Below are 72,089 nucleotides of genomic sequence, written 5' to 3'. Positions count from 1 at the left end.
GATTGCTTGAATCCACAGAGCATGTGTGTTTGGGGGTAGGGGCTTTGTCCCAAACTGAGAGGTGAGGGAAGCCACTAGGTGCACCTGCACTAGAGGTGGAGAGAGCTGTGGCCCCAGAGGGCTTGGGGGTGGTCACAGCTGATTTCTGTCTCAGCTCTGCAACTTACTGGCTGTTTGGACTTGGGCAAGTCCCTTGTACCCCATAAGTAGCAGTTTCTATCTCGGTCAAGCAAGTAAACTGAAGCTCCCTCTTCAGATATAGGAGGAGGTAACACAAGGAAAACACCAGAGAAGTTCCCCACAGAGGCAGTGACCAACAGAGGTGGACAGCGCGCACGCACACGCGCGCGCACACACACACACACACACACACACACACACACAAACACACCCCTCCCAAAACCTGCTTAACTAGTCCATCACGGCAAAACGAAAACATTTTGAGAGGGATAAATGCCTGGGGGCCGGCAGCATTTCTCAGGAAGTGTAGCTGGTGCCCTGCCTCCTACATGGTGTGTTGGGCCCTCCTAGGAGCGGGGGTGGCTCGTTCTTGGAGAGGAAGGACATGGAGCCCTATGGGCCACACCCCTGCTTCCCTCACCTTCCCAGGCTTCTGATCTGGCACGTATCAGGACACTGGTGTTCTGGGGATGTCCCTTCCTCTTTCCCTGCCCCTTCCCACTCCTTTCTCCACTAGAAAACAGACAGCCACACACGCAGGGGTTGTGTTCTGCTAGTTGAGGGAGAGAGAGTTAAGTACTCTTGTCTTTCTGAAAGTTGATTTCTTGTCAAACTCCAACTTCTGCCCCTCCTCACAGATTAAATGACTCATTTCTCATTTGGATAAAAAGCTCTAATGTAGATAAAAAGCTCCTACGTGGGTGCTCCTGTGAACAATATTTGTCTTTAATCTAAACAGATTATAACCAGTTAGAAAATTTTCTCCATCCTTCTAATTTACCTACTTTTACATGTCAGCTTCAAAGAAGCAGACAATGGGCTCTGTGTTGGGAGGCCCATACGCTAAGGAAGAGAAGCAGCGAGGGGGGTGCGTGAAAGAGGAAACAGAGGGTTTTCAAAGGGCCAGGGCTGGATTGTGTTCCTGCAGCCCCAAAGCACAGAGCCATGTCCAGCACATGGCAGGCTGAATGAATGAATGATTGAATGAATGAATGGAGAAAACAGGTGCAGAAGTGGGAAATGCAGGGAAGAACTCGTGTCTGCTTAGCTGGGTAAGATGGCTACTCAGGTCCCACAGTGCTCGCATCCCACAGGGAAAACAGGCAGCCGTCTTATAGAGGAGGAGACTGAGCTGAGGAGCTGGGGGACTTGCTCCAAACCAATGGCAGGGATTGGGCAGAGCCCAGACCCCCCAGCAACAGGCCGACCCCCACCCATCATGCAGCCGCTTACCTGGGCTTGAGCTGTTCATAGGCGGACCCCCAGCCATTCTTCCTGGTTGGACCAGCGGGGCCTCCTCTGGTGACCCCAGGACTGGAACCACAGCTGTCCCTGTAGGAGGTGGCCCACAAACCCCTGCCCAGCAGATGAGGGGTGAGAGATGAGGTGTTCTGGGAGGTGCCATGGGCCTCATCCCAGAGCAGCAGTGTCTGTGCTCCATGAATTCACTGCAGTGGGTCCCTGGTCCTGATTTTCATACACCATGACCAGCCCTCCTCAGTCAGGGCAGTGGGGCAGCTTCAGCCTTGCTTCCTGTGCTCAGGGGCTGTTGTGACTGGCATTGAATTGACAGCCCCTGCTCTGCCTGCAGCACAGCTGATGGCTGGTAAAAACAAGACAAAACACAGAAAACCAAAATTGAGGCAGAGAGAACAGAAAGGGAGACACACACATGGAGGACATGTGGTTAAGTGGTTAAGACTCCGTGCTTCCATTGCGGGGGGCACAGGTTCAATCCCTGGTTGTGGAACTAAGATCCGGCAAGCCTCACAGCTTGGCCAAAAAAAAAAAAAAAAGAGATAAACAGAGATAAATATGAGGAAAGAAAGAATAAAACTGACCTCTGAAGAGGACAGCATGTGCCTGTGTGTGGGCGTGTGAATGTGTGTGGGGTATGTGTGTGTGTGTCTGCCAGTGCACACATGAGCCAGGTGTAGGGGGCATGTGAGTGAATAGTGGACACAGACGCAGCCCTGAGCCCTGCCAAGCTGCTGGTGAGCATCAGTCACGTGGCCACCATGATGGACTTGAGCATCTGTCACGTGGGCACTTCCAGCAAGGCAGCGAAGCCTGTTCAAATCTCTAGAAATTTCGAGGGGTTAGAGCCAGAGTGGGAAGGTGCTTACCCCCTCCTGCTCCCATGAGTATCCACAGACTCTGGCCACCCACGGTCGGAGTCTGGGGGCTACAGACAAGCCAGTGTGGTGCAGGCAATTTTCAAACTTGCTTGTAGTGAGGCGATGGGTACAGTCTTGGACATCTGAATCCATCTTAACGCACAGGTGCTGTCTGAAATTTGCCCTGTGTACATTTCCATGTTGACATTTTGAGGAAGGAATAGTATACCCATTTTACAGAAGAGTAGATGAAACCTATGAGGTCAGTCTTTTAGTCCCTTGTGGCCACAAATTTATGGAATAAAAATTATCTTTGTTAAAAAACCACATCAGTGGATGGACCTAGAGATTGTCATACTGAGTGAAGTAAGTCAGACAGAAAAAGACAAATATAATAAGATATAGCTTATATGTGGGATCTAAGCAAAGGTTACAGGGAGGAAGGGAGAAAAAAAAAGGTTACAAATGAACTTATCTACAAAACAGAAATAAAGTCACAGATGTAGAAAATAAACTTATGGTTACTGAGGGGTAATGGCCGGGAAGGATAAAATGGTAGATTGGGATTGACACATACACACTACTATATATAAAATAGATAACTAATAAGGGCCCATTGTATAACACGGGGAACTCTACTCAATACTGTAATGACCTACATGGGAAAAGAAGAAAAAAAAAGAGTGGATATTTGTATATGCATAACAGATTCACTTTGTTGTACACCTGAAACTAACACAACACTGTGAATCAGCTATACTCCAATAAAAAAAAATTTAAAAAAAAAACACATCAGGAAAGGACCACTGTGAAAGGTGGGTTGTGTTGGAGGCTCTGAAAGGAAAGAGACACAGATCAGAGGGGCCCTGAGCTCCTGAGGGGTGAAGATTTGGAACATGGGGGACAGTAAGTGGGGCCTGAGGTGCTCTGCCCTCCTTCACTTGCTCCAGGACAGGGACAGTAGGTGTGGGTACTTGGACTCCAGAGGACACATAGAACCTGGGGCAACTCCCAGGAGGCCAAATAGCCCCAATCTAGAAACCTCCATCACCGGGGCTCATGACAGACCACAAGGCTCGCCCCTACCCCTCCTGTTCCTTGGGCAGGAGACTGTAGGAAGAACTAGAACATTCATACAGGGGTAAACAGGAATGGCACAGGCAAGGATGCGCACACAGTTCCTGTGATGTAACATGCAACAAAGGAAAACAAACACCACAAAAGAGGAAACCAACGCATCCAGTGGAAATCGTCATTCAAGGACCTAGAGTTAATTGAGCAAACAGAAAAGCCTTTAAAATAAGTATAATTAATATCCAGAGAGATGTGACTGAATAGGAAGCCAGAAAAATATTCCATTACAAATCTGAAGGCATCCAGATTGGAAAGGAAGAAGTAAAACTATCTCTATTTGCAGATAACACACTCCAGTATGTAGAAAATTTTAAGGAATACACATACACAAACATATACACACAATTATTAGAGCTAATAAATGAGTTCAGCAAGGTTGCAGGGTATACAAGATCAGTATACAATCGGCTGTATTTTTATACATCAGCAATGAACAATCTAAAAATAAAATTAAGAAAACAATTCTGTGTTAGTTTGCTAGAGCTGCCATAACAACATGCCACAAAATACGTGGCTTAACTGGGAACTTTTTGTTTCACAGTTCTGCAGGCTAGAAGCCTAAGATCAAGGTGTGGGCAGGTTTGGTTACTTCTGAGGCCTGTGAGGGAAGGATCTCTTCCAGTCTCTCTCCTAAGCTTCTGGTAGTTCCTGGCTTGTTCAGCACAGCTCCAGTCTTCACATGGCATCTTCTCTGTGTGCATGTCTATGTCCAAATTTCCCTTTCTTATAAGGACACATCCATACTGGATTAGGGGCCCACCCTAAAGACCTCAGTTTAACTGGATTACCTCTGTAAATACCCTATCTCCAAATAAGGTCACACATTCTGAGCTACTGGGGGGTTAGGACTTCAACATATGGATTTGAGGGAGATATAATTCAACCCAAAACAAATTCCATTTTCAACTGCATCAAAAATAATTAAAAAATGAATAAATTGAACACACACTGAAAATTATCAACATAATTGGAAGAAATTAAAGAAGACTTAAATAGGGACTTCCCTGGTGGTCCAGCGGATAAGACTCCACACTCCCAAAGCAGGGGACCCAGGTTTGATCCCTGGTCGGGGAACTAGATCCCACATGCATGCTGCAACTAAGAAGCCCACATGCTGCAACTAAGACCCGGCACAGCCAAAAATAAATAAACAAATAAATATTTTTTAAAAGAATGCAGCTCTCCAAATCACAGCCCTCTTTAAAAATAAATAAATAAATAAATAAATAAATAAATAAGTAAATAAGTAAATAAGACAAATAAATAGAAAGATATCCCATTTTCATAATGGGAAGAAAATATTGTTAAAATGGCAATACTCCCCAAATTAATCTATAGATTCAAAGCAATCTTTATCAAAATCCTAAGTGTATTCTTTGAATTGACAAGCTAATCCAAAAAGTCACATGCAAATTCAAGGAAACCATAATGGCTAAAACAACCTTAAAAAAGAACAAAGTTGGAGGACTTATACTTTCTGGTTTCAAAACTTACCACCAAGCTACAATAAACAAGACTATGTTACTAGCATAAGGATATATGCAGAGAGATCAATGAAATAGAATTGAGAGTCCAAAAATAAACCCCCAAGTTTATAAGCAATTGATTTTGAAAAGATTGCCAAAACAATTCAATGGAGGAAAGGATCATCTTTTCAACAAATGGTATAGGGACAACTGAACATTTACATGCAAGAGAATGGAGTTAGACCCTACCTCACACCATACATCAAAATTAACTGAAAATAGATTTAAAACTTCAATGTAGAGCTAAATTTATATAGGTCTTAGAAGCAAACAGGTATAAATCATCATGACTTTGGATTAAGTAATGGTTTCTTAGACAACACCAAAAGCACAAGCAACCAAAGATAAATAGATAAATTAGACTTTGTCAATATTAAAAACTTTTATATTTCAAAAGACATCAGCAGAAACTGGCACAACAGTGTAAAGCAATTATACTCCAATAAAGAGCTTAAAACAACAACAACAACAAAAAGACATAATTAAGAAAATTAAGAGTCAAGCCAGAAACTGTGAAAAAATATTTGTAAATTATATATCTGCTAAAATATCTTACAAATTGGCAAAAAAAAATTTTTAAACCTAATTTTTAAATAGGAAAAGGATTTGAAGAGATACTTTACCAAAGAATATGTAGAAATCGTTAATAAGTGAATGAAAAGATGTTCAACATCATTAGTCATTTAGGGATATGAAAATCAAAACCACAATGAGATGTCATTTGCCAACCACTCGTGTAGCTATAATAAAAAAGACCATCCATACCAGCTTTTGGTGAGAATGCAGGGAAAATGGAACACTCATACATAGCTGGTGAAACATAAATGATGCAACTACTTTGGAAAAACACTTTGGTACTTTCTTTAAAAGGCAAACATAAATTTTCCATGTGATCTAGGCAATTCCGCTCCTAGGTATTTACCCAAGATAAGTAAAAATCTATCTCTACCCAAAGATGTGTATGCAAATGTTTATGGCAGCATTATTCATAATAGCCAAAAAGTCCATCAGCTGGTGAATTGGTAAACAAATTTAGTGTATCCATACAAAGGAATATTATTTGGCAATAAAAAGTAGTGAAGTACAGATACAAGCTACAACAAAGATGAACCTTGAAAACATTATGCTAAGTTAAAGAAACCAGAAGCAAAAGACCACATATTCTATGACTCAGTTTGTATTAAATGCCCAGAAAAGACAAATCTATAGACAGAAAGTAGATTAGTGATTGTCTAGAGCTGGGAGTAGAAACAGGGACTAACAGCAGATGGACATAAAGGATCTTTAGGGGGTGATGGAAATATTTGGAACTGGATTGTGGTAATGGCTATACAACTGTGTAAATTTACTAAAAAATCATTGAATTGTACACAAAAATGAGTGAATTTTATGGTACATAAATTACAACTCAAGAAAGCTCTTAACCACACACACACACACACACATTCTTAGAGCAAATAAATGATTCAGCAAAGTTATAGGATACAAAATAAGTAAACAAAAATTAGTTGTATTTCTATATGTTCACAATAAATACAAAAGATAAAATTTGATTTGTGATAGCATCAAAAAGAGAAATTATTAGGAATAATTTTTATTTATATTTTATTTCATTGAAGTGCAGTTGATTTACAATGTCATGTTAGTTTCAGGTGTACAGCAGTGATTCAACTATATATTTTTTTCAGATTCTTTTCCCATATACATTTTTAAAAAATACTGAGTATAGTTCCCTGTACTCTACAGTAGGTCCTTGTTGGAATAATTTTAACCAAGGAGCTTAAAGATTTATACACTGAAAACTGTAAAATGTTGTTGGAATAAATTAAAGAAGACAAATAAATGAAAAGATAACCCATGTTCATTGACTGGAAGACAATATTGTTAAGATGACAATAATATCCAAAACAATCTACAGAATGAGTGCAATCTCTAAAAAATTCTCAATGGTATTTTTCACAGAAACAAAAAAAATCCTAAAATTTATATGGAATATCAAAGGACCCCAAATAGCCAAAACAATCTTGAAAAAAAAAAGAACAAAGCTGGTGGTCTCACAGTTTTTTATTTCAAGCTATATTACAAAGCTACAGTGATCAAAACAGTACAGTATTGGCCTAACAACAGACATTTAGACCAATGGAATAGAATAGAGACCCCAGAAATAAACCCTCACACATATGATCAAATGATTTTTGACAAGGGTGCCAAGATCATTCGATGGGGAGAGGATAATCTTTTCAACAAAATGTGCTGGAAAAACTGGATATTCACATGTTAATGAATAAAGTTGGACCTTACCTAAGCCGTATTAAAAAAAAATTAACTCAAAATGGATCAAAGGCCCAAAAATAAGAGCTGAAACTATAAAACTCTTAGAAGAAAACATAAGTGAAATCTTGATTGCATAGGATTTGGCAATTGTTTCTTGGATTAGACACCAAAAGCAAAGATATTGGAACTCTCACAGTTTGCTGGTAGGAATGTTAAAATGGTGCAGCTGCTGTGGACAACAGTTTCGCAGTTCCTCAAAAAGCTAAACATGGAATTACTGTGACTCAACACTTCTACTCCTGTTATACACCCCAATGGAATTGAAAAGTAAGGACTGGAACAGATATTTGTATCCCAGTGTTCACGGCATTATTCACAATAGCCAAAAGGTGAAAACAACCCAAGTGTCCATTAACAAATGAATGGATAAACAAAGTGTATTATATACATACATGAAATATTCACACAAAGAAATAAAGTTATGATACATAGTGCAATGTGGATGAACCTTGAAAATAAGGTGAAAAAAACAGACAGAAAAGTGCAAATACTGCATGAGTCCCCCATATGAGGTGTCCAGAATAAGTAAATTCATAGAGAGTGAAAGTAGATTAAAGATTACCAGGGGCTGGGGAGAAGATAGAGAGTTTTTGTTTGTTTGTTTTTTAATATTTATGTATTTATTTGGCCACACTGGGTCTTAGTTGCGGCATGTGGGATCTTTAGCTGCAGCACGTGGGATCTTTAGTTGTAGCATGCGGGCTCTTACTTGTGGCATGTGGGATCTAGTTCTCCAACCAGGGATCAAACCCGGGCCCCCTGCATTGGGAGTGTGGAGTCATACACTGGACCACCAGGGTAGTCCCCTAGGGAATTTTTGTTTAATGGATACAGAGTTTCCGTTTGGGGTGATAAAAAAATCTTGGGAATAGATAGTGGTGAAGGTTGTACAGCGTTATGAATGCCATTAATGACACTGAATTGTATACTTTAAAATGGTAAAATGGCAAATTTTATGTTATATATATTTTTACCACAGTTTTTGAAAATTAATAACGTTAATATATCAAAAACCATTGAATTGTACACTTTAAATGTGTGAACTCTATGGTGTGTGAATTATGTCAAAATAAAGCTATTTTTAAAAACTGATGGGACTCCCTAGGTGGCGCAGTGGGTAAGAATCTGCCTGCCAATGCAAGGGACATGGGTTCAATCCCTGCTCCAGGAAGATCCCACATGCCGCGGAGCAACTAAGTCCGTGCGCCACAATTACTGAGCCTGCGCTCTAGAGCCCATGAGCCACTATTGAGCCCATGTGCCGCAACTAGTGAAGCCCACGTGCCCAGAGCCCATGCTCCACAACAAGAGAAGCCACCACAATGAGAAGCCCATGCACAGCAACAAAGAGTAGCCCTAACTCGCACCAAGTAGAGAAAGCTTGTGAACAGCAACAAAGACCCAATGCAGCCAATAAATAAAAATAAATTTAAAATTAATAAATTTAAAAAAAAACTGATGGAAAGGGACTTCCCTGGCAGTCCAGTGGTTAGGACTTTGCCTTCCAGTGTAGGGGGTGAGGGTTTGATCCCTGGTGGGGGAATGAAGATCCTACATGCCTCGCAGTCAGAAAACCAAAATATAAAACAGAAGTAATATTGAACAAATTCAATTAAGACTTTAAAAATGGTACACATCAAAAAAAAGTCTTTAAAAATAAATATAAATAAATAAATAGGGACTTGCCTGGTGGTCCAGTGGGTAAGACTTCACGCTCCCAATGCAGAGGGCTCAGATTCAATCCCTGGTGGGAGAATTAGATCCTGCATGCATGCCGCAGCTATGAGCCCGCATGCCACAACTAAAAGATTCCCTCATGCTGCAACTAAAGATTCTGCATGCCACAATGAAGATCCTGCATGCTACAACTAAGACCTGGGGCAGCTAAAATAAATAAATTAAATAAATAAATATTTTTTAAAAAGAAAAGGTCACATTTCTTTTTAAAAATTAATGAATTAAACTGATGGAAAATCAGAAGATACTAAAATAGCTCCCTTATAGTAGGTTTTATATATATAAATATATATTCCTTATAAATTTATATATATTTATATATCTCACTAAGAAACCACCAAATAAAATGGAAAGTGATAGATTTGAAAAATTCTATTAAAATCTATCAACAATAGAATTAATCTTTAAAAAGACACAAAAATTTCCTGAGCCACAAACTCTGAAGTACTTCTAGATTAAGTCTAAAATAGTATAATTCAATAGCCATATTCACTGACTTCAAAGTAATTAAGTTAGAAATTAGTGATCCCCAAATCACATAACACTTAAAAAATAACTCTTGTATTTAAAAGAATACCATGACAGAAATTACCAACATTACAACAGAAATTGATGACAACTGAGAAATGGATGACAGAGTACTCCACTTTCTAAGCTTGTGAAAAGTTTTCAAAGCAGTGTCCTGCGAAAATTTTGAACCTTAAATGCATTAATTAGAGAAAAAAGACTAGAAATAAATGAACTACTATCTTAGTTCAAAAGCAGGAATGCCAACATTAAAATAAACCCAAGAACGCTGAATAGTGATTGATAAAGATGATAAAGGTGGGACTTCCCTGGCGGTCCAGTGGTTAAGACTCTGGCACTCCCAACACAGGGGGCATGGGTTCCATCCCTGGTTGGGGAACTAAGATCCCACATGCCACACAGTGTGGCCAAAAAATGAAATTGAAATGAAATGAAATGAAATGAAATGAAATGAAATGAAATGAAATAGATGAAGGTAATAAAATAGAAATCAAACATACAATATGAAAAAACTCACACTGTTAATCTGTAAAACCCAAAGTGGGCTCTCGGAATTAGCAACGCTGAGCTTGCACAAATGCTGGGTGGCTGAGTGCTGTCACATGCATGTTTACAACACAGGTACTGCAACCTGATCAAACCGTCATGGAGAAAACACAGACAAGATCAGGAAAGAAGAAGGAAGATCAAGGAAATTAAATAAATCATTGTAGGCCAATACATACAATAAGTTGTTTGAAACCAGAGACATCATGGAGAACTTTACAGGAAAATAGGAATTATCAAAATGGGTAAGAAATCTCTAATAAACTAATAACTGCAAGGGAGAAAATGGACAAAAAAGTACTAAAATGCAGTGTCATTTTTTTCAGACAGTGTGATTTTCTACCTAGAAAACTGAACTAACAAACTGTATGAATAATTAGGACAAATTCCATTAGGTAAAGAGAACTGCCCATCTATACCAAGCCCTCCTATCTACCAGCAATGAGTTATAACATATAAAAGAATGTCATTCATAATAGCAATGCTGTTACAGCACAGCTAGGGGTAAACCAAAAGAAACCGTGCAGGACCTATATGAGAAAATGATAAAGCATCATGTCTATAATTTTTTAATTAAAATTTGCATGAATAAAGAGATACACTATGTTCCTTGATGGAAATATTAAATATGGTACAAATGTCCATTTTCCCCAAAATTAGTATAGAATTTAAATTCAACATTAATTACAATCTCACAGGCTTTTCTCCCTATGAAACTGACAAAAAGATTCTTATATTCAAAGGAGAAAATGTGTAAGTGTAGTCAATCAAGACTGCTTTGAAAAAGGAAAGCAATGAAATAGGAATTCTCTGTGATATATAAAAATATATAATAAACCATTATAATTGAAGCAATATGTAAGAATAAACATGGAATATCAAATATTCACTTCGAAAGAAGACAGTTTCCTGAAACTGGCCTACGCGTTTAGGAATTTACTATATAAACTAAAAGAATGTAAAATATATAGAGTATTCAAAAAATCGTGCTGAATTGACTAACTATACATTTGTAATATAATGAAGGTACACAGCTACCTCACAATACTGAAACAAATACAGATGACTTATCCCAACAAAATTATAAAGATCATTTGATAAAAATATTTTAAAATATATTTATAAGTGAAGAAAATATGAAAATATATATTGAGTTAGGAAAGTCATTCTTAACACACATCAAAAAATCTATAAAATAAATTTACATTAATAATATTATATTGTGCAACCTCAGGATATGAGGTACATTTGTCACTCATCAGTCTGGAAAAACGGATACTATTTAGAACTGATGGGAGTGTAAATAGGTACAGCATTTTTCAGGACAATTTGACCATATCTACTAAAATTAAAGTGTGCAATCACTTAGACCAAAACAATTTCACTTCCTACACATATGCATAAGCTGGCTAAACAAGGATTTTTATTTAGTCTTGTTTATAGTAGCAACACAAATATATAAAATAAAATAAACAACAAAATGTCTATCAACATGGAAAGGGGTAAATAAATTATCACTATTCAGCAGTTTTTAAATGAGGTCATCCTATATGCATTTAATATGGGAAGTTCTCCCAAGATTTCTTGTCAAGGAGACAGCATATTGCAAAAGCATGAATACATGGAATATGGTTTATGTTTACTATTTGTGTTAACTTGCTGATGAAATCCAAATTATGCAAAAGCGAATTAAGCAAATTAAAATTATTATTATTATTATTTGGCTGAGCCGTGCAGCATGCAGGATCCTAGTTCCCCGACCAGGGATCTAAGCCATACCCTCTGCAGTGGAAGCCCAGAGTCTTAACCACTGGACCGCCAGGGAAGTCCCTAGTTATGATGTCATCTTTGGGGAGGGCCTTGGGCATGGTGGCAGGGAGCAGGTGGCCATGTGGGAGGATTTCTGATGCATCTATAAGTTTCATTTTTCTAAATAACAGAACAAGTACATGTATAATTTGTGTAATTGGAATATAATTAAATGTAAATATAAAAGATCTGCTTTGGTTGAAGGCAAAGAACAGGCATACATGTGAAAGCACCTGCTAGGTCCTGGTGAGGCTTAACATGGCTTCTTGCACTGCTTTCCCAGTCACAAAGGCTCCCGGGGCAGAAAGAAGAGAAAAGAACTCTGCCCAGTTATGGGAGACACCTTGTCCCCAAGGTAGAGGATGAGTGTGTGTGTGTGTGTGAGAGAGACAGAGAGAGGTGTTGATGGTCACTTTCTGACTCTGTGACACCAATGTCTAGGTTTTTCCACACGATGCTGTCCTCTGTGCTAGCAGGAGCCTGGATGACGTTGCATTTCTGAACACAACCCTCTGCTAGCTTTTTCTAGATATGCCACAATCTCCATTCTACAAGGTTTGGTGCTGGCACTTTGTTCATCTTACCTGAAGGCGTCAGCAGAATGTTTCAGATACCATCCAGGGCTCTGGTTCCTTCCACCCAAGGGTCCTTCAATGGTTTGTTGACAGCAACATTGAAGGGGTGAGGTCATCCAGTCAAGCCACCAGGAGTGACATGCGTAGGAAGCGATGCTAACCTCAGGGCTGCCACCTAGCTGACAGAAAGTTAAAACTCTTAATGGAGAGATATGACCTGATTTCTGAAATGTTGCAGTGTACAGTGTACATTTCAGAACTGATTAAATGCCCTATTTCTCTCCCATCAACCGCATACATCTAGTGAAGTCATTAGTCTGTAGGAAATCCAGGAGGGCAGTGCAGTCTTCTCATCCGACACTATCAAATAAGGTCGATGCAGCTCCAGTCCAACTTCACAGATGCTCAGAGAGGTTAAGTCATTTCAGCGGGGTCACAAAGTCAATAAATAGCAGTCAGGGCTTGAACTCATGGCCTGTGTCTCTGAATTCACTGCTTACTCTGCTACACGTCCAAGGGAGCCTTCTGCAGGAGGGGGCCTAGGCCTTCTCCTTGACTATGCGGCATGTTCCGGCGCCTATGAACACCTGAGGGAACCCAGCATGGCTCTCGCTGTTCACAGGGCCAGACACTGTTGGGGCCAGAAGGGGGTTGGCCGTGATGTGCTTGGTTTCTGTTTCAGCCTTGAATAGCTGGTGACCTTGCTCTTGACCTTCTTCTCCTTGGGAGAGAGTTCTGGAGAGAGCATGTTGGACTCTAGGGTCTCTGAAAGCCCTCCTAGCTCTGGAGCTCTACGACTGAGTGATCTCCAGAAAGAAAACTGTGTGAGGCTGTGAAGTTTCTTTTCTTTGCAGATGGGCTCAAGGAGCCTAGTGGTAGTGTCTGGACGAAGGACTCTGGGCCTCGTCCTGCCCGAGGACTTGGACTTGGTGGGCAGTGAAAGATTGTGTTGCCCAAGCTGAATGAACTGGACTTCACCTATCAGGGAAAGTGGCTCCACAGTCCTCTGAGTCCAGGGAATACCTGTGAGCAAAAGCCTCTGGCCATGGATTTCTAAGCCCAACTTCTGAGAGCCCAGGATCACGCAGGAAGAAACTCAGATTGGGAAAGCAGGGTCCTGGTCAACCAGGACCGGCAAGTCCTCCCTTGATTCTGGAGAAAGCCTCAGAGGGGATATTTGGATGGGATTCTGTAGAGCAGAGGCGCCGCTTCCAGTGGGTAAGGCTGATCTACCTGTGAATCACCTCAGTCCCCCATCTGCCATTCCATTCCCACCTGTAGGCTGTCCTGCCCACCTCCTAAGGGCAGCCCTGCCCCCTCCCGACAGTCTGACTGGACTCTAGGAGAATTCCACCTGCCTCTGTGTGTCTCCCTAAATATTGCAGGTCCCTCTGCCCACCTGGGTTAGAGCTGGGATTCCCTATGGAATTCCCCAGGTCACTCTGGCTCCAAACCAGTGCCGGATGCAGCACCCCAGGGCTCACCACAGAGAATTCCATTCCTCCCCTGGGCCCCACAGCCTCCGTTTACATCTGTAAAATGAGTCACTTCTACCTTCTTCACAGGGTTCCATGGAGGGAACTACAGCTGTTACCATCAGAGACGCACCAGCCCAGTGAGTGGCTCCGTTGTGTTTGGCGTGATTTGTTCTAAATGTCTGATGTCCCTCCTACAGCCCCTCCCTGTTAGGATCGTGCTTCCCACCCACTGACAGCAGGCTTGGCAACTGTCTTGTTTTGGCCAAAGAAATCTGATGGAAGTACCATGTGCCTTTTGCAAGTGGAACATAAGGAGCCATCGTGTTGTTCTCCCATTGCTCTTTTCTCTCGTCTGGGAGACTGGTAGGTCCCACATACCGACTGCTTCTGAATCTGAGGCCCTAACTGAGCAGATCCGAGGCCAGCTTGCAATGGACTTTAGAAGTGGGTAAGAAATAACCCTTTGCTGTCACACAGCACTGAGATTTGGGATCATTTGTTTCGGCAACACCTCTCAGCCCACGCCGACTGATACAAGCACAGAGGACCAGTGGTATCTGTTGGTTCCTTACCATCTCCCCTAAGGGTGAGGCATCCATCATGCTTAGTGTAATGAATTAGGAAGAACAATGCTCCAAGTTTCAGAGGCATAGCAGGCGGCCAAGGACAGTGGCTGGGAGTGATGGAGTAGGGGAAGCGGGAGGGCAGTGGAGGCTCTTGGATGTAATGGGTTAAAGACCTAGAGGGACCAGGTGATGCTGCATCCTTAGCTGTGTTTCAATGTAAAAATAGTATCATTACTTACCTTCCAAGCCTTTCAGTAAAAAACAAATTGTGTGAGTGCCTTATTTGGGATGGGGTGTCACATATCCCATTTTAGTTGTTCGGATAGAAGCCAAGCCAGGTATCCCAGGGTGTTAGCACTGGCTGAGGCTTAAGGCAGGTCCCCAGGCCAGGTAGTGTAGGTGGGATGGCACAGATCCAGGAGATCACAGGCTGGAAGCAGAGCACAGTTGCACTGGTTGGGGTGCGTGGGGTGAGCTGGACATAAGGCAGAGCCATATGTAGACGACCCCAGTCCTTGTCCCCAGCCCAGGGTTCTCCACAGGAGGAGACTGTCACATGGTCAGAGGTTGTCAGGGCTGGGACTTCTGCCAAAGCCTGCCTTCTGTTTGTCTAGCATTAATGAGAATATTATCTCCAAGAAGGGACGCTCTCCTTGGAGGCACGGGATGATAGTGGAAGACGTTTATCTCGCTAAACGTGAAACCCAGCCACAAAGATCTGAGTGGAAGGAGCGCAGATTTCTGCTCCTTGTTAATTTCATGGTTGACTTAACTGTTCTTAAGTGATTATAGCGCTGGTGATGATGTGCTTGAAATGCTTTTACTTTTTTCCCCAGGCAGTTCTTCTCTTTCTTTGTCCCAAAAGATTCTGACTCTCAATTTGAAGCTCAAGTTCATTGTCTTGTTTCCTGGGCATCATCGTTTGTGGGAACATATTTATTTTGCCTGTCGTAGGAGGAAGAGCATTGAGAAAGGAGGAGGAGGGGGAGGAGGAGGGGGAGGAGGGGGAGGAGGAGGATGGTGATGAAGATGATGATGAACTGCATGCTCAAGCAGTCCCCTGTCTCCCATGCATTGTTTCTTTGAATTTTCTCAACAGCTCATGAGGCAGCACCACCACTGGAGTATGAGCTCCATGAGGCTTATTTTACCACTGCATCCAGTCATTTAAAGCAGGTGTGGCACATAGTAGGAGTTCAACAAATATTTTTTAAAGGGATATCATTATCATGCACATTTTAAAAATAACGAAATGGAGGCTGGGGTGATTAACAGAATTGCCCACAGCCACATGGCTCATGGGTGACAGAACAAGAACTCAGATCTCTGGGACCCAAAAGGTTGCACTCTGTCTTCAGTGGGTGTGGACCATTAGCCTCTTCTCAATGATCAAGACAGACATGGGAGTGGTATTAGAGAAAGAGGCATTTTAGAAAGATGCAGGAGGAACGTATCCCCAGGCTGGGCTACATGTTTTTTTAATGGGTTGTGATTTAGGTTACCATTAATGTAGGAACTCTTGCAGCAGTATTTTCCAAAGGTGGCCCCACATGCTCTTTTTACAGTGTAACATGAACTTGCCTCCATCAAGAGGTGGGGCTCGAGTCCCCTCCCCTTGAACCTGGGCAGACCTCAGTAACTGCCTCAACCAAAAGCATGTGACTTCCAAGATCAGCCATACACATCAACACAGCCTTGTCCTGGACCTCTCTTGGGACATGAGCCTTGGATATTTGAGCTGGCAGGTGAGAAGTCTGGCCCCCCATGTTGGGGAGGCCACATGGAGAGGCCATCATGAGATAGAGATGCCCAAGGATGCCCAGGGTCCCACCCTCCTGCTGTTTGCATCTCCCCACCATCCATCAACTGCCAGACATAGACGTGCGGATGGACGGAATCAGCAGGTGAGTCCAGCCTTGGCCTTCCAGCTACCCCAGCTGATGCAGAGTGGCGAGAGATGAGAAGTCACCACCAAACCTGCCCAAATTGCAGCTTTGTGAGCCATAAACATTGTTGTGGGTTCTCACGCTCTCAGTGGAAGTGGTGGCCTGGGAGGCAGGTAAAGGGGGTGTGGAAATTGCAGCTGTTCACATCCTGCTATGCTCTGCCCACTAGTGCTACTGCCTGAGAAGTCCCAGCTGGATTTAGCACTGCATTCCCCCCACCTGTCTGCGGTGATGCTATGCTACTCTGCCCCATGGACACAGTGGGTAAGCCCACTGCCTTGGGGCCAGTGCTTCAGCAAGGAAGCCTCTCACCCCTACAGCATCACTTTCCTCTCAATTGTATCATTAATGTCAATCTCAAACACCTTTTTATTAATCCTACCCTTAAAAAAATACTCTCGGAGGAGAAAAAGATGGCGGCGAAGTAGAGAGACGTGGAGTGCATCCCTCTCCACAGATGCATTGGGAATGCACGGAAGGAGGCAGTCATTCCCACAGAGAACCAGCTGAACACCAGCAGACTGCCTCGGACACCGGAAAGGGCTGCGGAGAACCTGACATAGCCGGTAGGGAGGCATCTACGAGGGCTCAAAGAGGGTGAAGCGGCGGAGCTGTGGCAGACGGGAGGGAGTGAGAAACATACGGAGGGTCCGCAGCGCAGCTCAGCGTTCCCGGACCGAGACATCGATCCGCGGCTGAACGGAGGGTCCAGGAGCGGGAGCGTGGGAACCGGAGAGCTGGTTCAGGGGGAGAAACATTGTTGCCGGTAGGGTGACGGACCGAGAGGACAGGAGGGAGGAGGTCCGCGGAGAGGAGTGCCGATCCCTGAGAGCTGCCCGGCCATGATGGCGGCTGGAGGCTGCAGGCTCCCGGGCGGCGGGGAGGAGCCGCGCGCATAGCCTCTCCCTCTCTTTCTGCGCCTCTGCAACAGGCAGCGGAGAGACGCCCTGCGGGGCCACATAAGGCGCTCAGGGATAACAAGTACCCTCAGGCGCTCGGGCGGGGCTAGATTAAAACTCCTTGCAACGCCAGCAGCAGGGAGGCTGCCGAGAGAAAAAAAAAAAAAAAAACCAGCATCAAAAAGAAAAAACCCCGAGAGAGGCCCAACTCTAAGACTTTCTGTGTACGCCTGAGCCACCAGCGCTCTATGCAACAGGCACCTCCAAGCCTGACTGAAGCAACAGTGCGCCACTGCTCACTCCCTCCCAGGAGAAGGAGCCACTATTGCACCCTCTCCCTCCCCACACACCGAGGCTTACAGACGAACAATAAAGGAACCTCTGCTGGTCACAGAATAACGCAAAAAAAAAAAAAACCCAAGGCAAGGAAAAGGACACTTACAGCTGAGACGCTAAGGAAACAGAAATAGTAGTATCGATACCTATTGAACTGGTCCATTCGGGGATCAGTTCTGGATTTTTTTTTTTTTTTTTTTTTTTTTTTGATTTATTAAATACGATCTTAGCCCTAAGGGATCTACAAGTTTTACAACATAATTTTATAAGGATATTTTTCACTCATTTTTTTTTTTTTTTTTTTGATTTATTAAATACGATCTTAGCCCTAAGGGATCTACAAGTTTTACAACATAATTTTATAAGGATATTTTTCACTCATTTTTTTTTTTTTTTTTTTTTTTTTTTTTTTTGCCTTTTAAAATACTTCTATATCTAGCTAAGTTTTTGGTAGTACGGACAAAATATCTTTCATACTTTCCTTTCATCCCTTTCTTTTATACACTTCTATTCCTTTCTTTTTCTTTGCATATTTCCAACCACATTACGCTCTTCTGTTCCCCTTTCTTCCAGCCATTTTAAGTGTATTTTATCTTAACATACTTATAAGCAACACTATCGGTCTGCTCAGACTCCTTGCTCTATTCTCCAGATGATGCACTGCCTTGGTATTAATATTAGGCTTTTGTCTTTATCTTAGTTCTTAGTACAGTTGTCTAATTACATTCTGAGAATCTCCATTCTCTCTGGTGGTACTCCAGCTCTTTTCTATATTTGATCCTAGCTTACAAAATCTCCCTGAATTGATGTTTGTATGTGTAGGGTGTTATTTGTTGTTTGTTTGCTTTTGCTTTTGTCTCTGATTCGTTCTGTTTCAGTTGTCAATTTCTGCTGGGTTTCTCTCTGAATATCTGATAGCACACTGGGGTTCTGTCAGGTCTTTCTAGAGCCTTATGTCCTAACGGATTCAATAATTGTGTGTCTTATATATGTATGTGTTTCCTAGACTGAATATTCGTCTAATCCAATACTTGGACATTAGTCTGAGGCTTGGACAGTCTTCTATAAACACCTCTATCACCAGGACAAGCAACCCCAAAAGCTTGGACAACCATGAGGAAACAAAGAAACACCATGCAGGCAAAGGAGCAGGAAAAAAACCCACAAGACCAAATAAATGAGGAGGAAATAGGAAAAATGCCTGAAAAAGAATTTAGAGTAATGATAGTAAAAATGATACAAAATCTCGATAACAAATTAGAGAAAGTACAAGAAACAGTTCATAAGAACTCAGAAAAACAAACAGCAATGGATAACAAAATAACTGAAATTAAAAATACTCTAGATGCTCTAACCAGCAGAATGACTGAGGCAGAAGAACGAATAAGTGAGTTGGAAGATAGAATGGAAGAAATAAACGCCACAGAGCAGGAAAAAGATAAAAAAATAAAAAGACTAGAAGACAGCCTCAGAGACCTCAGTGATAACCTTAAACGTACCAACATTCGAATTATAGGCATCCCAGAAGAAGAAGAAAACAAGAAAGGGTCTGTGAAAATATTTGAAGAGGTTCTAGTGGAAAACTTCCCCAACATGGGAAAGGAAATAATTCACCAAGTCCAAGAAGCACAGAGAGTCCCATACAGAATAAACCCAAGGAGAAATACACCAAGACACATATTAATCAAACTAACGACAATTCAACACAAAGAAAAAATATTAAAAGCAGCAAGAGAAAAGCAACAAACAACATATAAGGGAAAACCCATCAGGATAACAGCTGACCTTTCTACAGAAACTCTGCAGGCCAGAAGGGAATGGCAGGATATACTGAAAGTCCTGAAAGAGAGAAACCTACAGCCAAGAATACTTTACCCAGCAAGAATCTCATTCAGATTTGAGGGAGAAATCAAAAGCTTTCCAGACAAGCAAAAGTTAAGAGAATTCAGCACCACCAAACCAGCCTTACAACAAGTGCTAAAGGAACTTCTCTAAGTAGGAAACACAAGAAAAGGAAAACACCTACAAATACAAACCCAAAACAATTAAGAAAATGGTAATTGGAACACACATGTCAATAATCACTTTAAATGTAAATGGATTAAATGCTCCAACCAAAAGACACAGACTGGCTGAATGGATACAAAAACAAGACCCTTCTATATGCTGCCTACAAGAAACCCACTTCAGACCAAGGGATACATATAGACTGAAAGTGAAGGGATGGAAAAAGATATTCCATGCAAATGGAAGTCAAAAGAAAGCTGGAGTAGCAATACTCATATCAGACAAATTAGACTTGAAAGTAAAGACTATTAAAAGAGACAAGGAAGGGCACTACATAATGATCAAGGGATCCATCCAAGAAGAACATATCACAATGGTAAATATCTATGCCCCCAATATAGGAGCACCTCAATACATAAGGCAAATGCTAACAGCTATAAAAGGGGACATCGACAGTAACACAATTATAGTGGGAGACTTGAACACCCCACTTACATCAATGGACAGATCATCCAAACAGAAAATAAATAAAGACACACAAGCTTTAAATGACACATTAGACCATCTCGACTTAATTGATATTTATAGGACATTCCATCCAAAAACGACAGACTACACTTTCTTCTCAAGTGCACACGGAACATTTTCCAGGATAGATCACATCCTGGGTCACAAATCAAACCTCAGCAAATTCAAGAAAATTGAAATCATATCAAGCATCTTCTCAGACCACAATGCCATGAGACTAGATATCAATTACAGGAAAAAAACTGCAAAAAATACAAACACATGGAGGCTAAACAATTCACTCTTAAACAACCAAGGAATCACTACAGAAATCAAAGAGGAAATCAAAAAGTATCTAGAAACAAATGACAACGAAAACACAACAACCCAAAACCTATGGGATGCAGCAAAAGCAGTTCTAAGAGGGAAGTTTATAGCAATACAGTCCTACCTTAAGAAACAAGAAAATGATCGAATAAACAACCTAACCTTACACCTCAAACAACTAGAGAAAGAAGAACAAAGAAACCCCAAAATGAGCAGAAGGAAAGAAATCATAAAGATCAGAGCAGAAATAAATGAAAAAGAAAGGAAAGAAACCATAAGAAAAATCAATAAAACTAAAAGCTGGTTCTTTGAGAAGATTAACAAAATTGATAAACCATTAGCCAGACTCATCAAGAAAAAAAGGGAGAAGATGCAAATCAACAGAATTAGAAATGAAAAAGGAGAAGTCACAACGGACACCTCAGAAATACAAAACATCATGAGAGACTACTACAAGCAACTATATGCCAATCAATTGGATAACCTGGAAGAAATGGATACATTCTTAGAAAAATACAATCTTCCAAGACTGAACCAGGAAGAAATAGAAACCATGAACAGACCAATCACAAGTACAGAAATTGAGGCAGTGATTAAAAATCTCCCAACACACAAAAGCCCAGGACCAGATGGATTCACAGGCGAATTCTATCAAACATTTCGAGAAGAGTTAACACCTATCCTTCTCAAACTCTTCCAAAATATTGCAGAAGGCGGAGCACTCCCAAACTCATTCTATGAGGCTACCATCACCCTGATACCAAAACCAGGCAAAGATGTCACAAAAAAAGAAAACTACAGACCAATATCACTGATGAATATAGATGCAAAAATCCTCAACAAAATACTAGCTAACAGACTGCAACAGCACATTAAAAAAATCATACACCACGATCAAGTGGGGTTTATCCCTGGGATGCAAGGATTCTTCAATATACGCAAATCAATCAACGTGATACATCATATCAACAAATTGAAGGATAAAAACCATATGATCATTTCAATAGATGCAGAAAAAGCTTTTGACAAAGTTCAACATCCATTTATGATAAAAGCTCTCCAGAAAATGGGCATAGAAGGAAATTACCTCAACATCATAAAAGCCATATATGACAAACCAAAAGCCAACATTGTTCTCAATGGAGAAAAACTGGAAGAATTCCCTCTAAGAACAGGAACAAGACAAGGGTGTCCACTCTCACCACTGTTATTCAACATAGTTTTGGAAGTGTTAGCCACAGCAATCAGAGAAGAAAAAGAAATTAAAGGAATCCAAATTGGAAAAGAAGAAGTAAAATTATCACTCTTTGCAGATGACATGATACTATATATAGAAAACCCTAAAGACTCTACCAGAAAACTGCTAGCACTCATTGATGAGTTTAGTAAAGTAGCAGGATACAAAATTAATGCACAGAAATCTCTTGCATTCCTATACACGAACAACGGAAGAGCAGAAAGAGAAATTAAGGAAACTCTCCCATTCACCATTGCAACCAAAAGAATAAAATACCTAGGAATAAACCTGCCTAAGGAGGCAAAAGATTTGTATGCAGAAAACTTTAAGACATTGATGAAAGAAATCAAAGATGACATAAACAGATGGAGGGATATACCATGTTCCTGGATTGGAAGAATCAACATCGTGAAAATGACTGTACTACCCAAAGCAATTTACAGATTTAATGCAATCCCGATCAGATTACCAATGGCATTTTTCACAGAACTAGAGCAAGAAATCTTACGATTTGTATGGAAACGCAAAAGACCCCGAATAGCCAAAGCAATCTTGAGAAGGAAAAATGGAGTTGGTGGAATCAGGCTTCCTGACTTCAAACTATACTACAAGGCCATAGTGATCAAGACAGTATGGTACTGGCACAAAAATAGAAAGGAAGATCAATGGAACAGAATAGAGAACTCAGAAGTAAGCCCAAACACATATGGGCACCTTATCTTTGACAAAGGAGGCACGAGTATACAATGGAAAAAAGACAGCCTCTTCAATAAGTGGTGCTGGGAAAATTGGACAGCAACATGTAAAAGAATGAAATTAGAACACTTCCTAACACCATACACAAAAATAAACTCCAAATGGATTAAAGACCTACATGTAAGGCCAGACACTATCAAACTCCTAGAGGAAAACATAGGCAGAACACTCTTTGACATACATCAAAGCAACATCCTTTTTGACCCACCTCCTAGAATCATGGAAATAAAATCAAGAATAAACGAATGGGACCTCATGAAACTTAAAAGCTTTTGCACAGCAAAAGAAACCATAAACAAGACTAAAAGGCAATCCTCAGAATGGGAAAAAATAATTGCCTATGAAACAACGGACAAAGGATTAACCTCCAAAATATACAAGCAGCTCATGCAGCTTCATACCAAAAAAGCAAATAACCCAATCCACAAATGGGCAGAAGACCTAAATAGACATTTCTCCAAAGAAGACATACAGATGGCCAACAAACACATGAAAAGATGCTCAACATCACTCATCATCAGAGAAATGCAAGTCAAAGCCACAATGAGGTATCACCTCACACCAATCAGAATGGCCATCATCACAAAGTCTGGAAACAACAAATGTTGGAGAGGGTGTGGAGAAAAGGGAACTCTCCTGCACTGTTGGTGGGACTGTAAGTTGGTACAGCCACTATGGAAAACAATTTGGAGGTTCCTTAAAAAACTACAAATAGAACTACCATATGATCCAGTCATCCCACTCCTGGGCATATACCCAAAGAAAACCATAATCCCAAAAGAAACTTGTACCATCATGTTTATTGCAGCACTCTTTACAATAGCCAGGACATGGAAGCAACCTAAATGCCCATCAACAAATGAATGGATACAGAAGATGTGGCATATATATACAATGGAATATTACTCAGCTATAAAAAGGGATGAGATGGAGCTATATGTAATGAGGTGGATAGAACTACAATCTGTCATACAGAGTGAAGTAAGTCAGAAAGAGAAAGACAAATATTGTATGCTAACTCACATATACGGAATATAAAAATGGTACTGATGAACTCAGTGACAAGAACAGGGAAGCAGATACAGAGAATGGACTGGAGAACTCGAGGTATGGGAGGGGGCGGGGGGTGAAGGGGAAACTGAGAAGAAGCGGGAGAGTAGTACAGACATATATATACTACCACCTGTAAAATAGTCAGTGGGAAGTTGTTGTATAACAAAGGGAGTCCAACTCGAGGATGGAAGATGCCTTAGAGGACTGGGGCAGGGAGGGTGGGGGGGAATCGAGGGGGGGGCGTCAAGGAAGGGAGGGAATATGGGGATATGTGTAAAAAAAACAATTGATTGAACCTGGTGTACCCCCAAAAAAAATAAAATAAAATAATAAAAAAAAAAAAAAATACTCTCGACTCTGTTATTTCTCTTGTGCCTCCTTTTTGTCCCCAATTTTAGCAAAACACTCTCAAAAGTACGTCTATATTCACAAACTATACTCACTCCCATCCTATCACTCTTGAACCCATTCCAATTAATTTCATCCAGAAAAACTGGTCTTGTAAGGTCTCAGTGACTGCCCCAATGGCCAGATCCAAGGACTAACTCTTGGTTCCCAGATGACTTAAACTGTCAAAGCATTTGCAGGGGCTCTTGCCCTCCTTCTTGACCCACCTGCTTCATCTGTCCCAGGACATCCCCCCTGGTTTCCGCTTCTCCTCAGCCTCCTTTTCTGGTCCCCTATAATCCCTCCAACCTCTGTGGTTCAGTGCCTGGGCTCCATGTCTCATCTCCCTCCTGGCATTACAAACACCACGTGGGTGTTGACAGGTCTTGAGCCCACCTGTCCAGCCTGGGCATTGCTATCTGGAATCAGAATCCCAGCCTCTTATGGCTGACGGCCTGCTTGATCACTTTACTTGAAGTCTAAGGGACATCTCAAACTTCACATTCTTGCATCCAAATTTCTGATCTTCTCCCCCAAAACTGCTCCTCCTCAGTTGCTCAATTCAAGGCTACTCTATCCTTCTGGTTCCTCTGGCCAAAAATTATGGCATTAAACTGCACTGTTCTATTTTTCTCAAACCCAACTCTCAATGCATCAGCAAATCCTTTTGGCTTGACTGTGCAAATATACTTTGCATCCCCTCCATGGCCACCACCCTGGGCCAAGCCCCCAGCATCTCTCAAAGGATTATTAGAGCAACTTCCTACAGGGTGTCCCTGCTCTGCTTTCGGTAGTTCTACCATCTATGCTTCAAAAAGCACTAGAGGGAGCCCTACCCACCATCAGTCCCTCCCATCAGGAAGCACACAGGAGGCTCCTAGATAGCTTCCTCCACAAGAGGGCAGACAGCAGAATCAAGCAGGATCAGCAGTATTTTGTCCTGCGGAACTGAAAACCACAGCCACAGAAAGATAGAGAAAATAAAAAAGCAGAGGACTTTGTACCAGATGAAGGGACAGGATAAAAACCCAGAAAAACAACTAAATGAAGAGGAGATAGGCACCCTTCCAGAAAAAGAATTCAGAATAATGATAGTGAAGATGATCCAGGACTCTGAAAAAAGACTGGATGCAAAGATCAAAAAGTTTACCAAAGACCTAGAAGAATTAAAGAGCAACCAAACAGAGATATGCAACACAATAACTGAAATGAAAAATACACTAGAAGGAACCAATAGCAGATTAATTGAGGCAGAAGGGTGAATAAGTGAGCTGCAAGACAGAATGGTGACAATCACGGAGGCAGAAAAGAATAAAGAAAAAAGAATGAAAAGAACTGAAGACAGCCTAAGAGACCTCGGGAACAATGTTAAATGCACCAACATTCACATTATAGGGGTCCCAGAAGGAGAAGAGAGAGAGAAAGGACCTGAGAAAATATTGGAAGAAATTATAGTTGAAAACTTCCCTAACATGGGAAAGGAAATAGCTACCCAAGTCCAGGAAGCACAGAGAGTCCCAGGCAGGATAAATCCAAGGAGAAACACGCCAAGACATTTAGTAGTCAAGCTGACAAAAATTAAAGACAGAGAAATGTTATTAAAAGCAACAAGGGAAAAACAATAAATAACATACAAGGGAACTCCCATAAGGTTAACAGCTGATTTCTCAGTAGAAACTCTGCAAGCCAGAAGGGAGTGGCATGATATATTTCAAGTGATGACCGGGAAGAACCTACAACCAAGAATACTCTACCCAGCAAGGATCTCATTTAGATTCGATGAAGAAATCAAAAGCTTTACAGACAAGCAACAGCTAAGAGAATTCAGCAACACCAAACCAGCCTTACAACAAATGCTAAAGGAACTTCTCTAAGCGGGAAACATAAGAGAAGAAGAGGACTTACAAAAACAACAAAACAAGTAAGAAAATGGTAATAGGAACATGCATATCGATAATTACCTTGAATGTAAATGGACTAAATGCACCAACCAAAAGACACAGACTGGCTGAATGGATACAAAAACAAGACCCATACATATGCTGTCTCCAAGAGACCCACTTCAGAGCTAGGGACGCATACAGACTGAAAGTGAGGGGATGGAAAAAGATATTCCATGCAAATGGAAATCAAAAGAAAGCTGGAGTAGCAATACTCATATCAGATAAAATAGACTTTAAAATAAAAACTGTTACAAGAGACAAGAAAGGACATTACATAAAGATCAAGGGATCCATCCAAGAAGAGGAGATAACAATTATAAATATCTATGCAGCCAATATAGGAGCACCTCAATACATAAGGCAAATGCTAACAACTATGAAAGCGGAAATGCAAGGCAGAAATAGAGACACAGGTGTAGAGAACAAACACATGGACACCAAGTGGGGAAAGCAGGGAGGGTTGGGGGGGAATGAACTGGGAGATTGGGACACCAAATTGTACACCCTAAATATATGCTGTTTATTGTCTGTTAACTGTATCTCAATAAAAGTTCTTTTAAAAAAAAGCACTAGAGGGACTTCCCTGGTGGTCCAGTGGTTAAGACTCCACGCTCTCAATGCCGGGGGCCAGGGTTCAATCCCTGGTGACAAAACTAGATCCCACACATCGCAAATAAGAGCTCACATGCCACAATTAAACATCCTGCATGCTGCAACTAAGACCTGGCACAGGCAAATTAAAAAATAAATAATTTTCAAAAAATAAAAGGTCAACTGGGCACTGCCTCACTAGGAGTGCTGGCCAAACCAATGTGATGGCCCTCTGACCCCAGCCCTCTCCTATTTCACCTCCCTCTGCCCTGCCTATAGCTCACTCTGCACCATCCACATGGCCTCCCAGCTGCTCCTCAAACACTGCAGCTGTGATCCCACCTTGAGAAGCACGTGTCCTGTCACCATGGCTGCCCCCACACTTGCTTTAAGACCTTGCTCAGGTGTCATCTCTTAGTGAGCCCTTTTTGGACCACCCTCTTGACATTGACCCAGCACCCCCTCTCCCACATCTCCATTTATTTTTTTATAACCTCTTTTTAAATGTATGTCTACATTTACCATTTTATTTTATTTATTGCTTTCACACACACACCCCAGAATATAGGTGCCACCAAGGCAGGGATTTCTTTGTTTTGTTCACTGCTGTCTTCCAAGCACCTAGAATATAGTGCCTGGATAAAGGAAGTGTTCAATAAGCATTGCTGAAAGAATTTGCTCTGGTCCTCTAGTGTGGTACTCTTCTCTGAACAACTACATCATTATTATTTTTGCATGTCATTGTAAGTGATATCTATATTTGCTCAGTATTGGGATTTAAGTATCCTGATGTGAAACTCATTTAGCCCTACACATGACAGTTTTTGTTTTCCTACAAACTGGAACCTCCTTCTTAATTGCAAGAGAATAACTCCTACAACTCAACAAAAAAAGACAAACAACCCAATTAAAACTGGGCAAAGAATTTGAAAATACATTTTTCTCTCTTTTTTTTTTTGGAACTTTCATTGAGATACAGTTAACATACAATAAACTGCATATATTTAGAACGTACAATTTGGTATCCCAATCTCCCAATTCATTCCCCTCCAAGCCTCCCCGCTTTGCCCACTTGGCGTCCATATGTTTGTTCTCTACATCTGTGTCTCTATTTCTGCCTTGCAAACCGGTTGGTTTGTAACATTTTTCTATATTCCACATATATATGTTAATATATGGTATTTGTTTTTCTCTTTCTGACTCACTTCACTCTGTATTCCAGTCTCTAGGTCCATCCATGTCTCTACAAATGTCCCAGTTTCATTGCTTTTTACAGCGGAGTAATATTCCATTGTATATATGTACCACATCTTCTTTATTCATTCATCTGTCGATGGACATTTAGGTTGCTTCCATGTCCTGGCTATTGTAAATAGTGCTGCAATGAACATTGGAGTGCATGTGGCTTTTTGAATGATGGTATGCTCTGGGTATATGCCCAGCAGTGGGATTGCTGGGCCATATGGTAGTTCTATTTTTAGTTTTGCAAGGAACCTCCATACTGTTCTCCATAGTGGCTGTATCAATTTACATTCCCACCAGCAGCGCAAGAGCGTTCCCTTTTCTCCACATCCTCTCCAGCATTTACTGCTTGCAGACTTTCTGATGATTCCCATTCTAACTGGTGTGAGGGGATACCTCATTGTAGTTTTGATTTGCATTTCTCTAATAATTAGTGATGTTGAGCAGCTTTTCACATGCCTCTTGGCCATCCGTATGTCTTCTTTGGAGAAATGCCTATTTAGGTCTTCTGCCCATTGTTTGATTGGGTTGTTTGTTTTTTTGATATTGAGCTGGATGAACTGTTTATATATTTTGGAGATTAGTCCTTTGTCTGTTGATTCATTTGCAAATGTTTTCTCCCATTCTAAGGGTGGTCTTTTCATCTTGCTTACAGTTTCCTTTGCTGTGCAGAAGCAGTGAAGTTTTATTAGGTCCCACTTATTTATTTTTGTTTTTATTTCCATTACTGTAGGGGGTGGATCAAAAAAGATCTTGCTGTGATGAAAGGGAAGAACCTACAACCAAGAATACTCTACCCAGCAAGGATCTCATTCAGATTTGACAGAGAAATCAAAACCTTTACAGACAAGCAACAGCTAAGAGAATTCAGCACCACCAAACCAGCTCTACAGCAAATGCTAAAAGAATTTCTCTAAGTGGGAAACATAAGAGAAGAAGAGGACTTACAAAAACATAAACAAAATAATTAAGAAAATGGTAATAGGAACATACATATTGATAATTACCTTGAATGTAAATGGACTAAATGCACCAACCAGAAGACACAGATTGGCTGAATGGATACAAAAACAAGACCCATATATATGCTGTCTACAAGAGACTCACTTCAGACCTAAGGACACATACAGAATGAAAGTGAGGGGATGGAAAAAGATATTCCATGCAAATGGAAATCAAAAGAAAGCTGGAGTAGCAATACTCATATCAGATAAAATAGACTTTAAAATAAAAACTGTTACAAGAGACAAGAAAGGACATTACATAAAGATCGAAGGATCAATCCAAGAAGAAGAAATAATTATAAACATCTATGCAGCCAATATAGGAGCACCTCAATACATAAGGCAAATGCTAACAACTATGAAAGAGGAAATCGACAGTAACACAATCTTAGTGGGGGACTTTAACACCCCACTTACACCAATGGACAGATCATCCACACAGAAAATTCATAAGGAAGCACAAGCTTTAAATGACACAATAAATCAGCTGGATTTAACAGATATCTATAGGACATTACATCCAAAAACAGTGGATTACATGTTCTTCTCAAGTGCACACGGAACAGTCTCCAGGATAGATCACGTTTTGGGTCATAAATCAAGCCTTGGTAAATTCAAGAAAATTGAAATCATGTCAAGCATCTTTTCTGACCACAACGCTATGAGATTAGAAATCAACTACTGGAAAAAAACTGTAAAAAACACAAGCACATGGAGGCTAAACAATACGCTACTAAATAACCAAGAGATCACTGAAGAAATCAAAGAGGAAATCAAAAAATACCTAGAGACAAATGACAATGAAAACACAACAATCCAAAACCTATGGCATGCAGCAAAGGCAGTTCTAAGAGGGAAGTTTATAGCGATACAATCCTACCTCAAGAAACAAGAAAAATCTCAAATAAACAATCTAACCTTACACTAAAGAAACTAGAGAAAGAAGAGCAAACAAAACCCAAAGTGAGTAGATGGAGAGAAATCATAAAGATCAGAGCAGAAATAAATGAAATAGAAACAAAGAAAATAGCAAAAATCAATCAAACTAAAAGCTGGTTCTTTGAAAAGATAAATAAAATCGATAAACCTCTAGCAAGACTCATCAAGAAAAAGAGGGAGAGGACTCAAATCAATAAAATTAGAAATGAAACAGGAGAAGTTACAATGGACAGAAATAAAAAGCACCATAAGAGACTACTATATGCCAATAAACTATATGCCAATAAACTATATGCCAATAAAATGGACAACCTGGATGAAACAGACAGATTCTTAGAAAGGTATAACCTTCCAAGACTGAGTCAGGAAGAAACAGAAAATATGAACAGACCAATCACAAGTAATGGAATTGAAACTGTGATTAAAAATCTCCCAACAAACAAAAGTCCAGGACCAGATGGATTCACAGGTGAATTTTATCAAACATTTAGAGAAGAGCTAACATCCATCCTTCTCAAGCTCTTCCAAAACATTGCAGAGGAAGGAACACTCCCAAACTCATTTTCTGAGGCCACCATCACCCTGATACCAAAACCAGACAAAGATACTACAAAAAAAGAAAACTACAGACCAATATCACTGATGAATTTAGATGCAAAAATCCTCAACAAAATACTAGCTAACAGAATCCAACAACACATTAAAAGGATCACACACCATGATCAAGTGGGGTTTATCCCTGGAATGCAAGGATTCTTCAATATATGCAAATCAATCAATGTGATACACCATATTAATAAAATGAAGGATAAAAACCACATGATCATCTCAATAGATGCAGGAAAAGCTTTTGACAAAATTCAACACCCATTTATGATAAAAACTCTCCAGAAGGTGGGCAGAGAGGGAACCTACCTCAACATAATAAAGGCCATATACGACAAACCCACAGCAAACATCATTCTCAATGGTGAAAAACTGAAAACATTCCCTCTAAGGTCAGGAACAACACAAGGATGTCCATTCTCGCCACTACTATTCAACATAGTTTTGGAAGTCCTTGCCACAGCAATCAGAGAAGAAAAAGAAATCAAAGGAATCCAAATTGGAAAAGAAGAAGTAAAACTGTCACTGTTTGCAGATGACATGACAGTATACATAGAAAATCCTAAAGATGCCACCAGAAAACTACTTGAGCTAATCAATGAATTTGGTAAAGTTGCAGGATACAAAATTAACACACAGAAATCTCTTGCATTTCTATTAACAATGAAAGATCAGAAAGAGAAATTAAGGAAACAATCCCATTCACCATTGCAACAAAAAGAATCAAATACCTAGGGATAAACCTAACCAAGGAGGTAAAAGATCTGTACTCAGAAAACTATCAGACACTCATGAAAGAAATCAAAGACGACACAAACAGATCGAGGGACATACCATGTTCTTGGATAGGAAGAATCAACATTGTGAAAATGACTATACTACCAAAAGCAATTTACAGAGTCAATGCAATCCTGATCAAATTACCAATGGCATTTTTCACAGAACTAGAACAAGAAATTTTACGATTTGTATGGAAACGCAAAAGACCCCGAATAGCCAAAGCAATCTTGAGAAGGAAAGACGGAGTTGGTGGAATCAGGCTTCCTGACTTCAGGCTCAGGCTATACTACAAGGCTACAGTGATCAAGACAGTATGGTACTGGCACAAAAACAGAAAAATAGATCAATGGAACAGGATAGAAAGCCCAGAGATACACTATGGTCAACTAATCTATGACAAAGGAGGCAAGGATATACATTGGAGAAAAGGCAGCCTCTTCAATAAGTGGTGCTGGGAAAACTGGACAGCTACATGTAAAAGAATGAAATTAGAACACTTTCTAACACCATACACAAAAATAAACTCAAAATGGATTAGAGACCTAAATGTAAGGCCAGTCACTATAAAACTCCTGGAGGAAAACATGGGAAGAACACGCTTTGACGAAAAGACATTTTACAAAAGAAAATCACAAATGGTCAATAAGCATATAAAAGATGCTCAACATCATTAATCACTGGAGAAATGAAAATCAAAATCACAATGAGATACCACATCACACCTACTACGAGGGCTATAATTTTTTAAAATGGAAAATAACAAGATTTGGTGAGAATGTGGAGAAATCGCAATACTTACGCACTGTTGGCAGGAATGTACAGTGGTACAGCTGCTGTGGAAAGCAGTTAGTGGTTCCTCACCAAACTGGCACATCTCTCAGATTCTGCCAACCCAATCTCCAACCCCGGCTCCAAACCTGGAGGTCCAGCTGGAGAACCGCAGGTGGACTGCTCTGTTGCTTGCCGCCATCTAGAGGCTGTCTGCTGTAACTCTCAGCCCTTCCTGCTTCCTCCGTCCCCAGCCTTGGGGGCTGCACTGGCCCTGGGCACCTGCCAGCCTGATTTCCTTCCACCTCTGCCTCTAAGCACAACGAAGTGCATTACAGATGGGAATGTTTTCTCTCTCCAAATCTTCCAGGGTACTCATCCCTCTCTACCCCACGTCACTACTTTAAATTAAATAGCCCGGGACTTCCCTGAACGTCCAGTGGTTCAGACTCCCCGCTTTCACTGCAGGGAGCAAAGATTGACCCCTGGTCAGGGAACTGAGATCCTACAGTCACACAGAGTGGCCAAAAATAAATAAATGAATTTAAAAATAGCCCCCTGAAGTTACATGACGTACCTGGCTTTAAATCAATCATCTCCCCGTTACTTCAGGTGACCTGGATTAGGACAGGTTTCCCCATGCAAGGTTGTGGAAACAGGAGGAACAAGATCAGAAAGAAAGAGAAGAAAAATGGGGAGAACTAATGAGAGAAAGAAAGGGCACAGCACACCCACCAATATTCCAACACTTTTACAGACTCCAGGTTCAGGACCACCAGCCCTATTTTCCGAATGACAACATCCACAGAAGCCTGCAGCTTAAATCTGCAAGCCCAAGTCAAGCCAGATATTTCTGGGTCCAGAGTCCTGCCTCTAAAGACACAAAGTGCAGTCAGTCTGCGGACAGCCTATCTGGCTGTCTGGCCACTGGGCCACCCAACAAGGCTGGAAGTGTCCCCATCACAAGCTGAAGGCCGACCTCTGCCCCTCTGTGAGGCCAGGCAATTTGAGCCAGTGAATAAGTGGGGCCCGGTAATCAACCCCTTTCCTGCGGGCACATCCTTGAAGTTCTGCCAACCCCATCTCCAACCCCATCTCAGACCCTGGACCTTTGCCCAGGGATCTACAGATGGGCTCCGCTGGTGCTCTGGCACCCTTTTGTGGTCGTCGCCTCTAATGGCAACTCTCAACCCTTTCTCCTGCCTCCCTCCCCAGCTCATGGGCTGCACTAGCCCTGGGCAGCTGCCAGCCTGATCTCCTTCCTCCTCTTCATCTAAGCACAATGAAGTGCCCTTCAGGTGGAAATAGTTTCTCTCTTCAAGTCTCCCGGGGTACTCATCCCTCCCTACCCAACCCTACTACTTTAAATTAAATAGCCTGGGACTTCCCTGGCGGTCCTATGGTTCAGAAACCTCGCTTTCACTGCAGGGGGCATGGGTTTGATCCCTGGTCAAGGGACTAAGAATCTACAGGCCACACGGCGTGGGCAAAAATAAATAAATTAAATAAATAAATAAATAAATAAATAAAATACCACTGAAGTCACATGATGTACCTGGCTGCTGCTGCTTCTTCTTTTTTTTTTTTTTTGCAGGAGAAGGAATGATTTATTGCTTGCAGCAAGTAAGGAGAACACCAGGGATCTTTCCAAAAGCAGTGTCTCTGTACCTGGCTTTAAATCAGTCATTTCCCCCTTAGATCAGGTGACCTGGCTTTAGGTAAGGTATCTCCAGGCAGAGTTGTGGAAACACAAGGAAGAGTATCAGATAGAAAGGGAAGAAAAACATTTGGGGAGAACTCATGGGAGAAAGAAAGGTCACAGGGATGAGTACAGCCAGCTCAGCAAATACCAGGGCTTTTACAAGCTCCAGGTTCAGGGTGACCAGCCCCGTTTTCCAGAAGCTGACATCTACAGAGGCCTGCAACTTAAAAGCTCCAAGTATTTCTGGGTCCAGCATCCTGCCTTGGGAGAAACAGGGCAGTCAGTCTGCAGACATCCTGTCTGGCTGTCCAGCTAGTGGGCCACCCAACGAGGCTGGAAGTGCCCCCATTGCAAGCGGAAGGCCGACCTTTGCCCCCTCTGTAAGGCCAGGCAATTTGGGCCAGTGAATCAGAGGGGCCCAGTAATCAACCCCTTTTCTCTGGGTATGTCCTTGAGGTTCTGCCAACCCCATCTCAGAGCCTGGAGATTGGGCCAGGGATCCACAGTTGGGCTCCGCTGGTGCTCGGGCACCCTCCTGTGGCCGTTGCCTCTAATGGCAACTCTCAGCCCTTCCTCCTGCCTCCCTCCCCAGCGCAGGGGGCTGCACTGGCCCTGGGCCCCTGCCAGCCTGATTTCTTCCTCCTCTCCCTCTAAGCACAATGAAGGACCCTAGAGATGTGGATATTTTCTCTCTCCAAGTGTCCCAGGGTACTCATCCCTCCCTACCCAACCCCACTACTTTAAATTAAATAGACCAGGACTTCCCTGGCAGTCCAGTGGTATAGAGCCCCCCTTCCCTGCTTCCACTACAGAGCATATGGTTTTGATCCTTGATCAGGGAACTAAGATCCTACATGCCGCATGGCATTGCCAAAAATAAATCAGTAAATAAATACATAAATAAATTAAATAGCCCCCTGAAGTCACATGATGAACCTGGTCTTAAATCATCTCACTCTTATTTCAGGTGACCTGGCTTTAGGTAAGGTTTCCCCAGGCAGGGTTGTGGAAACAGGATGAAGAGGATCAGATAGAAACAGAAGAACAACGTTTGGGGAGAGAGAAAGAAAGGTCACAGGGATGAGCACGGCCTACCCAACAAAATTCCAACACTTTTATAGACTCTAGGTTCAGGTCCACCAGCCCCAATTTCCAGATGCCAACATCTACAGAAGTCTGCAGCTTAAATCTGCAAGCCCAAGCCAAGCTAGGTATTTCTAGGTCCAGCGACCTTCCTCTGGAGAAACAAAGCGCAATCAGTCTGCAGATACCATGTTCAGCCTGGACGTACTCCCATCAAATGCTGAAGGCAGACCTCTGCCCTCTCTGTGAGGCGAGGCAGTTTGAGCCACAGAGTGAGAGGGTCCGGTAATCATCCTCTCCTCTCTGGGCACCACATTGGGTTTCCTCCACCCCCGTCTCCACCTTCATCTCAGAGCCTGGAGGTTTGGCCTGGGAGCCGTAGGTGGTCTCTGGTGGTGCTCCAGCGCCCTCCTGTGGGCTATCATGGCAACTCTGAACCCTTCCTTCTCTCCCTCCCCAGCTCCAGAACCGCACTGGCCTTGAGCACCTGCCAACCTGGCTCCTTCCTCCTCTCCCTCTAAGCACAATGAAGGGCCCTACAGATGGGAATATTTCTATCTCCATGTTCCTCAGGGCACTCACCCCTCTGTAGCCTAGCCCACCCCACCGCTTTAAATCAATCAGCCCCGTGAAGTGATGTGATGGGACCTGGCTTGAGCTCAGGCACCTCCATTGTCATTCAGGCGACCTGACTTTTGGTCAGGTGGCCCCGACAGGGGTGTGGGGACAGGAGAAAGTGTAGAGTGAAGACGGAAGTTTGGGTAGACGTCTAGAGAGAAAGAAAGGGCAAGGGGATGCACACAGCCTGCCCAGCAAATACCTGGGCTTTCACAGGCTCCAGGCTCAGGACCACCAGCCCCAATGTCCGGATGCCAGCACCCACACAGGCCTGCAGCTGGATAGCTTCGAGCCCAGGTCAAGGTATTTCTGGGTCCAGGTTCCTGCCTCTGGAGAAACGAAGGGCAGTCAGTCTGCAGACAGCCAGTCAGGGTGTCTGGTCACGGGGCCACCCCACCAGGCTGGAAGTGCCCCCGCTGCAAGCTGAAGGCCGACCTCTGCCCCTCTGTGAGGCGAAGCAATTTGTTTCAATCAGAGGCCCCGGGGAACCAACTCCTTTTCCCTGGGCATGACCTTGAGGTTCTGCCAACCCCATCTCCACCTCCATCTCAGAGACTGGAGGTTTGGCTAGGAAGCCTTGAGTGGGCGCCGCTGGTGCTCTGGCACCCTCTTGTGGCCATCGGCTCTATGGGCAACTATCAGCCTTTCCTTCTACCTCCCTCCCCAGCCAGGTGCTTGCACTGGCCTATCCTCAATAAATCTTACCTTAAGATTTATTTATTATTTTGAAATACTGAACTTGACAAATGGCCACTTGACAAAGAGTATTTCTAATCATAGACAGAAAAAGTGAATGACAAGAGGGAAAATGTTCTATTATGACGGTTGAATAGATGGGGTATGTGCTGTTACTGCTGAGGTCTGTTCTACCCTCACTTTGCGGACAGGGCACTGACCTCTCTACGGTAGCACTTTCTTAATGTGTCAGAAAGAAAAATTTCTAATAGGATAATCCCAGGTTTTGAATCCCAGCTTTCCCTCTTCCAGCTGTGGTGAGCTTCAGTGTGTTTCTTCACCTCTTGAGCACTGCTTTTGCAAAATGCAGATAATAAAATCCACTTTGCATAACTTTTAGAGTTAAATGAGATAAAATGTCAAGGATGGTATTGATCAAGAGAATTTAATGAAAATCTCCCTTTCCTTTACCTCCTTTCTCAAAGCAGGTGTTCATTCTTTGCCCAGGCAAATTCCATACTCTCTTTTCTCTCTTGGCACCTATTCTGTTCCTTTTCTATCTTATATCTTTAGCCTCTTCATTTGCACTATCTCCTACATTTATAAACTTACTCATAACTCTCTGATCCTTACAAATATTTTAAAAATCTCAGTCCCTTGGTTTGACTCTCCCTTCTGATTAAGCAGCAATTCTCTATTCAGCCATCCCTTTTAAATGGAACTTTTTGAAAAACTTCACTTGCTGTTTCCTTTTCCCATTCATTCTTCAGTGACTGCATCCACCAGACTCCGCAGACAGGAAACTCCAGTGGCCTCCCAACACCCAAAGCCAGGGGCTGGCTTCCTTCTTTGATGTCTTAAGACTGACCACAGCTCAGTTTTCCCGATTTTGTTTATTTTTTACTTGTTGCTTGTTAAACACTCATGTTCCTTAGCTTCCCCATTGGTAGGCTTTTCTAATTTGATTCTCCTCATACTGCTCTCATCATTACTTTTGAATCCCTTCAATTAGCAGCATCCTCTCCTTAAATCATTTTTCAAACTAGTATTTTCATACTTCTGCTTTTTTTTTTTTTAATATATACTTATTTAGCTGCGCCAGGTCTTAGTTGAGGCACTCAGGACCTTTGTTGTGGCATGAGGGATTTTTTTTTTTTTTTAAGTTGCAGCATGCGGGGTCTTTAGTTGCTGCATATGGGATCTAGTTCCCTGACCAGGGATCAAACCCAGGCCCCCTGCATTGGGAGCATGGAGTCTTAGCCACTGGACCACCAGAGAAGTCCCTTCTTCCTTCTGTAATTTTCTTGCTCCTCCCATGACCTTTTTGAGTCATCTTATGAAGGCTTTACAACTGTTCATAGTCATTCATTTTATCCTTACCCCTGGGTACACGGGAGGATTGCACTTTCACTGCCCCTGCAGTTACTCCATACAGACGCAATCACAGATCCTATATATTCTACTATCTAAACTTCAAAAACAACAACAACAACTTTCCTTTTAATTCCCAGTGACTCTCCCAGTCATTCAGTCTCATCTGTATTCCTGTGACACTGTGCCAGAGAGTCTCTTCATACAAACCCTGCCCTTCCTGGATTCTACTCTCCGCATCACAGCCAGAATCCCCCCACTGATAACCATTCCCTTTGCCCTTCAAGTGAAACCCTTAACATCACACAGAGACTCTGGACTGATCTCCTCCGTCTGCCTTCCTCTCCCTCACCCTCAAGTTCTCCTCTGCAGCCACTCTGACCTCACGTTCTTTAAAGTCCTGTGTTCCTTGACCTGCATCTCAGAATACTATCCATTCTGACATCTCAAACCTAGAAGTTCCCCTGCCATTTTTTTCTTAGTTGACTCGCATGAATCCTTCACATCTTGGCCTAGACATCATACAAGAAACAATAAATATTTACGGATTGATTCTCTCAGCCATTATTCCAGCTGAGACTTTCATCAGCTCCTATCCACACTGCTGAAATAGCCTCTACTCTCCTCTGTGCCATCCTGTACCTTTTAACTACAGTGTCCTCTGTGAAGATGCTAGTTGCCTGGGTGTGGAACATTACTAGATTTAATTTTCTGATTTTACATTTTAGTTATTACTCTCTTCTTTTCTTGTCTCATTTAATTGTATCCTCTAATTTCAGTACAATTATTTAACACAATAATTAATTAGATAAATGATTAATCTTTTGATTAACATACTGAAAGTCACCATAGATCTCATTGACTGAAAATGCCAATCTCAAGCTGCAGTTGAGCAATGTTTTATCAACATGTTGTTTCAGGTAACATCATAGTTTCTTAAAATGCTTATCACAAACTTGGAAAATTCACTTTCTTGATAGCTTCACCAAAGTTTAGAATTTTTTGCTAAAAATAGGTTATAAGTTACAATGTGCCAGAGTCACATTTTCTTGTCTCTTGGGTGCCATTAAATCACAGCTTAGTATCACTAAGGTATATTTATTTTTACACAGCTTATTTTAAAGGCAAAAATTGTGAACTTAACTCCTTTTCAATAGATACAAAATCTAATAGTAAACTAACCAAAAGACGGATAATTTATATTGCTTCTTTCAACAAGAGAAACAATAAAACCATGACTTATGAGAACAAGACTACACTGAGAAATTAAAAGAAATGAAATACTCGGGGGGTGAAGGGGAAGCTGAGACAAAGCGAGAGAGTAGCACAGACATGTATATACTACCAACTGTAAAACAGATAGCCAGTGGGAAGTTGTTATATAACAAAGGGAGTTCAACTCGAGGATGGAAGATGCCTTAGAGGACTGGGACGGGGAGGGTGGGGGGGACTCGAGGGAGGGTGGGGGGGACTCAAGGGAGGGAGGGAATATGGGGATATGTGTATAAAAACAGATGATTGAACTTGGTGTACCCCCCAAAAAATAATAAATAAATAAATAAATTTTTTTAAAAAATTAAAAAAAAAAGAAATGAAATACTGAGAACCAACAAAAACAATACTAAATATTGTCAGAAAAATATAAAACATATCAACTTTATACTTCTATAATTAAATAAATATTTATACAGTAGGGAACAAATACTTCAGCAGAAAATTCTTAATTAGAGGGCATAATGCTTTGCAAAATAAATACATGATGACAGTGCATCTTAGATATAACAATAAGCATTTTAAATCAGGCTAATAAGTCTTGTCCAAATATTAGAGAAATATTTTTGCCATCTAAAAGCATTAGGACTATTGCCTAAGACTTGACTCAAGTGGGATCTAAGTAAAACTTTTTCAGTGTCTAATTTATCAAATTCAAAGTTCTTAAGGTATTTATTTCATAAGTAGGTTTCATTGTTTAAAGATTTCTGCCTTTCATTAACTTCAGATATCAGTATATTTGCAGTCTCAGGGATATATGAGGTTGAGTCAAAAATTATCCGCACTCTGTTGTATCAAAACTTCTGTCAGCTGCACTGTCTTATCAGTACTTTCCGTTCAAGGCTACTGTCTCCCCAGTCACTGCTGTGCAGGTGTGAAGGTGTTACATCAGTTCATTTGTAACTTTGGTGCAAGCAAAAATGGATGCCCCTCTTGTGATCTGCACGAAAGAAGAGCAGTGTGCAGTGATTTGTTTTTTGTGGTCTGAAGGTGTGCACGTCCCACACTGGCCACACTGTCGACACTCTGCAAAAACGTTGTTTGGAGGTGTTAAAGCATCTTTCCTATAGTCCTGATCTTGTTCCATTGGACTTTCACCTGTTTGGTTCCCTGAAAGCAGCCCTACAAAGACAAACATTCACTTCTGATGAAGAAGTGAAGACAGCAGTGCATTCGTAGCTCGAAGCTCAGCCTAAAACATTTTTTAATGAGGGAAAACGAATCTTGTTGACAGATGGAGAAAGTGTATTGAAAAGCAAGGAGATTATGTTAAAAAATGATGTATTTGTCTTTTCTAAAAGTTAATTAAAATAAATTCTACAGCCAGAGTGAGGATTATTTTTGACTCACCCTCATAAGTATAAAACATGTTGATATCTTTGTGGTTTTGGATAGCTATTAAAGTTTTTTCTGTTTGGGTAGAATTAATTTTTTTATTTTCAAACTGGCATGAAATCAAATAACTTTATTTGTCTTGTTTCTATGTCTTTTATTTTATTTTATTTTTTCTGAGTCTCCTCATTTTTTATTTTTTAAAAAAGACAGATTTAGGATTTTGTAAGAAATTACTGTTACTTTTTTTAAAATCTGTCAAGTACTACAGTAATGGAATAAATAAATAAGATTTTTTAAAGTTCAATGTTTATAGACATATTTATAAAAAAAATGACTGAATTAGAAGACATTAAATAATGCTGATACACACCAGGAAGGGGTTAGGCAAGGAAAGGCACATCATTTCACCACAAGAAATAAAGACGATAGTTGGAAATTAATGACCAGCCAAAGCTTTAGGTCTTGTGGTAGTTTTCCTAACTCCAGAGGGTCATTACGGTGGAAACTTCTTTATGGTACTCAGCTGAAATAAACAGATGGCAGTTGGAGAATTTTACTCTGTGACCCCAATGTAGTGTTAAAAAGAAAGCACTCTTTTAATAAGTCTGGTGTGTGAGGAGGGAAGGAACAAAAATCCAGAATGGTTTGGTGATACTGAAAATCCTACTGACATATTAAGGAAAGTTAAAAAAAAAAAAAGGTAAAATAAGATTAATCCTCTTGTCCAGCTAAACTGGAATTCTTGCAGTTACAAAGTTAAAATTCCATGTAAACACTTCCTTTCTTGTAAACAGACACAGTATAGATAACTGTGACATTTCACCTCAGGTGAAGCTATATGTCAATATTTAGGGAAAAAGATCTTAGATAATTTCCCTATTTTAGACAGCCTAAGTCCTTGAAAATAGCACTAATCCTCTAGCTGACTGGCTACCTACAACAGCAAAGTGAATATAAGTTTTGACAATGATAAAAGGTTTCCCAAACTAGAGTTCCCAGTTAAACAGATATAGTTACTTTACTGAAAAGTCTAACAAACATCAGCAGAACTTGCTTTGGGTCAACCTCCTACTACCAATTATCTTTCACAAATTTGTGCCAAGAGTCTACTCATTTTTTTCTGTCTGTACTCTGAACCTAGGTTAGTTTGACTGAAAGATGGAATCACTCAGCTTCCATATAAATTTCAGTGGTATTGAGAAACAACCTTTTGCATGAATAAATAAAACGGATTTTCAGGATTAAATGGTATACTCACAAAAAAAAAAGTTAAATTAAAAACAATTGGTGGGGGGAGATAAGGGAAAATATTAATATAAAAAATCATAAAAATGGCAATTGTAAAGCAAGCAGCTTCCCACTCATGCCACACGATATGCCTTCATTAAGGTGTACTCTTTCTGGTTGGTATGAGCGGCCCAGATGAAGAGAGCAGAAGCCATGAACTGTAAGGGAGCTGAGACACAAGCCAGGCAGAAGGACCATCCGAATTCTCCAGACACATTCTCAGGCAACTCTAGTTTCTGGTGGAGTAGTTCAATTCCAGCAATGTAACAACTCACAGAGCCCAGTGTACACAGACCTGCAAGGAGATGGAGAATGCCTGTGGCAATGGTGGGGTACAAGCTTCGGCAGATACAAGCACAAAGTCCAAAGCCCCAAAGCACATCAAACCTAGACTAACAAAAGGTAAAAGGAACTGACAATGCCAAAGATAGGTCCGAAGCAGATCAATCCCACTATTGTGGTTTCCAGGATCAACAAATTTCTCCATGAACTGCTCATTTAGCGTGAAACACATACATTCTGTGACCATATCAAATGACTCTGTCCTTTCTGGTGGGCTATACCACTATGTGTTTGGGGGAATAGTGATACACCGTCTCCACAATCCCACTGTGCCATTATATAAGAAAAGTGCATCATTATAAGTCTTTTCATCTGCCTCATCACTAGCAAAGTCGGTCCAGATGCTTTTGTTCAAATCGCTGGAATTTTCTTGAACTGGACTTCGATACTCATACCAGAAGTCTGTGCCAATTGAGGCTGTCATGTAGATGGTAGAAATGAGGCTAAGCACACAAGCAATTACAAATGCTGTAGCAAAACGGTTATCCATTCTGGCATTCAGACTGCTCCAGGATGCTACGGAGACAGAGGTCTTATTCTCCAGTCTATCACCTGCACAAGCCCATCCTCCGGTTCCGCCAGCTTCACCCTCAAGCTCAAACCACATCACCCTGCTCTCCCCGCGCCTCCTCTAAGGCACTTCCCTGCAGAGCCCGCCCCCTCCATAACTCCCGCCTCTATGTCTTTTATAAAGTTGATTAAGGACAATTGGATTAATAGTTAAATTGCAAGAATAGATATGACCATAAAGAATGGCAAAAGCATTACTTTAAAATTGATTCTTTTTAAGAATTTTGTAGTCATAAAAAGAAGAGATAACATTGCAGGTCATATATTACTATCCTTGTAAAAGTTGTGAGAAATCGTGAATGAGTAATTGTACATTTATTAGCTAATGGTGTGGTACAACTAAGTATTTATCAAAATAAAAATGAGGTCATATACATACAAAATCAATTCTTTATCATAAGTATCACTAGAAACTATAGAGCCCCAAATGAACTCTTGAGGGTAGTAAGGCTCTTAAAACAATAACATTTTAAGTGCATAGCTATTACAAACCCATTTGATATTCATTTTAATTGCCATGATGTTAATGAATATACTTTGTATTCAAACTGATGTCACAAGTACTACTACAGCAGTTTACTCAGCCCTAGTTAAGAATGAAATGGATGTTTAAAATTGCATGTTACCAGGAAGAAGGGAAAAAACCAACTTCAGCAAACATTAGTTCCTTAAAACAGCAAATTAAAGATTTGTATTAAATCATGTTCTTTCTCACTTGGACATGTACAGAATACAATAATACAGGAAAACTTGCTATAGCAACCACCCCTTTTCCTTGCCTCAGCTGTTCTACTGATTAATTGGCCTGGAAAACAGAAATTGGGATGCGAAAAATGACGCAGAAGGGGAGGCTGAAATTCACTTTACAATTTTCGCCTACGAGAAGGATTTTAAAAATACCACTATGCCAATATATTTTAGCTGAAGGAATAGGTAGTTATATATGTCATTTTATTGCAATTAGTCACACAAGTTCTAATGATCCCTTTAATCTTCCTCCATGTGGAGGACTGACACCCGAAAATCCAATGTGAGAGACCTCATGCCACAAATTCAAGATGGTATTTTTCAGTGTATGGGTCACAGAATGACCCCCTAGATGTTTGTTAAAAGCAAACATTCCTGGGAATTCCCTGGTGGTCCTGTGGTTAGGACTCTGCGCTTTCATTGCTGAGGGCTCGAGTTCAATCCCTGGTCAGAGAACTAAGATGCCACAAGCCAAGCAGCATGGCCAAAAACAAACAAAAAAAACAAACAAAAAATAGCTAACATTCCTGTGCCTCAACCAAGTTTTAACAAGTCAGAATCATGGGAATCAGCATTGTGACAAACAACTGAAATTTTGACGTACTCCCTTGTTTAAAACCAACTGCCTTTTGGGGGGAATGAATTGGGAGATTGGGATACCAAATAGTACACTCTAAATATATGCAGTTTATTGTATGTTAACTATATCTCAATAAAAGTTCTTAAAAACAACAACAACAACAACAACTGCCTGGGGACTTCAGTGGTTGCACAGTGGTTAAGAATCCACCTGCCAACGCAGGGTCATGGGTTCGATCCCTGGTCCAGGAAGATCCCACATGCCATGGAGCAACTAGGCCCTTTCACCACAACTACTGAGCCTGTGCTCTAGAGACCACAAGCCACAACTACTGAGCCCATGAGCCACAACTACTGAAGCCCACTCACCTCGAGTCCGTGCTCCACAACCAGAGAACCCACCACAATGAGAAACCCACACACCCTAACAAAGAGAAGCCCCCGCTCGTGCAACTAGTGAAAGCCCATGCACAGCAATGAAAATCCAACACAGCCAAAAATATAAATAAATAAATAGGGGCTTCCTAGGTGGTGCAGTGGTTGAGAATCCACCTGCCAATGCGGGGAACACGGGTTCAACCCCTGCTCCAGGAAGATCCCACATGCCGCGGAGCAACTAAGCCCATGTGCCATAAATACTGAGCCCGCGCTCTGGAGCCTGTGAGCCACAACTATTGAGCCCATCTGCTGCAACTACTGAAGCCCATGCACCTAGAGCCCGTGCTCCACAACAGGAGAAGCCACGGCAATGAGGAGCCCACGCACCACAATGAAGAGTGCCTCTCACTCACTGCAACTAAAAGCCCACGCGCAGCAAAAAAGACCAAACAGACAATAAAATAAATAAATAAATAAACAAACAAACCATGAAAAAACCCACAAACTTGTAAAAATAAATAAATAAAAATAAAATAAGAACAACTGCCTGAAGGGTGGATGAGATAATATTTAAAGCTATATATTTTTCAGGACTTCCCTGATGGTCCAGTGGTTAAGACTCAGCACTTCCAAAGCAGGGAGCACAGGTTTGATCCCTGGTTGGGGAACTAAGATCCTGCAGTGCTTGTGCAGCCAAAAAAAAAAAAGCTATATATTTTTCATTTCATTCCAGTCAGCAAACATTTATTAAGTACCAATTCTATGTGAGTTAAAATATGGTACATGGAGGGTGTCCCAAAAGGCAAGAAGCACATGATAAACTTATTTTCAAGGTACAGTTTATTAAGTACAATGAGAATCTGCAAATGTCTGGAAACACAAAACAGTGTGCTTATTGTGCAGATTAACAGCTCACTCTTGATTTCAGTCTAGTAGTTCATCCTCTGGAAAGGTGCCTGGAGGTTGAAGAGAGGTGTGTTTAGCTTCTTATTAGAAAATGTAACTGATGGGCTTCCTAGGTGGCGCAGTGGTTAAGAATCCACCTGACAATGCAAAGAAAATGTAACTGAAGTATTGGTTAGAGACAAATTTACCCTATGTTTTCTGATGGTCTTGGACATCCTGTGTTTTCAATAGGAGAGTAATAAGTGTGTGAGGCTTCTCAGTGGCTGGCGGAAAGGACAGAGGGTAGCAATGAGGGAAGGGAAAAAATGAACTACAAGACCGAAAACACTAAAGGCAAACTGTTTCTCTTACCTCCAACCTAATTCTCCTGGTGCCCCAACGGTGAGTTGGAAGTTGCATTGTGTTTTTTTAACCACCAGAGCAAAATTCAAACAATAAAAATTGACTTTGCAGTTTAATAGGAGAACGGAAGCAAATAAAGAAAATAAAGCTGATGATACCAGGTTATTTTTCTGCTCAGCAATTTTCCCTCACCTCATCCCCTCCAGGAGTGGAGACTGATGGACTGAAATCTTTGGGATGAAATTCGACAAGGAGCACTCGCTCATGAAACTACGTGCAGGCAAACAGATGGGATTCATTCATTGTGCCTAGTGCCCCAGATTTTCTATAATCCTTGGTTGACTCTTCCTGCCACTGGAAACAGGATCCAGTTTAAAAAAAAAAAAGACCATGATAAGTGAAGGTGGACAGAAAAACAGCTGTAGGGACCTTAACAGATTTCCATTGCCCATAGCCATGGTTCTCAGAGTGGTCTATAGACCAACAATTTCATCATCACCTGGGAACTCACTGTACTAGTCTGCTCAGGTTGCTATAACAAAAGACCACCAGGGGACTTCCCCGGTGGTACAGTGGTTAAGAATCCACCTGCCAATGCACAGGACATGGGTTCAAGCCCTGGCCTGGAAAGATCCCACATGCCTTGCAGCAACTAAGCCCATGTGCCACAACTACTAAGCCTGTGCTTTAGAGCCTGTGAGCCACAACTATTGAGCCTGAGTGCCACAACCACTGAAGCCCGTGCACCTAGAACCTGTGCTCTGCAACAAGAGAAGCCACTGCAATGAGAAGTCCATACACCACAACGAAGAGTAGCTCTGACTCGCCACAACTAGAGAAAACCCACATGCAGCAACCAAGACCCAATGCAGCCAATAAAATAAATAAATAAATAAATAAATAAATAAATAAATAAATAAATAAATGTTAAAAAAAAAAAAAAAAGACCACCAGTTGGGTGGATTAAACAATAAATGCTTGTTTCCTTATAGATCTGGAGGCTGGAAGTCCAAGATCAAGGTGCTGGCCAGTTTGGTTTCTGGTGAGAGTCCTCCTCCTGCTCTTCCTCTTTTTATAAGCCACTAATCCAATCAGATTAGGAACCCAGACTTATAACCTCAAGTAATCTTCATTATCTCCTAGAAGCCCTATCTTGAATACAGTTGCACAGAGTGAAGTAAGCCAGAAAGAGAAAAACAAATATTGTATGCTAACTTATATATACGGGATCTAAAAAAAAAAAAAAAATGGTACTGATGAACCCAATGACAAGACAAGAATAAGGATGCAGATGCAGAGAATGGACTGGAGGACACGAGGTTGGGGGGGCGGGGGGTGAAGGGGAAGCTGGGACGAAGTGAGAGAGTAGCATAGACATATATACACTACCAACTGTAAAATAGATAGCCAGTGGGAAGTTGCTGTATAACAAACAGAGATCAATTCGATGATGAGTGATGCTTTAGAGGGCCGGGTCGGGTAGGGTGGGAGGGAGTCGAGGGAGGGAGGGAATATGGGGATATGTGTATAAATGCAGCTGATTCACTTTGGTGTAGCTCAAAAACTGGTACAAGAGTGTAAAGCAATTATATTCCAATAAAGAGCTAAAAAAATAAAATAAAATACAGTCAACAAAATATTTAAAAAAATAAAATAAAAAATAAAAAAACAAAAAAATAAATACAGTTGCACTGGGGCTGAGGGCATCAACATATGAATTTTGGGGGACAGAAGTCAGCCCACAGCACTCGTTACAAATGAAAATTCTGGAGCCCTGCCTCAGACCTATTGAATCAGAAATTCAGGAAGTAGAGCCCTGCAGTTTGTGTCATTAGTCTCTCCAAGTTATTCACATGCACACTAAAGCCTGAGAAGCATGGGCCTTCAGGGAAGATTCCCAGCATTACATTGTGTTTCCTCCACAGTTTTTCCCATTTTCACTTTCCAACCTTATTCCTTACTGCTCTTTGACATGAACTCTGCTTCTGCTAAACTCCTTCTCACCGTGGCCTGAAGGATCATTCATACTCTTTCAGACGCTTGTTTGTTTTTTTGTTTGTGTTTGTTTTTATTTATTTACTTACTTACTTATTTATTTATTTATTTATTTATTTATTTATTTATTTATTTTTGGCTGTGTTGGGTCTTCATTGCCACGCTCAGGTTTTCCCTAGTTGTGGCAAGCAGGGGCTACTCTTTGTTGCAGCGCACAGGCCTCTCTTGTTGCGGAGCATGGGCCCTAGGTGGGCTTCAGTAGTTGTGGCACATGGGCTCAGTAGTTGTGGTTCTCAGGCTCTAGAGCACAGGCTCAGTAGTTGTGGCACATGGGCTTAGTTGCCCCAGGGCATGTGGGATCTTCCTGGACCAGGGCTTGAACCCATGTCCCCTGCACTGGCAGGTAGATTCTTAACCACTGCACCACCAGGGAAGTCCCCAGACTCTTGTTTACTCTCTTTCCTCAACCTTCAATTGCCTTTCAACCTCTTTAATGAAGCATCACTTTAACATCCCAGCTTCAGGCTGGGTACCAGCTCTGTGACCCTGGACAAGTCAGTGAACTCTCTGAGCTTCAATTCTCCCCTCTGCAATAGCAGAGGTGGTATAAGAAGTTGTCGGGTTTCCATGGGGTCAGTGATAGGAGGTAAGATTACTTTATGAAGTGCTTTCTGAGTTTGGCAAGTATGATAAAGAGTTTGGGTGCTTTTCGGCTCACAGAGCTCTTGCACATCCCCCAGCTCATTTGAACATCATCACTGCACCTGTGATCTAGCCATACCTGCCCAGCCAGTGATCCCAGAATATGACACCTACCATCCTGCCTGCAGGCCTCTGGCTCTGCAGACCCCATCCACCTGGCATCCCCCCTTCCCCCGCCATTCTTTCCATACCCATGTGCAGATCCCCTGTCTCCACTGGGCCTTCCTGGCTTCCTTGTCTTTAGTGGGTAGGAGTGTAGACTCTAGAGTTATGTAGTCTTTCCTAAGGCTTTGCAAGTAAAAAGTACTTAAATCTTCAACATATTATAGACTTTCTTATAACTCTTCTCTGTAAGCAACTCCCTATAACACTGGCTTCACTACAACACTGACTTGGGGCATCAAACAGCCCACTAACATAACGCTACTTCCAAAGTTGCTGAACATTAAAAAAATAACCAATATATTACACTATTTGCTATTTGTTAAGTACTTAAGTGCATTTAGTATATGACCTCATCAAATTCTCACAATCACCCTGAAATAGGCATTACAATCCTCATTTGACTGAACAAGACACTGCAAACTGAGGCAGAGGAGTTCAAGGAACTCCCACAAAGTCACACACCCGAGGAGCAGCAAGGCCAAAAACTGTGAACCTATGTTTCCCTGACTCAAAGCATATGCGTTATTTCCACTATGTTATACTAGAGACAGACAGATTTAGTTTTCTGTCAACGTGTTGAATTTACTGCCAAGTACCCCAGAGTGTATAGGTCTTGCAGTAAAGATATTTCCAGGATACCCTTTGTAAATTCTCTGCACCCCTAACATGTACACACACACACACACACATCAGGAAGTACTGCTACATGAAAAAAAAGTTTAGGGAGGACTTCTTGAGATCAACAGATATTGTTAAATGACTACAGACAACAAAGAGTTCTAAATTCTATAGCTATTCTATATGCTATTTACTTGCAGACAGCCTTTGGAATTCTTTCATCTTTAAAGACAACTGAAGAACTCAAAGGGAACTACTTGAAAGTTTACAAGGAGCTCTGATAAACTTTTGCCCAAAGCTACTACTGATAATTAAACACTAGAAGCACTCACATACACATATGTGCACAGAAAATTGAAAAGAAATCTATAAAAACAATGGAATTTTTTTTTCAATCGTACGTTCTTAGCTTCCTTTCCCAGAAAACAGACCAAGTGGTGGTATTTCACTTTCACAGCTGCCAGCACTTTGAAGACTAGACAAGACAATAAGCCACACCTGTCAGATTGTTTTGGTCATTCCATCCACCAGCTGAGACAGTAATGAAAAGTAACCCTCCCTTCTCAGCCTACCTGGGATGTTCAACAACCTTGACATCTTGCAGAAATAGGTGACATCCTGGACACATGGAGGCGCTGTAGACTAGCTGAGTATTTCTCTGGGTTGTAGCCCACCACTGCTGTCTGCATCTGCAAATTGTGAGACACTATGGTCCATACTTTGTCCTCTGTGGGGAGAAAAATGCCACCATGATGGGTTATTAGTATGCAAATGCATCTTCAAATTTCAGAAAATAAGTGAGCTACACTCTCACTGGTGTTTTCCCTGAATTGCTGTAGAACCGAGTTAAGGACAGTAATCCTTAAAGTAACCCCTACCCTCTTCTCACACCTAAGTTCTGCTTATATAGACAAAGTAGAAAAGTCATATTTTTTATTAAAAACAAAAGCGAGATGTGGTTGATGCGCTAAGGTCCACAGTATTGAATGTGAGACCCGTTGTGTTGCAATGCCTTCCCAACTCTGGAAGCCCTCAACCCTCCGTAGGATAGACCTGATCCTTCCTAAATAAACTATATGAACCCAACTCTTCCCAACTCTGGAACCCCTCACCCCTCCGTAGGACAGGACTTGCTCCTTCCTAAATGAACTATGTGGTCGCCAGCCTCTGGATCTTTGTACATGCTGTTTGCTCTAACCAGAAAATTCATCCTCATCTTGTCAACAACTGTTCTTTTCATCCTGACCTTTCAGATTAAATTAGACACTGCATGCTCGGTTATTGACATGCTCTACACATGTGGGATGATGCAAATAAGTAATTATCTTGGTGCTTTGGACCCTGAAAATTTCAATGCATGAAAAGGAGAAGCAGATATAAGATTGATGAGGTCAAATTAAAATCCTATATAGTTCTTCATTTGAATTAGAAGTATCACTATAAACTCTTGATGATGTTATCTTTTTAAAAATGCAGACATATGTCCTAGTCTGTCCACTGAAAAAGTCCCCAAACAAGGACCAACATCTGTCACCAGACTGTCATCACTCAATAGCATTTTCCACTAAGCGAACTAGGTTCCTGGACAAATGGCTGATTCCAGGGCTGGAAATGGATAAGAGGAGCCTGGAACATATTGTCACATTAGAAACAAACTACTGGAGACAGAGCGCTGTTCAAAAACCCCCCAGGGCCAAAGAAGGATGATTTTAATTGACATCAATCAGAATTTCCTGTAATGAATTAAAATACATCAAGGATGGGCTTTCTAGGTGGTGCAGTGGTTAAGAATCCGCCTGCCAATGAAGGGGACATGGGTTCAATCCCTGCTCCAGGAAGATCCCACAAGCCGCAGAGCAACTAAGCCCGTGCACCACAACTATTGAGCCTGTGCTTTAGAGCCTGTGAGCCACAACTACTGAGCCCATGTGCTGCAACTACTGAAGCCCACACACCTAGAGCCCATGCTGCGCAACAAGAGAAGCCACGGCAAACAGGAGCCCGTGCACCACAAAGAAGAGTAGCCCCCACTCACCGCAACTAAAGAAAGCCTGCGCACAGCAAACAAAGACACAACACAGCCAATAAAATAAATAAATAAATGTATAAAATACATCAAGGATATTTAATTCTATGAGTTCACTGAAAAAAAAGAAATGTTTAACTTTGGAAGATGCTGGGTAACCAACACATTGTTTTGAATATCAGTAAATGAAGGCAAAAAATTCAGCATTTAGTCTACATTACCTATACAACTCTAATATAATTAAATACTCCCTTTATGAAAATATTTCAGCTCATAAATGAAGGCTAAATAATAAATTAGAGTGTCATCATTCTGTAACTTGTAACAAGTTAGCAGGCTCTGAGGAGGATTATTCATGGCTGCTGGCATATGACAAGTGAAAGGAGAGGAGGTGTGCCCTGTGGCGTCGGGAGAGGAGAGCAGGTACACAGCACTACAGTGATGTAGTGCAGACAGAAGTCAGACTTGAATCTCACCAAGCTTATAGTCCTACCTGCCAATTTCTAGAAAATACAGAGGAAAGGGGAACATGTCAAATGGCACCAAAGGGAAACAATCAGGAAGATCCATGCTGTGGGAAACCGCACAGATCATACAATCTGCTTTCTCAACAGATAAGTGATCAATAAAAGGGAAGAGAGAGACAGAGACAGAGGCAGAAGAGAGAGAGACAGAGCTAAATATGAAAAGAGACAACCTGAACTGGCCCTTCATGGGGTCTTCCCATTTCAGGAAATGGCAACTTCATTCCTCTAGTTCTCAAGACAAAAGCCTTGGAGTTACCCTTAACTCTCCCCTTTCTTTCACCTCTGCCTGGAAGCTGTCAGTGACTCCTGTCTGCTCTGCATCCTCAGAATCTGAGCACCCCACTCCCCACTGCCCACCACTGCTCTGGTAGAGACCCCAGGAGCCCCTCACCTGCATCCCACAGGAACCTCTAACCAGCCGCCTCTTTCCACCCTTCTACCCTGACACCTATTGTCAACACAGCAGCCAGGCTGAGACTTTTCAAATACAAGTCAGATTCTGACACAGCTCAAAGTCCTCGCATGTCACCCGGTCTCAGCCACAAAGTCTAGTTCTTAAAATAATGAAAGCCCTCAGTGATCTGTCTCCTTGCCACTCTGCTTGTCTCCCTCTTGCTTCTTGAGCTCTGGCCACACTGACCTCCTTGGGTTCCTCACACAGGTCAGGCAGCCCCTCCTTGGAGACTCGCACTTGCTCTTTCCTGCGTCTAGAGCCATCTTTTCTCAGATGTCCTCACGCCTCCGTCCCCTGCAGATCTGAGCTCCAGAGCTGACCTTTCCTTCGTGAGCCCCACCCCCACCACAGGTGCTCTCAACTACCTGCCCAGCTCTGCACATGTAAATTATTTTTTAATGTCTGTCTTCCTCCATTAGAAGGAAAGAAAGCAGGGATTGTTTTCAATGCTATATGCACAGTGCTTAGAATGGTAATTGGCACATAGTAGGGCTTCAAAAATATTAGTTGAATAGAAGCATGAATTAACAAAAATAAATAGAATACAAATACTTGATCTTGGAAATTCTGAAAATCACTTTGGTTAAAGTTCCGCAGAGACCATCCTGAGAGACTCTGATAGGGACAGAGGAAAGGGACAAAGTAGGTAATTAAATAGTTAATCCCGCTAAGGGATTGTAAGTAAAGAAAAAAAAGCATGGGAGACCCCTGTAAGTTAATGATCACGCAAGAAAGCAGGTGTGCTTAACCACAAACCCAAGCAGGCTTTCTTAGCAACAAAACCATGCAACAGAAGCATAAGACACGCCCCACACGACAAAACAATGATGTGAGACCCACATCCTGCCCAATGAGCTTAGCAAGTTAATGATTCCTAGGACATGCTCCTCTGGGCACATTAAAAACAAAAATACAAGGAAAGGGTGACATTATACTGAAACCTGAAATGATTCACCATTTTTAGCATATGTTACTGCCTTTGTGCTCATTTCCATTGCGCCATGACAGTCCTGGCTTGACCATGTAGAGATAAGAAAACTCCCCCACCTGATGTGGAGGAGGAACCGACGATGGACGCTTGAGGTCTACTCAAGAATGAGGAAGAAGGTGGTCTTTTCCCTCTCCCCACTTTTCCTTTGATTATAAAACTGCAGTCCACTAAGTTCTCGGGGTGTGGCACCCTCTTGCCCACTGGCTTATAAGCCTCACAAGCATCCTATTCTTTTTTTTTTTTTAATATTTATTTGGCTGTGCTGTGTCTTTAGTTGTGGCATGGGGGATCTTCGTTGCAGCATGGGGGATCTAGTTCCCTGACCAGGGATTGAACCCAGTTCCCCTGCATTGGGAGCATGGAGTCTTACCCACTGGACCACCGGGGAAGTCCCAAGAGTCCTATTCTAATAGAGCTCTTCTTATCTATCACTTTGCCTCTCACTGAATTCTTTCTGCACTGAGACAAAGGCCTGGAGCTCCTCAGAGCCCCACAAAACACCAGATAGCAGTTTCAACTCTGTACAGGCCCCTTCCCTCCTCTGAGCCAGAATTTCCCTTTATCTATTACAACATGCCTCTCTGTCAGAATACTTTCCAGCTCTCTGTTCTTAAATCATTTAGAACAAGTTCAGTTATGGTGCCCCCTGTAGTCATTTTCTATAGGATAATGAGTTTTTCAGTTTTATCTTTGGCCTGATCAGAATTGCCTTCCTTTAGCTCCTCTGATACAGCAAGAAAAGCTGCAATATATTTTGGTAATTGTCATTTTCTGACACGATTCTGAAAACTGATTGTCATTTATATTCAGACCTGCAGATTTACTTTCACCTTCACCTTTACCTTCAGCGGAAAGCCACCCCCCACCAACACCTCTCCTTTTAACGCAAGATTTCCTGCCACATCCCAGACTAGAAGAGCTCCTGGTGCAGCGTGCAGCTCCTCAGAGGTTCCGTTGGGTTGGACATTGGGTTGGACCGGGCTCCTAAGGCCACACCCTGGGTGGTCCCTGGATGCTGAGCAGGTTTTTCTTGTCAGCATCTCTAGCCAGCTGCCTGCCATTGGCCAGTCTAGGATTCTGCCATGGGGTGGCCTGCATGCGGGATGCGCCTGATGAGGCCCACCTGTGGGACGGAGGCGGGTCAAGGCCGCCCCACCCTCCAAGGGGCCCAGGCTGCTGGTGGGAAGCTCTCAGCCCGTATCTGAATACAGGGTGCTGCGTCCTCATTCCCTGCAACCCTTGGGGTTACCTCGATAACATTTTTTAAATGGATCTCCTACTTGGCATATTTACCAGATAAAGAATTTCCCCCATTAAAATTCAGGAATGACATATTATTAGGAGCAGAAAGACACAGGATGCTCCCAAATGATCTATTACTTGGAGGATTTTACAATTCTAATGAGAAAACACTCTCTTCAGGCTCTTGGGCATCAGCACAAGGCAGGAATTCCCTGCACTCTTCATTTATCCCTCTGATTTCTCCAGAAACTTTCCTCCAAGGAGAAATCTCTGGGCTCTGCAGGGACTGTGAGTGGTGACAGGTACCTCAGACTAAAATGCTGGAGGAAAAGAGACAGGGGAGGGAGATGAGAAATGGTGACATGGAGTAGCAGGCGCGTCACGTTCAATCTCAGGCTGAGAGTCTGGGTTAATCTCCAGCGAAGAAGGACCACCCGAAGCTAGCCCCAATGGCCTTGTCATGTGGTGTAGGGGTGGGGGACAACCAACCCACCATGGCCACTCCTCTTGCAGAGAAAGAACACACTCCTTAGAGCCAGTTGGAAGAACTGTCACTGCTGTGAAATAATGAGATGCACTTTTCAGAAAAGTGAAGACTATTCTCTTGGTTCTCAAAGACTTGCAAATACAGTGAGTTCTTCCGGAGGGGAGGCATGCTGAAGCCCAGGACTTTGAGGGCAGTAATAGGAAGGAATCTGGGCTCAAAACAATCCAGCACTCACTCCTCCGAAGGTGCTGAGAATGACTGGTGTCCTCCCCTCCTGTGCTGTGGAGCCTGAAATCCCCTTATCACCTGAGACAGAAGGAGCCACACAATACCCCACTGGGCAGCAGGGGGTTTGGCTGCTGGGCTACAGACCTTTATCAGATACATGATTTGCAAACATCTTGTGCCATTTTGGAAGGTGGATTATCCTCTTCTTTTTCTCCTTTTATGTGTAACAGTTTTTCGTTGTAAGGAAGTCCAATCTTTTGTTGCTTGTGCTTTTGGTATCAGATCTAAGAAATAATTTCGAAATCCAAAATCACGGGATTTCCCTAGTCCCTAGTGGCGCAGTGGTTAAGAACCCGCCTGCCAATGCAAGCAACACGGGTTCGAGCCCTCATCTAAGAAGATCCCACGTGCCGCGGAGCAAGTAAGCTCGTGCACCATAACTACTGAGGCTGTGCTAGAGCCACAACTACTGAAGCCCTCTAGCCTGGGGCCCGTGCTCCACAGCAAGAGAAGCCACTGCAATGAGAAGCCCGAGCACGGCAACGAAGAGTAGCTCCCGCTAGCGGCAACTAGAGGAAGCCCTTGCACAGCAACAAAGACCCAATGCCGCCATAGATAAATAAATAAATAATTTTAAAAAGAAATCCAAGGTTATGAAGATTTACTGTCATGTTTCTTCTGCAAGTTTTATAATCTTGGTTCTTATATGTAGGCCTTTGATCCGTTTTGAGTTAATTTTGTACATGGGGTAAGAATCCAGCTTCATTCTTTTGCATGTGGGTATCCATTGGTGTGCTAATTGTTCGGAAAAAATTATTTGCAAATTATGTGACCAACAGGGGCTTAATTTCCATAATATACAAACAGCTCAATAACAACAACCACAAAAAAATCAACCCAATCAAAAAATGAGCAGAAGTCATTTGGACGTTTGAAATGTGTCTGGTCCAAACTGAAACGCGCTATGAGTGAAAAATACACACCACGTTTGGAAGACTTCGGAAGAAAAAGAGGATGTAAAATGTCTTGTTGATAATTATTAAATTGATTACCTGTCAGAGTGATAATATGTAGGGTGTATTAGGTTAAATAAAATATATACTATTTACGTAAATTACACCTGCTTCTTTTTACTTTTTAAATGCAGCCACTAGAAAAGCGTAAAAGGGGCAGCGTGCTACTTATACAGGACGGTGCTGCCCAGACTCTCCTGGCTCCTGGATGCTCTGAAGCCAGAGTGAGAGGCTGGTCAGGGACTGCTGCCCCCAGCCCTGGGAGCTGAGTGGGAGCCCACCAGGAAGGGCACAGCTTGTCCTATGCCAAGGTACCTTCCATCCTCCCTACCCTCCTGCAAGTGTCATTATCCCAGTTTAGGAAAATGAAGGGGCAGAGGCTCTGAAAGGTTCAGCAAGGGGTTGGGGAAGCAGGTGTAGACCCAGCCCACCCACCACATCTCAGCACAGCTGTCCTGACCTGCTTCCCAGGCTGAGGTGTCTACCTCTCCCTCCCCCATAGAATTCACCCATTTCAAGTGTAAATTCAATGATTTTTAGTTAATTTGTACTGTTGAGCAGCTATCACCACAATTCAGTTTTAGGGCATTTCTATCACCCCATTTGTAGTCCTTCCCCATTCCTGCCCCACCCCCAGGCAACCATTAATTCCTGTGTCCCAGCACCATTTGCTGAAATGACTATCCTTTCCCTCCATTGAATTGCCTTGATATTTTTTTGAAAGTCAATGAACCATAAATGTAAGGGTCTCTACTCTGTGCCACTGATATATATGCCAGTACCATCCATATGCCAGCACCATACTGTTTTTTGTTTGTTTTTTACTGAAGCTTTATAGTAAGTTTTGAAGTCGGGAAACATAAGTCCTCCAACTTTGTTCTTTTTCAAAATTCTTTTGGCTGTTTTTGCCCTCGGGGATAAGCTTGCCAATTTCTGTAAAAAGCCTCCAGGATTTTGAAAAAGACTGCATTGACTCTATAGACACTTTGGGGAGAACTGCCATCTTAATCATATGGCAGCATCCAGTCCACCAATACGGACTCTCTCCGCATTGGCTCAGGTCCTTGCTGGTTTCCCTCGGCAGCATCATGGTTGTCAGTGTGAAGGTCTCGCACTTATAGTATCAGGAGTGCCAGAGAGGCTCAGGGTCAGGATGAGGGGAGGGAGGACAGGGAGAGGGCACATGCCCTCCCCACAAACACACACCGCAAAGTCACACCAGGATGAAATACTCCCTTATTATATCCCCGAAGAGCAGAGGGAATTTTTTTAAAAACCTAACTCTAGTAAATGGTGATTTACCTGCACTGCCATTGGCTCAGCTAAACAGATTGGTGCCATGAAACAGACGCCAGGTTGTTCCGTTGCCCAGAGAGCAATTCCAAACAATGCTGAATCCCGCTCGTCCTCTGGTGGTGATACCTGGCACTTGTGTGGCACCTGGGACCTGTCCAGGTGGCTGAGTCTGGGCAGCCGCCACAGGCTTCTGGTCATGAGCAGGAGGGAAGGGCTGGGGAAGTGACCACCAGCCGCTGCCTGAGGAGGGAGATCGGGTCTCACCCCCCGTCCCACCCCTGCCCCATGCTTCTCCACTCAGCGTGAGGGAACAGTCTCCACTCACCTTTCTTCCCACACGCTCTAAGAACATTTCTAAATGCATTCTGCTACAGGACACCACAAGTTTACCTGGCAGCATGCTGACTAAAAGTGTTTTCCGAAGGACTTCCCTGGAGGCCCACTTGTTAAGACACCACGCTTCCATTGCAAGGGGCACGGGTTTAATCCCTGGTAGGGGAACTAAGACCCCACAGGCGGTGAGGCGCGGCCAAATAAAATAAAATAAAATAAAATATGATATAGATGAACTTATTTACAAAACAGAAACAGGCCCACAGACGTAGAAAACAAACTCATTAAGGTTACCAAAGGGGAAAGGGGGTGAGGAAGGGATAAATTAGGAGTTTGGGATTAGCAGATACAAACTACTATGTATAAAATAGATAAACAACAAGGTATAGCACAGGGAACTATACTCAATATCTTATAATAAACCAAAATGGAGAATATGAAAAAGAATATATATACACACACTAAGTGAAATAATACATATATGTATATAACTGAATCACTTTGCTGTGCACCAGAAACTAACACAACATTGTAAATCAACTATACTTTAATTAAAAAAATAAATAAAAAACAAAAGTATTCTTACTTTTTTTTAACAACACGCATTTATTTGTTTATTTATTTGGCCCTGCCACATCACTTGGCAGGATCTTAGTTCCCCAACAGGGATCAAACCCGTGCCTCCTGCAGTGGAAGTCCTGACCATTAGACCACCGGGGAATTCTCTATTCTTACTTTTTAATGAAATTTAATTTTGAAAATTTTCTTTCACACGAAGCCACAGATACACAAACAGGAAGAACCTTAAACATAAAATATATTTGGCAGAGATTCATAACACTTTCACTTCACAATAAATTCTAGAAAAAAAATATGCTTGAAAATACATTTACACTGAAGTTCTCAATCCCTAAGTGAAGTGGAGACCTGGGCGTGGCCCCTCTTTGAGCCCAAATTTTATGCCATGAAAAAGAGAGGAAGTGTTGCCTTGAGACCCCACTGCTCAAGTCTTCCTGGAAAGGATTTTAAACTGCTTGGTCTTTGAAATTCTTCAATTTAAGATGTGCTTCTGTGTGGGACTTCACTGGTGGTGCAGCGGTTAAGAACCCACATGCCAATGCAGGGGACACAGGTTTGAATCCTGGTCCAGGAAGATCCCACATGCTGCGGAGCAACTAAGCCCGTGTGCCACAACTACTGAAGCCCACTCACCTAGAGCCTGTGCTCCACAACAAGAGAAGCCCCCGCACTGAGAAGCCCGAGCACCGCAGTGAAGAGTAGCCCCTGCTCGTAGCAACTAGAGAAAGCCCGTGCACAGCAACAGACACCACACGGCCAAATTAAATAAAATTAAAAAAGAAAAAAAGATGTGCTTCTGTGAAAAGTCACCTGGAGTTGGCACTTCTGTCTTGTCCTTGACAAGAGCTTGCCCTGCAAGGGGGCAGGATTGGGGGGGGTGCTGGTCAGGGGCTCTTGGGTACCAAGGACGCCTGCCTGTGCTCTAGGTGGGTCCACAGCTTTCTGTCATTTTTCCTGCAGTTCTTGACCCCTCTCCTTGTATGTTTTTACTTGCTCAGATAGTTTTTGCTTGTTCCTTTCTATCTCTGCACTTTCTTGTGCCTTTCGCTTCTCTCTTCCTTTCTGCATACCCCAGGCTTCAGCTGCTACACATCCCAGCACTGTGCTTCCCACTGCCCCTACCCAGTGCGCCTCTGCAGGCTGGCATGCCCTCCGGAGGCCAAGCGAGTGCAGCCTTGTGCCTTCTGCACATGGCTTGACTTTATTTGAGGCTTGTGGCTGATTTCCTAGGTGAAGCAGGGGCCCGTTCTCAGGCTCATTCAGAAACTAGAGAACCAGTTTGGGACATCACCCGATGGGTTGTGAAGGATTTCTCCAATTCCAGGAGGCGAGCCAAAAGAGCCTTCTTGACTCAGATGTGACTTTTCTGGAAAGATTTCATAAACACATATTCTGGGAGTTGACTTTTGGATGCCAGGCTTGTGGGTTTTCAAAAGGCAATTCTGTTGCTCTGGCCCTCTCTTCACAGTCTGGCCATTTCCTAAGCACTTGTTGCGTTTCTGTACGGATATTTTTAAACTTTGGCTCAGTCTGCTGTTGATTCACTCAATGTCTTAAGGAGAGTGGACCTCCAAGAACAAAATGGTAATACGCACTGGCTGCCAGAGCACATCAAGAAACCGGCTCAAGCCGTGGCTCCTCAGGCAGTATAGCCTTTAATTCGCCCAGTCTTTAATAGGTGTTATTTCATTAAAAGCCCTACCCTCGCCACAGCTTGAAGCCTTGGGCCTCTTCTAAGCCAGAGTCAGAGCTGTTGAGTTCTCTGGTACGCCCAGCCCTCTTCTTGCATTTCTATTTCAAGACTTGCTTTTCGGGGCTTTCTAGGTGGTGCAGTGGTTAAGAATCCGCCTGCCAATGCAGAGGTCACGGGTTCAATCCTAGCTCCAGGAAGATCCCACATGCTGCGGAGCAACTAAGCCCGTGTGCCAAAAAAATAAAAAAAAAAAAAAAGACTTGCTTTTCCATTCTCTGGTCCTCTCTGATGAGCAGTGAATGTTCTCACCGCACTCACACTCACTTCTGTCTTTAATTTTGAGGGTTCCCTGATGATCTCCTTTAGCTGGTGTTTATTCTGCCCTTGTCAGTTGTGGGTGTCCTGTGATGGGCTCCTTATCTGATACTTGTTCTGCGTCCCTCACACATTGAGCCTGCAGTGGGGCAGCCCTTTAATCCTGGAGCTCCCCAGTTCCTCACTGAGCCCAGGGACCCAATAGTCCAGGAAGATTAGGGGAGAGAAGAGACCTAGTAGGAGAGTAGGCACTCAGAAACACTGTGGAATGGAGACTGGTGTCCCTCCTGGTCTATCTCTGGTCCCAACTCCCTGAAGCTGCGCCAGATAACAGGTGTTTCCATGGTGATGACATACAACCCTAAAGTCTTGTCTCTGCATCACTTCCAGGTCCCCACACCCCCATTCCTAATTCAGTGCTCAGATGCCCAGATTCAGTGAGTCAGAACACAAAGAAGTGGAGCTTCATGGGCCCTGGAGACAGGGTGGCCAGGGTACTTTTGACAGGAGGCAGGGGGCCTCTGAGGTCAGGAACTATGAGCCTATGGACCAAGGTTGTAGCATCTGAGATATCAAGGATTTGGGGTTTAAGGAGCTTAGACTTGGGAACATGGGTGGGAAGCCCATGAGAGAGAGCCCAGAAGTTGATAGAGCCCTAAAAAGCAAAGATCTAGGACCAGCTAGTGGGAGTCAAGGTGGGGGAGAGAAGAGCCTCTCCTAAGGAAGGCCTTCTCCGTTGTCAAGCAGTCCTAGAACGGGCCTTGCAGTCACTGGAGACGTGCAAGCAGACTCCTGAGCAATCCTGCAAGGGAATCTGTCCAGAGGACTCAGACACTGAGTAGGATGACAAAGAGACTCTTTGTAGTGACTCCCTCCTCCTTTCCCCTCTGCCTGCTCCAAGATGAACTCACTTCCGAGCTGGGTTTTTCCATCCCTGAGCTCTGCCAGGTCACAGTTCATCTCCGCAGTCCTGCCCTCTTCCCCTCAGCTCTGTCTCTCTACATGTGTCTCCCGTATACAGAGGGGACTCTATCAGCTGGGGTCACTTGACACAAGATGTTTGGTTGTGCTTTTCATGTGCCTCGCAGCAACAATCCTTCCTCATCCATTTGTGTTGCCTTGACTTCTTTCTCATGTAGTGATCTCCAAAGGGATCCTTTGCTGGTTTCCTTTCCTCATCTCATCTTGAAGGTGAGTTTTTCCTGGACCAGATTTGCACAGGACATTTGTGTCAGGGAGAATCAGGGCTGTGAGTGTCAGGGCTGTGTCCTAGGCTTGCATAGATTTTGTGGTGATTCAAGTTTTTATATGTAATCAAGCTTCACACCTTAAAAGAATAAATGTCACATTATGTACATGAGAGGTTATAAACATAGGGCATAAAGAGCACTAGGAAGCAGGGCCAGTGTATTACTAAGTAAGGACTCAGCAGATGAAGTAGACACACCATCATCTGTGTGCCTGGGCCTGAGTCTGCAACTTGAGGGGGCAAACCATTGGCCCCAGATGTGGCCATAACCCCTGACCCACCAGGCCGTTCACTTTGATCCTCAGTTTTAATGATTTCCTTGCTTTTCTTCATAGCCTTACTCCCTTTGTGCCATATCCCGAAAGGACTGGCTTTACATGCCCTGGACACTCTCTGTCCATGGCCTTATACCTGTTTCTTCTTCACAGGAAATTAGGATTCAGCCTCAGCCAAGGGGCCAGTCTCTTCAGACAAACCTGTGTGGTATTGTCTTTCTTATGATCAGACAATAAACTTGGAAGAAAAATGATGCTGTTAACATGGTTTTATACCTAAACCATCTTGATGCTTCCTGAATAAACAAAAGCCCCAGAGGTTTTTGCTCCTTCACCTACCACCTGACACGGCAGTCACGTATGAGAAACCCTAGAAATAAGAGGCACGGTGCTGTCCTTTACATTTAATTAGCTCCACACTTTTTATTAATGCAACATTAAAGAGCTGACCTGCTGACCTATTTATCCAGGCCACCAGGCAGGAAAAGCTCTAAAATCTAAAAGTGAAGTTCAACCTTTCGGAGGTTAATTTTGTATATGCAGAATGTGCAGAGTATGAATAAAATGTTATATTAAAAAATATATTTTAGAGTGTGTATGCTTCACAGGGTGTGTCAGAAGGCCTGGCTATGTCACAGAACTCATGCCCCTGGGGTAACTGTGTGAAGTAGTTCTGTATCAAACCTCACGAAAGGTTATTTCTTCTCTTCATTCTGATATTGCTGGTTACTGTAATAATTTAACGAGGCCATTCAGTCTTGTCTGCAGCAGATGTCTTCTGCTTTCCTGCCATGTTTGCCCACTCATTTTAAGCTAAAAGCCAGAAATTGCACGTCCAACAAAGGATCATCCCAAAGCCAGGGTGGGAAGGACTGGATTGCATACTCAGCAAATGACATTACATAAAAGACTCACAGGTATAGAATTCTTAGCATCAGCTATCATTACCTGTAAGACTGTCCCAGAGCACCGAATGAGGGCTTCTAGGACTCTGAGTTCAAAGCAGAAGTTCAAAGTAAATCACCATGACTATGTGGCTGGGGCACTGACCTGTGTTTCAGGAATCCACGGAGATTGGCACATTGTTGAGTCGTGCGGTGGCCCCTCCTTGTCCTCAGGGTACAGAGGGTACAGAGTCACACCTTCAGGCAACGCTCCTTCACACTGACTGATGAATTCAATGACTAGACAGAGGCGTGCCTGCCCTCTGGAGGGGAAGAAAACAAAGATAGTGATAGCCCAGAGTGCCTGGCCCCCCTGCCACCACCCCCATGGTGAGATGACGGATGCCTGGCTCACTCCTGGGAGAGGTCTGCAGCTCCCGCTCCTCTGCTTCAGTCCTGCCTAAAAATGGGTCTTGGCATCAAGAAGAAACCATACATTTGGAAGCAGCCCCCATTGTGGCCAGCCAGGACAATTCACTTACTCCTGGCCCTCAGCCTGCCCTCTTCCCAGGACCAGGCAGTGAGGCAGAGAAGACATTTGAGAGCCAGGCTGAAAACCAGTGAGGTGGACCTAGGAGCCAGCTGGGATCCAGGCCGCAGAGGCAGAGTGTGTGGAACCTGAGTGATGACTCCTGAGTTCGTGCCCCAGCTCTGCCACAAGCTGGCTGTGGCCTCGCTACATTTCTCTGCTTCCTTTCTATAGAATAATGACGAGAGAGCCTCCTCCCTCGGCTTGTTATGAACCTTCAATGAATTAACATGTTCGAAGGACTTAGAACAGCACAGCATCGTGAGTGCCCATGGTGTTAGCTCTCATTTTCACTCAGAGATCTCGGGGAAGACTATTCCTTTGAGCTTTGGTGACCACTGTCCATCTCAGCCCCATCCTGAAGATCAAATGAGATCATGGGTAAATGCTTCGTCAAGGGCCACTTGACCATACAGGAGCAGGCTCGTCAAGTCATCATGGTACGTTTCTGTAGCTTCCCTAGGACAATGGTGTTCTGTTCCCCCTGCAGTGCTACCTGCTGCAAGAGCCCTCTGTGGGCCGCCCCCCGCTGGAGGACCTGACATTCCTATCCCAGTTTTTGCCTCCATTTCATGAGGGCAGAATTTCTGCTCCCCCGGGAGCAGGGTGGGCAAGCCAATGGCTGTGGGTGAGATTCACTCCCTGTTGTTAGGCCTCAAGATGAAGTCTAGGCACCGGGATGGAAGTGGGTCCCAGTCCTCACTCAGAGAGCTGTTTGCCTGGCACATTGCTAAATATTCCTCACAACTGATGCCTCCAGCAGAAGTGCTCTAGTGTCTATCACTTGGGAATTATAAAACAACAGTGTCCCCTACTAACATTTATATTTTACTACTGTTTGAAATACCATTTTAGTGACTATCCTTGTCAATAATTCTCTGTGCATGCCCTTAATTGTTTCTTACAATAAATTTTTTAGTAATAGAAGTATTGGGCTAGTGTAATAATTTTAACACATATAGACAAATAAGACTTCCAAACAGGTTGCTACCAATTTGCACCCTTACCAGCAGCAAATTAGCATTCCTGTTTCCTGAGCCCTTACCAAATGCATATTTCACAGTCTCTATCTCTATATTTCTGTATATCATTACCAGTTCCATAGATGAAAAATTATCTCTGTGAAGTATAAAAGTTCCTATAAAAATACGGTAGCTCTAGTTTTAATTATCCAGCAATCCCACTCCAAGGCATATATCCAGAGAAAACCGTAATTCAAAAAGATACATGCACCCCAATGTTCACTGCAGCAGTACTTAGAAAAGCCAAGACATGGAAGCAAGTTAAATGTCCATCAACAGGGGAATGGATAAAGATGTGGTACATATATACAATGGAATATTACTCAGCCATAAAAAAGAACAAAATAATGCCATTTGCAGCAACATGGATGGACCTAGAAATTGTCATAGTCAGAGAAACACAACTATCATATGATATCACTTATATGTGGAATCTAAAAAAAGGGGTACAAATGAACTTATCTACAAAACAGAAACAGAGTCACAGATGTAGAAAACAAAGTTATGGTTACCAGGGAGTAAGGGGGGGAGGGATAAATCAGGAGATTGGGTTTGACATATACACACTACTATATATAAAATAAATAACTAGTAAGGACCTACTGTATAGCACAGGGAACTCTACTCAATACTCTGTAATGGCCTATATGGGAAAAGAATCTAAAAAAAGAGTGGATATATGTATATGTATAACTGATTCACTTTGCTGTACACCTGAAACTAATACAACATTGTAAATTGGTTGGCTATTGCCAGAAAGCTGTTTAACAAACAGCCACAAAATCTCCATGGCATGCAAGAATTTATTCCACATTCATGCACACTTGGGGTGGCTGGACCCCAGGCAATAGGGTGTACTCAGCTCTGCTCCCTGGGTCTCTAATTCTCCTGGGACCAACGGGCAACCTGCATACCTTCTTCTGCTGGTGATGGCAGAAACACATGAGAATAAGCCTCTGCTCACATCACAGCCACAAGAGCTTCAAAATAAGTCACATGCCAAGCCCAATGTCAAAGGACAAGAAGTCCATGCTACTCACCATGATGTCATGCTGGCTGGAGGCCACTACTGCAGTAAAGTGAAGCATCCAGACAAGTAACTAGACCACAAGTATGAAGTTGAACACTACTTGACATGCTTATTGGTAGTATTTCTTCCTTTGGAATATTACCTATTTGGGAGTGCCTTGAACCAGGGGGCAGGTTTAGATATAATGATGCAGCAAGAATGAGCTTGCAAAGCCAGGAGAACTTCAAGGGGCCAGTGTGAGCAGAATAAGGAAGCACAGGGGAGGGGTTGGGGATGCTCAGAGTGAGGTGCTTCAAAACGTGGGGAGAGTTGATTGGGATCCAGTGCAGCAACGGGGGATCCCTTCTCGGTCTCTGGCAGCAGTTCAGAGCAGGAGCAGTGGAGGCAGAGGGTAGTGATGGGATTTAAACCTAGACTAGATAGAAAGAAATGGGGGTCAAGGCCTGGGCCTCCAGGTAAGGGTACTTCTTTTACTGAAATGGGCAATACTGATGAACGATAATGCTTTCTGAGGTGTGATGATCAGTAATTCTATTTTGAACATGCTCAATTTGAGGTGGTTATTAGACATCCAAGCATGGACGCATATGAGGTATTTGGCTACTTAGCCTTGTGTCCAGAAAAATGGACCGGAGACAGTGGTTTGGAGAAGCAGCACACAGAATTTACAACCATAACTTTACTTACGGGGATAAAGAGAAAAACAGGAAAAGTCCAAGGACTGAGCCAATGGCACTGAGATCACCTCAGGTAGAGGTGAGATTCGGGGCGGGGTGGGAGGGGGAGCTGTTGAGAAACAACCAAGGAATTGAGGCAGGAGATAGATGGGCCCCAAGCTAGGCATTTACAACTGGCCTCCCATTTACATTTCATGGGGCAGGAAAAAGAAGTGGGCTTCAGGCCAGACACAACTAGTCTCCTGTTTACATTTCCTGAGACAGGAGATAGACGGGCTCCAGGTTAGACATTTAAAATCACCCTCCTGTTTGCTCTCCAAAATGAAAGTAACAGAAACAATGTAAATAGCCAGGCTTTGTCTCCTGTGGACACCTTAAGATAACAGTCATGGCAGGAACAGAGAGAGGTTAAACCTTGTTTGAGTAAAGGATCAAGAGGTCATACTTTTCCCATCCCTGGGGCAAGGGAGACACTGCGCCTGCTCAGAAAGTCTTCTTGGGGGTCAAAAAGGAAGGAGCACCACCCCATAATATGTGATGCTAAGGCCTTCCCATAGGTTTCTGGGCTGAAATTCATCTTAGAAAAAAGTTGCACAAGCATAATAGGGAGGGTCCTAGGGCAGGGCAGGTGTGGAGGAAGAAACCAGATAATTGGCTAAAGGTAAACAAAGACCCAGAAGAACTGTCCTAACTGTCCTATATGACTTAACCACCTCTTTACAGAGCTCCTCCTCATTAGGGAGGATGCCACGCCCTTTCTCTCCAGGTGTGCATCTCTGCCTTGCTTCTACCCTAACTAAACAGTTTCTCTGTGTGCTCTCCCACTTGTTGTTGTGCTAAGTCTCTAATAATAAACTTTGTACCTGCTTTTACAGTTTTTGCCTCCGTGAGAAAGGCATTTTTCACTTGGCACAAGAGCCAAGGAAAAATAGCTTCTAGCCTCTAGCCCTTGCTGGTCTGGTGGCTCGGATTCCTGGTTTTCATCCAGGATACCCAGGTTCAATTCCTGGGCAGGGAATTAAGATCTTGCTTCAAGCCACCGCTCACTGCTGCTTCTCCGAGATCAGAATGTCACCTCAACACAAGTGGGGAAAGGGTGATAAATGGAATATTGCCTGCCATATCAGTAAACAAAGGATGTCACAGTCATCAGCGATTGCAGCTCTCCAATGTGAGTCCTGAGGAAGCTCAGGAAGGAAAGACTACCTGCCATCTAGCAGCCATCAGACTGCAGCCACTTCCTGTGGTAAGCCCTGAGGAAACTCAGGATATGAAAACAGGATACTGACCCCAGATAGCTGAGGTGCTTATAAAAGGAATGATTTCAGCGAGCCCAGACTCTTGCATCTTCCCATACCTGGAAAAGCACTAAATTCCTTAACTTGACATACCTGGTTTTCTTTAATTAACAATAATCTTTTAACCTTCAGACTACCTGCCCTTTGTTGCAAAACTCCTATATAAACTGCCCCCCCCCCCCATCACCCCATCACCTCCTCAGAGCAGTTCTCAGTTCTCTCAGGGTTACTTGAGATGCTGCCCTCTGGGCTTGAAGTCCTAAAAATTCCCGCTAAATAAAACATAACTCTCAATTTTCAGGTTGGGAATAATTTTTTAGTCAACAAGGGATTCAAGGAAGAGAGAAGGTGAGGTAACCTGGAAAGCTTGGAGGTGTGGTGAGAGGGAAAGGGCTGAAATGGGGGATTACTAGCGCTGAGCTTGGCTAGTTCAACCTCTCAACCACTATAAGCAATTTTCCAAGTCCACTTCTCCCCGAGGCTCTTCCTTCCCCTCGTGGTCACGGATGGCGCCACAGCTCCACACATCACTTACCGAGCACAAAACTCTCCCAGACCACACACACCCCAGTCCCAAATCTCAGGTCCTACGGTCAGAACTGGGCCAGGATGCCCCCTCCCTGACAAAGGGAAAAGCCCTCAGGAGGCTCTGCTCTCTGTGCCCTTTGCTCGGAGCGCCCAACGAGGGTCACTACAGCTTTGTTTTCGGGGACAAGGAAAGGCCAGGGTACCTATGAGACGCTGAAGAAACCAGAAGACACGTGAGGCGGAGCCAAAATTGTCACTAACCAACAAGGAAGGCTGCGGGGGAGGAGCGGGGCGCTTGGAAGAATCCACAGTCTCAGCCCCTCAGCCCTTCACCTGCTTCCAGTGTACCTGTGCCGGTCTCCCCGCGTGAGGCGGCCAGGAGAGGGGGTCTCTCTCCACCCAGGCGCCTTACTGTCACCATGGGAACACCGTGGGCGGGGCTGAGAAGCGGTTATTGTGACGCTCCAGGATCGGACCCACGGATTGGCCGGTAGTGTGTGAGGCAGGGCGGGGCCGGCTGAGAGGGGCGGGGCTGAGAGCCCTGGAGGTGCCAGTTGGGCAGTGGCCCGGAAGGGAGCTGTGGATCTAAGACTCAGGTAAAAGCCTTGTTGCGGGGACCTGGCAAAGACAGGGGAGAATGTACGTCCTTTCTCGCCGCTTTACGGCGGCTCCACAGGGCCTGTACAAAAATATCCTCCTGCTGGCCACTCCTGATCCCCACGCCCCCGAAAAGAAACTTTTTCTATAGAACCCATGAAACAGAAGCAGAGAGCGAAGACAACCACGGGTATTGTTAACCTTTCTCTCAGCCTTCCCCAAAAGGACCAACAGCTGTTTCCCAGGGTCACTACTGTGCACTGGGGAGAAATAATCATACTTTTCAGGGATTACTGGACCCTGGTTCTGAACTAATTTCTGAAGACTCATCATTCAGAGCGTAGGGGCTTTTGAAGCTTTAGCTCAAGTCCATTTCACAGTGGGTCCCTGAGGCCACCCTATGGTTATTTGCCCAGTTCCAGAATTGGAATAGACATACTCAGCAACTGACAGAATCCTCACATTGGTTCCCTGATCTGTGGAGTGAGGACTGTTAAAGTAGGAAAGGCCAAGTGGGAGCCACTAGAACTGCCTCTACCTAGGAAAACAGTAAATCAAAACTACTGCATTCCTGGAAGGATTGCAGATTCGTGCCACCATCAAGGACCTGAGGGATGCTGGAGTATTCCTACCCACAAAGCCATTCAACTCACTCATTTGGCCTGTGCAAAAGACAGGTGGACCTTGGAGAATGACTGTGAACCTGGTTGTTTATTTTTCCTGGAGGGAGAAATCACCAGAGGTACAAGTCTCTGCTGACTTATGGGCCATGTCCAATGATTGGTTGAATGCTCAAGGATTTAGAAGACACACAGTTGGAATATTGGTGACAGTGAAGTTTGGGGAAGAGGTATGTGGATAGACTTCTCTGAACAAAAACAAAAACAAAAAACAAAAAAACCCATTTGTGTCCTGTGTGAAGTGAATGCTCACCAAAGGGTGACCTCAGCAGAGGAGAATTTTAATAGTGGGGATAGGATGATCTGTTCTGTGATTACCATCCAGCCTCTTTCCTCAGCCACCCCTGTTGTCCACCCCACGGGTTCATGAGCAAAGTGGCCACAGTGGCAGGGATGGAGGTTCAGCAACGTAGATATTCATTCACCAAGGCCAACCTGGCTACGGCCACTGGTGAGCGCCCAGCTTGCCAGCAACAGAGGCCAGTACTGATTCCCCAGAATGACACCTTGCCCAGGTTGATTATGTTGGACAGCTTCCATCATGGAAGGAACAGCACTTTGATTTTACTGGAATAGACACTTAGTCTGGATATGGACTCTCCTTTCCAAAGAGTGTTCTAGCTGTTCTACTATGGCAGTTGAAAGATGGCCATGAATTCTTCAGAGCTTCTCCCAGACTGAAGTGGGGTCTGTGTCCCCTGCCCTTAAATCTGGGCAGGCTCTTTAACTGCTTTGACCAATAGAAGAATACAGAGGAAGTGATGCTAGGCCAATTTGGGGCTCAAGATTTTAGAAACTTTCGGTTTTCGACACCAAAGGGGAGTTGAGGGCAGCGGTGGGGTGAAAGGCAGGAAAAGGGCAGGCCGGGCAAGCGGGCGGACCGGCCGACCGAACAGCCAGCCAACAGCAACAAGCTAACCTAGCAATCTACCACTTCACACATCTAACCAACCGCCCACCAAGTTAACCCAAGCCCCTCCACCGTCAACTCAGGTTCAGCCGGCCCCCGGCCTGCCTGCCACAGCCATGGTGGCAGCCCTGGGAGAAGCACTGGCGTCCATTTCCTTCAATTCTCGGGATTTGAAAATGGCTGCACAGTCAGTGCCAAAAGTTGTGCTAAAAAGCACCACCAAGATGTCTCTAAATGAGAGCTTTACTAATATGCTGAAGAACAAACAGCCGATGCCAGTGAATATTCGGGCTTCGATGCAGCAACAGCAGCAGCTAGCCAGTGCCAGAAACAGAAGACTGGCCCAGCAGATGGAGAATAGACCCTCTGTCCAGGCAGCATTAAAACTTAAACAGAAGAGCTTAAAGCAGCGCCTGGGTAAGAGTAACATCCAGGCACGGTTAGGCCGACCAATAGGGGCCTTGGCCAGGGGAGCAGTCAGAGGACAAGGCCTACCCATTATCCAGAGAGGCTTGCCCAGAGGAGGACTTCATGGGGGACGTGCCACAAGAACCCTACTTAGGGGCGGGATGTCGCTCCGAGGTTGGGGTATGATAGGTCGGGGAAGTGGGGGCTTTGGAGGCAGAGGCCAGGGCCGTGGACGACAGAGAGGTGCCTTTGCTCACCCTGTATTGACTAAGGAGCAGCTGGACAACCAATTGGATGCGTACATGTCGAAAACGAAAGGACACTTGGATGCTGAGTTGGATGCCTACATGGCTCAGACAGATCCCAAAACCAATGATTGAAGCCTGCCCACCCTCCTGTGAGACTCTTGCTAAAGTCACACATCTGTAAATAACCTTGAGATAACAGATGAGAAGAAACCTGATTGATGCTGGAAGGACCTATCATAATACAGTGTGGACTGACTTGCCACCAGTTTGTGCATTTAGTGTGTTCCTTTTACTTTTTAATACTGTGTTTATGAAACCCTTTTTTCCTCTGCCTTGGCTTTGGTTTTGTTTGGTTTTGTTGTTTGGGGTTTTTTTCCTTTGCCCAGACTTCTCTTTGAACATGAATGTGTTAGCCTTGTGGCTAGTACACTCCCCCCTCCCCCCCCCCCGCCACCTTCACTCACCTGTCATGTGCTTTGTCATTCTTACATTTCCTCTGTTCATCTCTGCCCCCATGAAAAAGTCCCAGAAAGAGCCCATCAATGTTCCTCCTTAATGTCTAGGTTTCTGAGATACAGTTCTGTTCTGCATCATCTTTAATAGCCTCTTAAAAGTGTTTAGAAAATCTGGAGCTCAAAAATGCATTCTGCCACGTTGAAAAGTAAATTAGGAACATTGACATAGCTACAGGGCCACCTAACAAGTTACACATGGTAGCAGCTCTGATTTGATTAAAGTTATTACCATGTACATTTACACTACATAACCAGTGTGCTGGATTGGGTATGTGCACTTTCTACCCTGGAATGAGATTTATAAACTTCTCCTCTTGGCTTTTCATCATGCCCAAAGGGGTATTTTGGGGTTGGCTTACACCTCCAAAAGAAAGGGAAAAGCCATTTGGCTTGGCAGATGCTTTAGAAGGGAAAGGGCTGGAAATCCGATGGCAGATATCTGGTGGGAGGGGTCAGAAGACATCCATGCTGAAATGCTATTATCCTTATGTTTATCCCAGACCAAGACATTGGTCTTCTCCATTCATTGACTTTGACCTTTATTCCCCTTAAAGGTTTAATTAAGTTCAACCATATTCTGTCAACTGTTTCAGTTTCAGTAGAATCTTTTGTTACTGGTTCATTATAACAAGAAATCATTCTCTCAAAAAAAAAAAAAAGATTTTAGAAGCTTTCACTTTATGTCTCTCAGAACACTCAGCTTTGTGGGGGTCTCAGCTGCCAGGTAAGAATTCCTACTACCCTTCTAGAGAGACCATGTTGAGAGGCCCTGAAACTGCATAGAGAGAGAACCGACTGAGCCCAGCTTCTGGACATCTCTGCCAAAGCACCAGGCATGTGATGAAGTCATCATGGGCCCTCCAGATCACCCCAGCCATGAGCTGAAAACCAAGTAACCCCAATGCATACTCACAGAGCAAGAGAAGTGGCTAATGGGAATTCCCTGGCAGTCCAGTGGCTAACAACTTGGCGCTTTCACTCAAGGCCTAGGTTCAATCCCTGGGCAGGGAACTAAGATCCCACAAGCTGTGCATCGCAGCCAAAAAAAAAAAAGTGGTCACCTGATAATCAAAGATGGCACCATGGATAACCAAAACAAACACATTCTATGTTCACCATTGGCAGCAGAGTTGGGGCTGGGGTTGCATTTTCCATGGTGCTGGGCTGGCAGAGAGACTTGAGAACTCAGCTCATGGGCAGAGATCCTGCTAGCGAGATGAAGCCATGGCCGGGAGAGAGAGCAATAGCAATGGAGTCTTCCTTGATCCTCATAAATGGCTGGAAACACAGATGAAAGAGAAGCTTTGTCCCCTCAAAGAGCTCATATAAAAATAGCTGACACTGATTATCACCTACCATCCATCACAAGCTCTTTAAACCTTCCTCCAGACCCTGTAATGTGAGTAACATTGTGAGCAGATGTGGAAAATGAGGCCCAGAAACATAATTT

General features: G+C 43.1%; 1 protein-coding gene, 1 long non-coding RNA gene and 1 pseudogene across 2 annotated transcripts; 1 reads left to right on the top strand and 2 right to left on the bottom strand.

Moving 5' to 3' along the window:
- Positions 1-41,275: 41,275 nt before the first annotated feature.
- LOC130853752 (claudin domain-containing protein 1-like) lies at positions 41,276-42,132 on the bottom strand (annotated as a pseudogene).
- Positions 42,133-44,747: 2,615 nt separating this feature from the next.
- Positions 44,748-67,683, bottom strand: LOC130853753 (uncharacterized). Its single transcript, XR_009053870.1, has 4 exons — positions 67,543-67,683; positions 62,304-62,460; positions 49,118-49,272; positions 44,748-44,860 (listed from the first exon to the last, which is right to left on the bottom strand). It is a non-coding gene; the product is annotated as an uncharacterized LOC130853753 (long non-coding RNA).
- Positions 67,684-69,644: 1,961 nt separating this feature from the next.
- LOC130854150 (chromatin target of PRMT1 protein-like) lies at positions 69,645-70,256 on the top strand. The gene has a single exon (XM_057736914.1). The coding sequence runs from the start codon at positions 69,645-69,647 to the stop codon at positions 70,254-70,256; it is 612 nt and encodes a 203-aa protein (XP_057592897.1).
- The last annotated feature ends 1,833 nt before the right edge of the window (positions 70,257-72,089 follow it).

Source organism: Hippopotamus amphibius, chromosome 5 (genome assembly GCF_030028045.1).
Source record: "Hippopotamus amphibius kiboko isolate mHipAmp2 chromosome 5, mHipAmp2.hap2, whole genome shotgun sequence".
NCBI lineage: Eukaryota > Metazoa > Chordata > Mammalia > Artiodactyla > Hippopotamidae > Hippopotamus > Hippopotamus amphibius.
This window is presented reverse-complemented; position numbering and strand designations above follow the sequence as displayed.

Coding starts and splice junctions, on each gene's coding strand:
- LOC130854150 (XM_057736914.1), top strand. CDS start 69,645: ATGGCTGCACAGTCAGTGCCAAAAGTTGTGCTAAAAAGCACCACCAAG.